Source organism: Pollachius pollachius (assembly GCF_949987615.1).
Source record: "Pollachius pollachius genome assembly, chromosome: 1".
In the NCBI taxonomy this organism is placed as follows: Eukaryota; Metazoa; Chordata; class Actinopteri; order Gadiformes; family Gadidae; genus Pollachius; species Pollachius pollachius.
The window spans coordinates 22204856-22265869 of NC_136934.1; the positions used below are offsets into that span (position 1 = coordinate 22204856).

Sequence of the window (61014 nt, forward strand, 5' to 3'; positions counted from 1 at the left end):
GTGTGCTCATCAAAGACTGAAATAAAATAGTAGAATTTTTTTTTATTTATTCATTTACATAGTATATTGTAATTATACTATATGTGTGCTTTACAGTATATGTACCTGATGCCTTTAGGATTTCGAGAGCCAGATCTCTCCTCTCCTTTTTCATGGCCTTTTTGGATGTCTCAAATTTAACATCTGGGATCTGAGGCCTCCATCACTGCTTTTGCCATCTAAACAAAAAACACTTCTGTGGGTGTTTCTCCATTGGATATTAAATACACAGATACTGACATCAAACATGGGAAACATTTTACTGAAGAATTTGACTAGAATGTGACTAGAATGCCTCCCAAAACATTTAACCGATTTGTAACTTGTCAACTGTGGCAACCCGGCCGTTGCCAATTAAGAAGATGAGGAGCACCTGAGGAACCGGTGGAGAAGCAGCTTAAATAGCCTGCTTCTCCACTCATTCGGGGCTCTCTCAGCCATGTGGCTCGTGCTGAGAGGGAGCGACGGTCGCGGGAGAAGCCGGGAGCGGGAGCCATGCTGACCTCACGACGGACCGGACCCGGAGATCCCTCACCCTTTTTACCCCATAAGTGGAAGAACTTTCGTTGTCTTTTGTTTTACTTTTTTTAAGTGGTTATACGCAATAAAAACCATTGACCCACACCCTATTTGGTCTGTCTCCTTCGGAAACCTCAGCCGCCGACGATCGGGGTTGCCACACAACACATTGCATTTTACGTTTGCCTAATGTTATGAAATGTAATAATCTTTCACACACATTTCGTACATGACATAATGAACACAAAATCTCTTTAGCTTACCTTGACAACAATGACACCGCAGCTACTTCCATCCTGTTGAACTGGGTGGCTCATAACTCCCCCTTTCCACCTAATATCCAACCAGTCTTCTTTGCCATGGCGTGTCCTCCGCATCCTTAAGTATTCCCTGAATAACGTTAATTTTAATACACTTTAAATAGGGATTTTGTTACAGTTGGTAACACCAGTGAATAAACAAAGTTTGATGGACTGGTGCAGATCAGCCATAAATGTTACTGACTGAATACTGACCTCTACACAATTCTCATTTACAGCAGTTGTCAGTGTTGTATGTGAATATTAGTGTAAATAACTGTTATTCACTTTAAACATAGATATATTTGTATTAGAATTTTCAAAACTAGCTGAAATGTTGATTTACTGTATTCTTTTAGCAGCATGTTCAGAATCCTCAAGCTCTGATGACAATCGTGCTGGATCCATCAGAAATACTGTGCTGTTTTCTGCATTAATGTACTGTGACAGAACAAAGAGGAACATAACTATGAATATTACACTAATAGTTCAGTGGTGTGCATTAAAAGACTAATAATACAGAATACAAAAGTATCAAATAAAAAAACCAACAATAAAATAATTACAAACCAGTAAGTTCCAGTGGTTGCCGTTGACTAGCACAAATGACAGAACAGCTTCATAGTTGTCAAAGTTTACCTACAAGACCAAAAGGATGAAAACAAACACATAGAGAGGCTAAAATAATCAATAATCTCAGGTAATGTACTTGATTTGAATTTTGACTTGTTGATTCTCAGACAATTTTTTATTCCATGTAGCTAATATGACCGTGAAGAAACCCCCACATCATCACCGTGCACAAGCAGACCTACAATCACCATCACATTACCTTTGGTAAACTGTGACGAGGTAGGTCAGTTCTGTCACTGAACAAAATCCCACCTGCTGAGTAGTGATTCATAATGTAGACGGTGTCCACCACATTGAATGTGTGGGCAGCAACATGAAACAGGCCCTCAATAACCTGGCAAAAACAACAAGATAAAATAAATAAATGATAATTATCCAATTAATAAACTTTCTAAAATTGGCTGTACTTTCCAGCATTTTAAGAGTATCAAAGTATCTGAACACTCTTGATATAAGTCTTAAAATGCTAGATAAAGTAAATGTCACAGTGCCGAGTGAAACTGATACTTAAAATCACACAGTCACGTACCTCCCCTGTCAACCACTGGTATGGTCGAAGTGAGCATAGCTCACTATGGTGGATAAGGATGCTGCGCCCCTTAATCTGTGAAGGGAGTAGTGCAACAACCATTTCTGTGTCCCTCTTTTTCCACAGTAATGTTAACTGTAAGAAAGAATTACAAGGAAATGCCAATTTAATATTGACACTAGAAATGAAAAGGTCTTGGAAAACAAAGCCTTATCTTTGGAAAACGGCACAATTCTAGCATATACATAATATATATATTAGCATATAATATTTTTCCTTTTAGTGCTACCATGACAAAGTTTCCACTAGGCAATATAACATTTGAACCGGCAGCCCTTTAAGCGGATACACAACTTAGGTGGTTTCGGATGTAGTTTAAAAATCAAGCTTGTGCTGCTACAAAACAGTTTTGTCTTTTATACCCAACTTTGTAAGGTTGGAGGGAGAATTGTCTTGTTTTGTCACAGTATGTATACATACATACTACAATACACTACATGTTGTGTATTGTGCAGATTAAACAATTACTCAACTTATGTATGTGCTCTCTATTTGATGGTATTGCCATTATTTCTCTTTCCTACTTTGGGACCACAATAAGAATAAGAATGGCATTTTGTGTTTATCTTTTCAAGTTTTGCCTTTCATAGCAGAGCTGCAATGTCAAATTGTTCTGTTCAAATAAATTTAGATCAAATAAAATGTTTGCCTTTATTTGAATCTGATACTGCCACAGCAAAGAAATATATACTATATCTATGTATCTAAAGAACCATTTAAACACATATTAAGTGTTAAACAATATTTACCTGTGCATCTTTAACTTGTTGATCCTGAGCCTCTTTTCTTTTCTTTACTTCTTTGGCATGTAGGCTCCTGGGGTTTGGTAGTTTTTCTGGTGGATTGAAGTACTTGGACTTGGACTTGGACTGACCTGTAGAGCTGTCCCGCTTCTTCCACTGTTCTTCATGGTCATCATCTGGCCTGCGAGAACTTGTGACTGTTTTATCCAGAATCTGAATTGGCAGATTATGTTGCTCAACGTGCTCTACATATCTTCCCTGCATTGAGGCAAACATTTTGGATATGAACTCTGCAGGTCTCAGGTACTTTTTTTTTAACAAGATAGAGTGTTTGACCAAACCAAACCAGAGTTCAACATGGCAGTTGGTATCCCTGGTTTTTTCTCTTCCATTTGTTTCAATGGTTGTGCATTTTCCATGCCGTGACAGATCCCCAAGCAACAAACCACCCCACAATGGGAAAATTCCCATATAGTTTTTAAACAGCACATTGATGACACCAGGACAGAGGTAATGGTTGTTTATGCCAATGCCAACAGGATCTTCTGTTAGGATGTCACACTGTGCTTGGTCACGCCTGGCTTGAAAAGCATGCGTAAAAGGTGACTTTCCAACAGCACTGTTAGCAGATTTCTCAGTGTTGCTTTCCTCCTCTCCCATCACATGTCCACTTTCTTCCAGCTTTATGTCCTGGATTTTCAAAACACACTTGTCGAGGTATGTTTTGCTCTGTTTCACCAAATGAGTGTACTCCTCTGCATCAAAAAGCACACACATATGATAAAAAACCTCATGGGCCACCTGCATACTTGTGCAGTTCAGGAGGTAAGCAAAACTGAATGTTGCATATTCTTGTATGCCTCTGTCTCCTGTTTTCCTGCCAAATGCTTGTGACACAGCCTTCATGATATGTGCAGAGCACAGATGCAGCACAGTGAACTTGGGAATCTGTTCACTTTGTCCAGACACTATTCCAAATGCTCTGATGAGGTACATTGAAATATTCTCCTTGTTGAAGGACAGAAGCACGCTGTTAATTAGAGCCCAACTATAATCAGTCTCAACCTGTGTTATTCGTCTTTTTGTTGTATGTGACAACTTCCTCTGGAATTCCATTAGCCAATAGGAAATGGATGGAATAGAATGGCTGTTGGTTATGAGTTCTGTGACGGGCAAAGGAGGCTTATCCTTGCCCATGCCTGGCAAAACTAGAGCATAATACAGTACCCTTTTGTTTTGGTCAGGAATTTTCTGCACCACACCACCTGTAGCATCAAGGTAGAGGGCGGTTGGTGTTTGTTTTAAATGTTGAGCTAAAATATTGATTCCAGTATCAGTTTGTAAATGTACAGCAAAAGGATCAATTTGCAGGCGCTGAAGATAGCCTTTTGAGGATGCACGACTGCTGCTCTCTTTAATGACCTTTTGTGTAAGCATGAGTTCAAGCATTACATCATCATGGAGCCTTGCACTCTTTTTAACCTCAGATGAAATTGTCTTTAAGACATCCTTGGTGAGGCTTCTGGTGAAATTACCAGCCATGATCTCTTCCACAGGTGTGTTTTTTAACATGCTGTAATAATAATTGCTGACACCATTGCTTACAGCTTTAGCAATCTTTCCTCTTCGTAGGTATTTGTCTGGCCTAAATTTTCTTTGGTTGTTACGGTGTCTGACTTCACCAAAGCGCAAAACTTTAAAACATATTCTTTAATCCGTTGAAAAACTGTAGACAGCCTTGCATCCTTCAAATGTACAGCGTGCTGAGGCACGGAAAAATGGGGATTTTATTTTACGGCTGTAACTTGTCTTCACATGCTGATACTTGAAAGCAAGTGTACAAGATGGATTTTCTTTTAAAAATTCATCATACAGTACATCAGTCCATGGAGGACGTAGACGTTTCTGCCCATGTTTTGGTTTTAATTTGTTCCATTGTTTTCTAGTGATTGTAATTCTGAACATTTTTGGCCCTGCTTTGCACCTTCTGTAGCCTGTTTGTTGATCTGATTTAGTGCATTTTGATTATTTTCCTTTCCTTTTCCTTTTTTGCTTAGTCTGGTCCACAGTCTCCTGACATTCCTCTCTGCTCTCTTTTACACTGTCGCTGTCAGTCTGAATAATATATATTTCTTCATCTGCATTGTCCCTGTCTTCTTCACTTGATGGTGTCTGCTCTTCTTCACCTTTCTTGCTCAAACTTTCTCCATCCTGCTCAGTAGCCTGAAATCCTTCTCTCTTATTTTTTTGGGTCTGTGTATTGTTTATTTCGGGACCTTCTCTGTTCTCAACAGTCTCTAGATCAGACAATATATACATGTCTCTACCATCTGTACTGTCCCTGTCTTCTTCACTTGATGGTGTCTGCTCTTCTTCACCTTTCTTGCTCAAACTTTCTCCATCCTGCTCAGCACCCTGAAGTCCTTCTCTCTTCCTTTTCTTGGTCTGTGCATTGTTATTTTCAGGACCTTCTCTGTCCTCAACAGTCTCTAGATCAGACAATATATACATGTCTCTACCATCTGTACTGTCCCTGTCTTCTTCACTTGATGGTGTCTGCTCTTCTTCACCTTTCTTGCTCAAACTTTCTCCATCCTGCTCAGCACCCTGAAGTCCTTCTCTCTTCCTTTTCTTGGTCTGTGCATTGTTATTTTCAGGACCTTCTCTGTCCTCAACAGTCTCTGTATCAGACAGTCTACTCATGTCTCTACCATCTGTACTGTCCCTGTCTTCTTCAATTGTTGGTGTCTGCTCTTCCCCTTCATCTTTCTTATTGTCCCTTTCTCCATCCTGCTCAGTACCCTTTCGTCTTGTTCTCTGCCTTTTCTTTTCTAAAAATTAGGACATTGTTGGAGATATTATAATGGAGATATGGCTAACAAGATACTTACAACACCATTTAATTTGTAAATTGAGTCAAAGTATAAATTACAATATGACAATAGATAATAATAACAAGAATAAGAATAATTAATTGTATTTTTAGGGCGCCTTTCATGACACCAAAGGTCACCTTACAATGCATAGATAAAAACAGTAAACAGTAGCAGTAAAAAATAGGGGTGCAACGGATCACAAAACTCCCGGTTCGGATTGTGTCACGGTTTTTGAGTCACGGGTCGGATCATTTTCGGATCAACAACAACAATAAAGATAACAAGACAAATGTGACTTTAAATAAAATCTTCAAATGTGTAAAAACAAAATAAAGTGAAAAATTAGGTAATAATTCAATTCAAAAGGATAGTCAATATTTAAAAAATTGCAATCCGAGGCATTATTCCTTCTTCTTTTTAACATGGATACTAAATAATCCCTAACCATGGATTTACAATTCAGGATGTCTGCATTGCCTTGGGAGAGTGTTGACTCTGAACTCTCCCCACATCTTCCTTTTTTTCATCAAGTATGGTAGCGAAATACAGTTCCTGTCGTGTTTTACTTGGCATTTTGTAAATCCATTGATTTCGGTTGGAAGACTCATTGCTCATAGCAAAGGAAGGTTGGTTGTAGTCTTTTCGCTCGGTTCTAGCCCTACTGTTGATACGGAGAAACGAGCGAAAAAACTACAACCAAACATAAACATATCCGGTTCCGGTTCCGGTTTCCGTTTAAATGGGATTTACGGAACGCCAAATAAAACACAACAGAAACTGTATTTCGCTACGATACTTCATGATGTTGTTAATACCGGAATTGTCCTTTAAACATGCGCTGATCATGTGAACGAACAACTGTTTTTTTTTATCAGCCGATCCGCGGATCACTTGCGTCCCGAACCTTGAGGGTTGATCACGGGAAACCCGTGAACCGTTGCACCACTAGTAAAAAAGTATCACATCAATAAAGACAGGAAAACAAGAGACATGAGAATGAAGGATAGAAGGAAAGTGCACGGAACAATGATCATGCACCCTAGAGCATGCGTCATGGCAAACACGATTCTAACCAGGCACGGCGTTATGGGTGGGCCCGACGGACCAGGGACCAACCACTGTTCAACGGGCCCACCCGAAACTTTTCTTGAAAAAATAAATAAAAGTCTTCTGAAATGCTTCATTTTTTCAATGCAGCAACCTTTGTTGATATCGATGCTTGATCCGATTTGCGCAAAAGGGGAATTATCTTTGTGGATAACCGTGATGGCGTTATTATCTCGTAGTATAGGCTACAATTGAATGCATCTTCTTTGTAGGCCTATTATAAGCCAAGCTCAGTCTGTTGCTAATGATATCGAAATATTGTTGAAAACTTAAAACAATTAAAAAGAAATCTGAAATATTCTGCCTCATGTTATACGAGCATAAACAAACTATGTGGGAAATATTCGATTCCTGACCACTTTTACAGTCTATAGGCCTTAGGTCTACAGACCTAATGGCCTAAAGCCATTACGCACAGCCAGGTGCGTAATGGAGATTCCAAAGCGCCCTTTGGTCAAAACCGATTTTTACACGGCCGGACCCTACTGGCGGTTTCTTTTTTATGTAAATGCGATAAGACGCTCCCCGGTACAAGAGGGGGTGCGGGGGGGGGGCTTGGTTTTTAATTTAAGGACCACACACAATTGGTCTGGCCCATCCACTACTCGAATCCTGGCGCCGTGCCTGATTCTAACTCCATACTCAACAAAGTAAATTAAGAACAGTAGGGTTACCTGCATGAAGCACAGCTGTGCGGACTCCTCTTCTGTCTTCATCCCAGATGACCCTTAACCACTTTAAACATTTGTGGTAATTGCCTATTGTGGTGTTTGCCAAAGCAAGTGAAATTGAGGACCACTGCTCAGATGTAACATTTACTTTAAATCTGTGATCAATAAAGGACCTGAGAACAACATCCGTACCACCAGCTTTTTGCCAAAGGTCTGTAGCTCTTTTTCTCTGGCCTTCTTTGAAGCGCACCATTTTCAGCAAGTCTGACAGCCTGCTTCTAACGAAGTTCTCTGTGATTTTCCAAGTTCGGGTTCATTATCGCCACCTAATGATGGTAATAATTATTACATATCTTGCTTCCTCCAGCAATGGTGAAACACATATAGCCTTATACATATGCTATTATACATATATAGATATTAGTGCTGTCAGTTAAACGCGTCATTAACGGCGTTAACGCAAACCAATTTTAACGGCGTTAATTTTTTTAGAGCGTGATAAACGCCATTTATTTATTTAAAAAAAAGAAGAAAAACTAGAACTGCAAGCAGTTATGCAGGGGTCCAAGAAGTGTGCATTTCGCCGGCACAACGCGACAAGAAATGTGCATTTCGCCGGCACAACGCGAAGCAAGTATTCAAAACGCTACCGTGAACAACATGTGGATATAAAGGTTTTGACTGTGGGAGCTTCGGTGTGGGAGTTATAGCCTAAAACGCGTTTTCAGAACATTCCATTGGCCAAATAGGAGATAGACAATGTCGTCGTTTTTTGGGGCCGCCCTGTGGCGACATTTTCCAAAGACAATTTTCCTTTGCCAAATAACTCCCGCCCACATTAATAATTCTTGGCCATATTTTCTATATAGACTCGGGTTTGCCCCTTGATGGTTCCCTTATAGTTTGAAGAACATTCCTCTGGCCAATTAGAAGATATACAATTTCCTCGTTTATTGCGCCCCCTAATGGCGAAAAATTCCGTTTTTTTTATTGAACGCCATTAAGGGTAACACCGACATGTGTCTAAAATGTGGGCTTGATCCGATGTCTAATTTTGGTATTTTTTGAATTTTTGCGTTTCGGCGTAAAACGTAGCTAATAAACCAATGTTCAAAGCGATACCGTTTCGTCGTCGAAGGTCGGATCAAAAAAGTAATGCAGGATTCCTTTTCGTGTGCGTCTGAAGATGCCGTGTGCAAAGTTTGGTGTTGATTGGTCAAGAAATGTGGGAGGAGTAGCGAAAATACAGTTTTGCGGTTTTCGCGATTTTGCGAAAAAAAATTATAGACGCAAATGGGTGTGGCCTATGCCAAAAGATGCAGCAGACTCCAGTGAATAAGTGGGTACAAGTTTTTGACTGTGGGAGGTTCGGTGTGGGAGTTATAGCCCCAAACGCGTATTCCTTGGTATAGCGCCACCTAGTGACCGGCGTGTCTGGATTTTGTCGTCTGCGTAGTCCGAAGAGATCTGGATCTAGTCATGTAATTGGCGTGTGTGCACCATTTACGGTTTGGGCTGTGGTACCACTTTTAGGGGGGTAAGTATAATAATAATAGGAATAATAATCCTTACAAAAACAATAGGGATCCAACCTGTTGGCTTGGACCCCTAAAAAAGAAGCAGTATCCTGACTGCTACGTTCAAGGGATTATGTTTGTATGTTCATCGTTTAATTGCACTAAAGGCTTTTTTTTGTATCGTCCTGTTTTGATCAAAATATGCCAATGTTGTTATCAATAAAAAAACATTTGTAGAAGGCAAGCCGATGCACTTCTCCATGTTGATAAGAGCATTAAAATGAGAAAAATGAATGGGACAAAGAAATCAAGGGATATTTAGCATAGAAAAAAATAATCGTGAGTTAACTAGGACATTAATGTGATTAATCGCGATTCAATATTTTAATCCCTTGACAGCAATATATATATAGTATAAATAATAGACATACACAAAATAATAGATGGACACAAATTGCTGCTTGAAAATATGTGAACCTCTTGAGCGTTATTTTAATTATTATTATAATTCTATATTGAATCAGAATCAGTTTACTTTTACAATTGGATACTGGTTTGGAGTCACTGGGTCACATTGCATGGAAGCTATGGAAAGAAATATGATCATTCCTGCATATTAATATTCATATAAAATAGAGAAAGCACTAAAATACAATACAAAGTGGTGTGTCTTATTCTTAGGGTTTAGTTCTACAATTGGATACTGGTTTGGAGTCACTGGGTCACGTGGCATGGAAGCTATTGAATGAAATATGATCATTCCTGCATATTAATATTCATATAAAATAGAGGAAGCACTAAAATACCATAAAAAGTGGTGTGTCCTATTCTCAGGGTTTAGTTCTACAAGTGGATACTGGTTTGGAGTCACTGGGTCACATGGCATGGAAGCTATTGAATGAAATATGATCATTCCTGCATATTAATATTCATATAAAAAAGAGAAATCGCTAAAATACCATAAAAAGTGGTGTGTCCTAATCTTAGGCTTTAGTTCTACAATTGGATACTGGTTTGGAGTCACTGGGTCACGTGGCATGGAAGCTATTGAAAGAAATATGATCATTCCTGCATATTAATATTCATATAAAATAGAGGAAGCACTAAAATACCATAAAAAGTGGTGTGTCCTATTCTCAGGGTTTAGTTCTACAATTGGATACTGGTTTGGAGTCACTGGGTCACGTGGCATGGAAGCTATTGAAAGAAATATGATCATTCCTGCTTATTAATATTCATATAAAATAGAGGAAGCACTAAAATACCATAAAAAGTGGTGTGTCCTATTCTCAGGGTTTAGTTCTACAATTGGATACTGGTTTGGAGTCACTGGGTCACGTGGCATGGAAGCTATTGAATGAAATATGATCATTCCTGCATATTAATATTCATATAAAATAGAGAAATCACTAAAATACCATAAAAAGTGGTGTGTCCTAATCTTAGGGTTTAGTTCTACAATTGGATACGGGTTTGGAGTCACTGGGTCACGTGGCATGGAAGCTATTGAAAGAAATATGATCATTCCTGCTTATTAATATTCATATAAAATAGAGGAAGCACTAAAATACCATAAAAAGTGGTGTGTCCTATTCTCAGGGTTTAGTTCTACAATTGGATACTGGTTTGGAGTCACTGGGTCACGTGGCATGGAAGCTATTGAATGAAATATGATCATTCCTGCATATTAATATTCATATAAAATAGAGGAAGCACTAAAATACCATAAAAAGTGGTGTGTCCTATTCTCAGGGTTTAGTTCTACAAGTGGATACTGGTTTGGAGTCACTGGGTCACATGGCATGGAAGCTATTGAATGAAATATGATCATTCCTGCATATTAATATTCATATAAAATAGAGGAAGCACTAAAATACCATAAAAAGTGGTGTGTCCTATTCTCAGGGCTTAGTTCTACAAGTGGATACTGGTTTGGAGTCACTGGGTCACGTGGCATGGAAGCTATTGAAAGAAATATGATCATTCCAGCATATTAATATTCATATAAAATAGAGGAAGCACTTAAATACCATAAAAGGTAGTGTGTCCTATTCTCAGGGTTTAGTTCTACAAGTGGATACTGGTTTGGAGTCACTGGGTCACATGGCATGGAAGCTATTGAATGAAATATGATCATTCCTGCATATTAATATTCATATAAAATAGAGAAATCACTAAAATACCATAAAAGTGGTGTGTCCTAATCTTAGGCTTTAGTTCTACAATTGGATACGGGTTTGGAGTCACTGGGTCACGTGGCATGGAAGCTATTGAAAGAAATATGATCATTCCTGCTTATTAATATTCATATAAAATAGAGGAAGCACTAAAATACCATAAAAAGTGGTGTGTCCTATTCTCAGGGTTTAGTTCTACAAGTGGATACTGGTTTGGAGTCACTGGGTCACGTGGCATGGAAGCTATTGAAAGAAATATGATCATTTCTGTATATTAATATTCATATGAAATAGAGAAAGCACTAAAATACCATAAAAAGTGGTGTCTCCTATTCTCAGGGTTTAGTTCTACAAGTGGATACTGGTTTGGAGTCACTGGGTCACGTGGCATGGAAGCTATTGAAAGAAATATGATCATTCCTGCATATTAATATTCATATAAAATAGAGGAAGCAATAAAATACTATAACAAGTGGTGTGTCTTATTCTTAGGGTTTAGTTCTACAATTGGATACTGGTTTGGAGTCACTGGGTCACATGGCATGGAAGCTATTGAAAGAAATATGATCATTCCTGCATATTAATATTCATATAAAATAGAGGAAGGAATAAAATACTATAACAAGTGGTGTGTCTTATTCTAAGGGTTTAGTTCTACAATTGGATACTGGTTTGGAGTCACTGGGTCACATGGCATGGAAGCTATTGAAAGAAATATGATCATTCCTGCATATTAATATTCATATAAAATAGAGAAAGCACTAAAATACCATAAAAAGTGGTGTGTCCTCTTCTTAGAGTTTAGTTCTACAATTGGATACTGGTTTGTAGTCACTGGGTCACATGGCATGGAAGCTATTGAAAATACTGCAAGTATTTTGTATTGATATATTTACGTGAAGTAATTTATTGACGGTCCCTAAATCAGTTTCCAGCGATTCACCGCGAGGCTCTGCGAGGTGCGCTAACCGTTCTCCTGCTGCTATTGTCGGGCAAATCTCCGTGAAGTCGCGGCTGGAACTGGACTGAATATCCGTCGAATATCCAACCTAAAACTAACTTCACCGCGGTAATATTGCCTCATTATCAAGTCATTGTCATGCTGTTAGACTATTTTTTTTAAGTTTCGTTTAATTGAGTCATAAAATACACCGGTGTATCAAGGAATGATTCATAAAGGTGCAGCACGCGCATGACGTTATAAATGGTATCTTATCTATTCATAACATGGAAATCGCCTCTGGGCACTTGGTCTCGTGCTCTGTTAATTGATTGTAATAAGGAGAATACCGAAACTGAGCTCATTGATAGCTAGCTTGTCTTTATGAGTATTATGTTCCTGCAATACTTGCGGCTGCAGTTCCAGTTCTGGGACCCTAGGGCGATGGCCGATACATGAACTACATTTCCAACAAAAAAAAACACAATCACGGAAAATATAAACTTAAAAGCCACAACACAAATGCAAATGCGACAACAAAAGGTCAAAAGCCACAACAAACGAATGAATTGAACCATCTCTAACTTATCCCTAAACCGTAAACTTGAAGCTGATTCCTAAACTTAACCATCATAGCCTACCTAAACATAACCATCTCTAACCAAACACCTAAACGTAACCATCTCTAAGCTCATATCTAGACTTAACCCTCTTTAACATAATACTGGTATAAGGTTAGAGATGATAAAGTAAAGGTATTAGGCTAGAGATGATAGCCTATATTTTAACCTTATGCAAATATTAACCATCTGTAACCTAATAGGTCAACTTAACCATCTAACCATAAAAGGACTTATTTATCATTGTAGACCTTTACCTAAACGTAATTTGCAACATAATTAACCTCGCCTTTGCAGGCGTCCTAAAGACAGAAAGCAACACGACTCAAGCAACAATGTCCGGATGAGAGAAACGAAACTGATTGGGACCAAAAGGCATGAGGAAATCGAATCTTAGTGGAGGTTTTATAAACCCACAGCCTCACTGCTGATGTGGAGAACATAACTTGATCACCGAGTCGCAGGCTATCCATCATCCTGTTCTTAAGAGACTTTAAACCGAGGTAAGTTCAAATGTAGGCTAGCGTGTTTATTATGCTTATTAGAGCTGCAAATTGGATAATAAGTCTCTAAAATTCTTGTATTTGTTTCCAAGAAACATTCATCATGAATATTACAATCACTCTTCTTGGCGGGGAACCACGTCCCCTCACCGTGCCTCCAGGGACCACCGTGGGCTCGCTGAAAATACTCATCTTTCAAAAGTTCCACATCTCTCCGGAGAGGCTTTCATTCGACAAAATAATTCTCGATGATGACTTAAAAGACCTGAGTTTCTATGGGGTGCTACCCTGTGCGAATATTTTCGTGCTGGTCCAAGAGCCCAACAACATCCAAGTGTTCCTGAAAACGGAGAAGGGTCAGATTCACACCTACACCGTCCGACCTGGGGAGACGGTGACGGGCTTCAAGCTCAAGGTGAAACAGCGGGAAGGAGTGGCTGAGGACCAACAAAGGCTGATCCATGAAGGCAAGCAGTTGGACGACGGAAGTCGTACACTGGAGTCCTATAATGTGAAAGAGGGCAGCACCATCTACCTAACCGGACGTCTGAGAGGCGGCTAGGACTCGAGAGGCGGCTCGAGCGGTAGAATCAGGAGTTGGAAACGTTTTGCCTATCCTATCACCGACCAAACTCAAAAGGCCAGCGTGTAATAATATTTTTTACATTGATAAAGTGATTTGGCTTAAGAAGAGCCGGCCCTTTCATATTTTTAAATGCACATATTTAATAACGAATCGTGTGTGGGAAGAATGTATTTATAGGCCTACTTTTTGAATCAATCAGGTAGTAAATGTAATGCTATAGCAATATCTATGTATGTAACTCATGTAAGTCATAGGCTACTTATTTAATTTTGGCAATGCTGTAAGGTTAACATAGATTGATAAGGATTTCTGAACTCGAGAAATCGTTTATAGCCAGGCCTTAGGAGGCCCATTTGCTCTAGCTATGTGAGAGAGGCTACTTCAAGACAAAGTGGTTGTGAGACGTGCAGGGACTGATGGCCTTCAAGGCCGACTAACAACTTACTAGGCCGAGTAACAGCTTAGTAGAAGGGAGGGTTCCAACTTCCGGTCCAGCAATCACGCACTTGATCTGCGTCTGAGGCCTCGTGATAATGTGTGGAGGTCAGACATGACGTGGATGTCCGCCAGGCAGCTAACTCTTAAAAAATAATTACAAATATATATTTATATATATATACTCTAAGTACTTTGATTATTTCAAATGTAATATGCCTATAGCCTATATCGCAGAACCTGAATTTGTTTTTATTTATTCTATTGTGTTTTATTTGTTATCATTGTATTATTCTTGCTGTATTTTAATAATATTACATGCATTCATTCAAACCCTGAGTAAAGTATCTGAAAGCAACATAATGTGATTTAATCAATAAGGTCTAATCAACATCCCTGATCCTCCCACAGAAAACAGGTCAGACAGAACAGTGAGAGACATAAGAGAAGAATGCCTAAAACATTTCAGCAGAATACGCTCAATTTATTTGTAATAAAAACAAGACGAAACCACAGAAAAATGTAACCATGAGGAGGAGGACATAGAACAGTGGAGACAGGAGTCTTTCCCAGAAGCAATTCAGGAATCACTTTACATCCTTTCAAACATTGGTATGCATTTAAATTGATTTAATTATAGATAATGAGTTTGTGTGAAGTCAATAGCTTGGGTTGTGTTGGTAGTTGTCATTTTGGTATGAATTTTTTTCATCCAGAAATACAGTAAATAAACTTTAAAATAAAGAAAAAATCTGGACAACACCTAAACCCTGACTACAACCCTGTGTAGCAGGAGTCTTCCGGCTCTAGAGATCCAGAGAGAGGCTTCTCAACCTCTAGACCTCTAGCAGTATACTTCTCCTCTATAACATGGCTGACCTGTATTAAAAAGGGTCCTGGAGATGAGCTCCTCCTGTACCATGTCCAGAGCCCCCCACTCACTATGAAACACTAAAACATTAATGAAGACTAGGAATTACACTCTACGTGCGTTCCTAACTACTTAGGTAGCAACATCATGTAATGCTACAACTAATACACCCATGAGAAGGGTACTCTCAACATGACCTAGAACAGAGGGCCCCTTGTTAACTACTTGGTGGGATGTGGATTAGCCATTGCAAGACACACTAATCAGCATCTTCTCTACCAAACACTGCGTGCATCTCTAACCCACTTATATTTGTTCCCGCTCTATATCATATTGCTTACATTGCCTTCAAACATGTTTCCTCATAAATAACGTACGCATAATCCTGATACCAACTACCTCCCACACGTTTAGAAGTCACGTCAGCTGCCCCAACTCATCATGTGCAATGATAATGATTGAGTTGCACCTGAACAAACAAGCAGTGACAGAACAATGTGACTGGATGTAGTTGAGTTGGAGTAGCCTAGTTTCTTGTAGTACCAGGCACAGTTTTACTACATTTGCGCTCCACAGCAACCATGGCTTTTCTAATAAGGTGATAGGTTAGTCACATGTCATTTATTTAAAATAAAAACTCCTATGCTGGAAATGTACAATTTACATTTTCTGCTACAATATTAGTAGACCCTATGATATAATGCCAGATGAATAGTTAAACAGGACTACCTGACCACATTAAGGGCTCCAACTAAGTCAGATTATGAAGGGGACATTATCAAAATCTCAAGACATACTATTGAGGTGCCTTTAACAAACGGGGGAATGCAGTCTACCCATCCAGCTACGGATTGTTCAAATATGGGCTACTGAGTCGATCTTGACCTCCCTGCTTGGGAAACAACAACGCTGGTCATTTAATTCAACAGTTCTTCATCAAGCAATACATCCATTCCAGCAGCTCCCATTCTAGACTGCAACAGAAATATTGCATGCATGACTGCAAAAATATATTTCTCTTTTTCTACACTCTCTCTGGCAATCATACCAGACACTGATTTAATAAAAAGGCATGGCTTGGCATGAAATAAACATAACATGTCTAAGAGGTAAAAGTTGGGGTAAAACGAATGTCACAGCTATAAACAAGTCTTGCAGAGTGTTTTGACAAAAACAATTAATTGAGCAAGGTTTGTATTTAAAACAGTAATCCTGAAATAGGGTTAGGGTTGTATTCATAACGATTGATTGTGGAGCCAGACTTCACAGTGATGGTCATAGACTCACCGAGCTGTGCATCTCTGCTCAGACTAGATCTTAACTCAATAGAGCTAGAACCTTGCACCTCCACAGTTCATACTGCCTTAGCACAATTTTAGCAGGAGACCGCACCTTTCTATTGTTAGTTTGTTGTTCTGCCGACTTTCCACATTTTTGTATGTGGTTTTGCAGAGTCCTCACTGCTGGTGAATGATTTGCATTCTCTACCTTTGGGAGTCTCCTTTTTAGCAAATAAAATCATTGTGCAAAAAAGTTTGTTCATAAAAAAATTGAATGACATTAAAACCAACGGATGGGACCTACAAGATCGGGTCTGGACAGACGATGTGGGGCGGTTTGGCTCGGGGGTCCGGCGTCGGCAGAACTCAGGGGACGGTGGCTCCATCCTGTGTCTCCGCGTTGGCACGCCAGCCGGGTTTCTTTTGGACGAGAACGTCGGCCGCGAGCACAAACACACCAGAGCAGAGCAGGCAGAAGCCCGAGAGGAAGAACGCAGCGCTGAAGTCGTTCGTCTGGTCCACCAACCAGCCTTCAGACGGAGGAGAAGGAGGAGACAACTGTCAGCCGAGGTTGATAAATAGAACATTCAAAGCCATCACTGTTGTAAAAACAAGTGCATCAGTATAAAACTTAGGGATGGAGAAGGTATATAATATACATGAAATCTAAGAATTAAAACGCCAGTAAAACTGAGGAAATCAACAGAAATGACTCAAGAGAGATGGAGCCTAGCATTAGTGTATTGATAATGTTCAACATGAGGTTGAGGGGCTTGTTTCGAGGACCACAGCAGCAGACCCGCTCCCCTGCTCACCGGCCGCCGGGGGGCCCAGGAAGCCCCCGGCGGTGCGGAACATCATGAAGAGCCCCAGGCCGCTGTCAAAGCGCTCCAGCCCCCCCACCACGTCCACGATGGCCGTGACGTGCAGCGCCACCACGCAGCCGAACAGGAAGCCGTAGAGCGAGCAGAAGGCCAGCGTGGCCCAGTAGCCGCGGGCGCCCAGGGGCAGCAGCAGCACCACCACGCCCAGCGCCGTCACCGCCAGCGTCAGCAGCTGCAAGTTCCTCCAGTGCCGCCGGTGGGCCAGCCAGCCGCAGAACAGCCGGCCGGCCAAGTCCGCCGTGGCCAGCACCGACAGCACCGAGGCCACGCGGTACGGGTCCATGCCCAGGCGGCCGGCGTGCGGCACCAGGAAGAGGGGCGGGATGAAGAAGCCCGCCGCCGCCGTCACTGCAAACAGGATGTAGAGCAGCAGCTCCGGCCGGCGGAGCAGGCTCCAGTGGAAGATCCGCCGCGGGGCCTTGGGTGGAGCGCACTCCCCCGCCGTCCCCGGGTTCAGGGCGCCGGACCCCAGGGGCCTCATGAGGGCCCCGCAGACGCACAGGTTCAGCTGGAGGCCCCCGATGAGCAGCAGGGCGCTCTGCCAGGCGTAGGCGTCAATGAGCCACTGGAAGAACAGGCTGAAGAAGGCGGCAAACACGCACTCCCCGCAGCTGGCCAGGGCGTACGCCACGGGCCGCCAGTGCTGGAAGTAGTGGCTCACCATGCTGTTACAGGGCACCCAAGCCAGGGACATGCCCGTGCCTGGAGAGAGAGAGACATGGGGGGATTAAGAAATAAAGAGAGGGACAGAGAGCCACGAAATGGATAGAGATGAGAGAGGTAGAGAGACAGGATGAGAGAGACAGACAGACAGACAGACAGACAGACAGACAGACAGACAGACAGACAGACAGACAGACAGACAGACAGACAGACAGACAGACAGAGACGGCACGGTTTAGCCGGGGGCTCCTGAACACATTCAAAAAGCACCTGCCGAGTGTGGATTAGTACGCGTCGGTACATTACACTGCTAAAATAAAATCAAGAGCAAGAATAACAGCCGCGCACTACTAACTAACCCGTGCGTTCACACAAAAAGCGAAGAAGCAGCGAAATGACCTACAAAGTCAACGCAATGACAGAAATAGACGACATGGTTCAGGTGGAACGCTCGAGTCTAAACATTAAAAACAGTAAAAGAATTTGTGCAATTTCAACTTTAGAAATATTTAAAAGAAAAGTGCTGAACAACATTGCCAAAATAACAACTGAAAAGAGAACAGTTAAAGAATTTGTGCAATTTTAACTTCAAATATTGTAAACCATTTTTAATGACGACGTAGTTAAAGCGGCAGGCGTGTTGGAGTGGCCGCCTAAGCTGTAAAGTGCTGTGGGAAGTAGGTGTTCGCAAGGGCGTAGGAACCGGGGGGGACGGAGGGGACGTGCCCCCTCCAATATTGGAGACAGGCGCATTTGTCCCACCTAAAAATTATACCGGGGGGAGAAAAATATTTTATTTTATTTTGAAAGCGCAACACAGCGTCTTGTCACCGTTTCTTATTCTAAAAAACTGGATGATTGAGCAATTAAAGAATTGATTTGATATTTATCAGTTCATTACTGCCATTCAAAATGTGTTTTCCTTTACATTTACAAATGTATCTTTTTAGTAGAATAAAATATATTTGTGAATTTTTTCAGTGTAGTTAATTTATGACATATTTCTGTTCAAACCATTACCGGATCTGTCAGGTTTCCGATATGTGTCCCCCCCCCCCCCCCCCCAATGTTAAACTCATTCCTACGCCCCTGGGTGTTCGATCAGGCAGCTATAGAGCAGAGTCTTGGTTAAATGTCAGCCTGCTTCAAGTTACCACAAGAAAACTCCCAAGCACTTCATGAATGTGTTGGGTCTCCACGAAATCAACCCCAGGGTGGGATTGAAGCACCCACTTTGGTCAATGCAAATTTAAAAGAAATAGTTTGGAGGGTAGGCCTAATTATGAAATACTTGTTATTTTACTTCATTTAAGAATGCTTGATTCTGATTGGCCCTGAGGAGGGCATTAACCCGGCAGGTTGCCCGCTGACTTGTCGGTTCTACTTGCTGCTGACTGAGCACAGCGTCATCAAATAGTAGATCAATACACCGCTTGAATTTTTGGGAATACTTGTCTTATCTGTTCAGCCTTCAAAACGAGAGCTGGTAAATTGTGAAAAATGCATTAAATTGTAATCGGAAAAAACGCAGTTATATGCTATAGATCAGGGGTTTTCAAAGTATGAGAGACATCACAATGTCTCTCATACTGAGCCCCCCCTCAGAGAACAAATTTCAGCTGAGCCCCCCCCAATTTTTTTTCTAAATCACTGTTTTGAAAGATCTTTTAATTATTTTACACATTTTAAAAATCTCTGATCATATTTTAAACATTTTAAACATCTCTGATCATATTTTTTTGAAACATTTTTGAAACATCTTCGTGTGTTTTCAAACACATTTTAACATGTTTATCCAAGCATATTTTTGTTTAACTTTTTTTAAATACATTTGAACAGCTTAATCTGTAAACTGCCAGTTTAGCCTCCTTTTTAGCTCATCTCAACTTTAGTGCGAGCAATGAGTTTGCGTCTTTAGCTGTGTTCGAAATCGTTCCCTATCACGGATATAGTGCATTATATAGGCTGCTCGCCATTTTGTAGTGGTGTTCGAATTCTCAGTGTTAAATTTCACGCACTATAAAGTGGACTTAAAATACCCAAAGTGAAGTGAGTGAACATACGATGTTCCCTACATGTTACTCCCGTATACCACAATGCAATGCAGTCGTGTTTTTCCGGAGGAGAAGCTGAATAATAACGAAAACAAATACATTTAATGATGGAGTCTCCGGCTTTCGTTTAGAAATGTCAACAATTTATTTGGGATTTAACATAGAAAATGTAACATTCAAAATTAATAATAAAAAAAACCTTGATCAACGTCAATTCAACATCAATACAACCTTCGGCTTTTTTTTTGGGCGCATCTGTCTGCATCACACAAATACCCGGCGCATTTACTGACGCAAATGACGTTTAGAAATGTTCAGCGTAGCGTCCGAATTCTCGTTTGTTCGTTCCCTATATAGTGCACTATATCATAAAAACTACATAGGGAATAGTGAGTGAGTGAATAGGGAACGATTTCGAACACAGCACGTCTTCGTCTTTGTGTTTTTTTCTGTTACTTTTTCTGGTTTATTTTTTTCTCACGTCGCGCCCCCCGACGTGAGATAAATATACCACAGAGTATCTGTGGTATAAAGGCTGGGACGAATTTCGAATTATAAACATGTACAATCCATAACGTTAGCTCTCTGGCTTATAACTCAGTGGACTAGAATACCTCACGTTGCCAAGTCGTAGCTAAGGTCCATCCTATTTACTGGAGGAGTGAACAACGTCTCCGTTGCATAAGAGGCTTACGGGAGGGTAATAATTGTTCCAGGTTTTAGTCAAACCCTCAGGCGTTACCAGGGAAACTAAATTATGGCATGTGAAAAACGTTTTTTTGGATTGTAAAACCCATGAAAATATAAATGAATGATCTTAATTTCTTTTCTTTGGCAAGTGACCATGGCATAACCGGAATAATGCCCCTTGAGGTGTCCAAAACATGTTTGATCAATCGCAATTAAGGTGACTACTTTTTGAGGGAGATGAACTCAAACAGAGTATACATTTAATAAGCATGCAATACGAATAAGAAAAAGCATAATTATTAAAGTATTTGAATTGTTTTATTATGTCGGCAAGCAAGAAGTAGAATAAACGGAAGTAGAATAAATCCCTTAAATAAGGGATAATCACCGAGAGGCAGGGCAATAAACAGTTTGATGTGGAAGGTTACCGCCCGAGACGAAGTCCACGAGCCGGGCATATCAAACTGTTTATTGCCCTGCCTCTCGGTGATTATCCCTTACTTAATTATTGAACGCCTTATCTTCAAGACGGCTCATAATTAACAACGCAATATTGCATAATGACCAGTGGCGCCGCAATGATTTCAGTGGTGGGGGGGCCAAATGCGCGTGCATGATGTTTCGAACAGCGCGTGACACCTCATCATCCTAAAGCCGGCCACTAACCGGCACCGAAGCGCAGCGGTGCGCATTTCACGCGCGTCAATTGCCGCCCCTAGCACCAATAGGAAGCGGCGGGCTGCAGCACCGTTGTGATCCAAATAATGTGTCGTCACCGCAAATTAAACACTGAATCAACTTTCTTCATTGTCATCATTATTAACCTTTATTTACCCAGGCAAGCAAATTAAGAACAAAATTCTTATTTTCAAGTGCAGCCTGAAAAGAGCTAGAAGCTCTTTACGGGGAAGTGGGAGGGGAGTGCTAAAAGTGAAAACAAGGTTATATAAATTACACTTAGAAAAATACAATATAATACAATACGATAAAACAGTTAATCAGTAGGGCATGATAAGAAGGCCTATTTAGCAAGTGCAGGAGTCACCTTTGATTTGTTGCTGATTTTGTTTGAAGAGACAGAGAGAGAGAGGTGACGACAGAAAGTTTAACGGTGTTCTGAAGGGTGTTCCAGTCAAAGGCTGCAGCGAACCGGAAGGCACTGCGTCCGAAGACGGTGCAGACTTTGGGATGGAGAGGTTGATGAATGCACTGGACCTTAGATTGCGGGGTGGGTGGGAGAGGTGCAGAAGGGAAGAGAGGTAGAGAGGTGTAATGCCAAGAATGGTTTTGTTGGCAAAATTGGGCTGAAATCCTGTAGTATGAACCTGCCACAAGCCAGCAGCAGCAGCGCCATTGTGCGAATTCCCTACTAAACCAAACGAGACTCGTAATGGTAGGTAAAAACAATACTTTATTAAAGCATGCAATTGTGATGTAGAAAAAAAGAAAAAGAAAACATAAAGTGCTTGCATGATATTGAGGCCTAAAGCGATCGTTAGTTAATTAGTGTGGTGGTGCCTTATCATTTGTTTACCCATGGGCCATGGCAACGCGATTGCTACCTGCTGTAGTACTCACATTGGCTGAATCGTTGAGAACGTTTTAGACTCAATTAATATAAGGTCGCGGGGAGACGAAGCTCTGTTCGTTTGTATAGTAACAATATTAGGCCAAAACATTACTAAGAAAGTAAATAGTTCATTAATACACGCTAAAAAAAAAGTGGAGTGGCCATTGGCCCCGCGGCCTCATAGGTTCCGGCGCCTATTATAATGACCCTCCACCGAAGTGCGGATTGCAGGTGTGCATGGAGGTGACATCATCATTCCGAGCCGTCCAAATAAAAAAAAATATGCCCAAGAAATAAGTATAAAAAAAATCCCGAAAAATAAATAAATCATAAATCATCTTGTCGACTGCGTAAAGTTGTGTGCGCGCGGGAAGTCATTTCTGCTCGCAAATGATGAGTTTCCATGCTCCCCATACGGTAATATGCGCTTCGTTGAACCAAAGAGTCGTCATGGAACCAAAGAAAGGAAACGGCCGTTTCCTACAGGAAATATTGATTCCATTGCTACAAAAAGATATTTATCCTTTTACCACTCTTTGGCAAAATGATCATACCAGACATTGATTAAGTGATAAAATGTTTGGCTTGGCATGAAATAGGCTACTATACATAACATGTCTAAGAGGTAAAAGTTGAGGTAAAAGATGTTTAGTAGCAGAAGTGCTTTTACAAAAACAATTAATTGAGCAGGATTTGTATTTAAAACGGTAATCCTGAATTGGGGTTAGGGTTATATTCAGAACAAGGATTGATGTAGAACACAACAGTGATGACCACAGACTCGCAGTGAGTTTCCAGGGCAGGCACTACCTTGAGAAGTCCCCAGGCCCTACCTTGCAGGACGCCGAGGCTGCAGTACATCCAGGGGAGGCCGAGGTCCAGGGAGGCTAGCACCATGGCCGCGGTGCTCAGCACACCTCCGGCCACGATGACGGCTCTGTGAGAGAACCAGAGGCTCAAGGAGCTCGCCACCGGGGCTGGATGAGGGTCAAACCAACCACTTTTTAACTATGGGCAATATTGCTCACTTATTGATTCTGACTGTTTCTCCATTTTGTTGTTTGTCAACTGTAGGCCTACTGTACTGTCTTGCTACTGGATACCTGAATTTCACCAAGGGGGATGAATAAAGTGTCTAATTACTAAGATTTGTTAATCTTCCTCCTTTACAAGTCTTCTAAACGATACTTCATTTACCTGCTAAATGAAACATGGCAATGGTGGTGGAGGTGACCCACGACGCGGTGCTGTTAAGCACTCCAAAGTGACGCTGGATCTCCAGGAAGAAGAGGCCGAGGTTCTTCATGACCCCGGCGGTGAGGCCCATGATGAGGAAGGAAGAGGCGACGACCACCCAGCCATACCCGCCGTCTGGAGGTCCACCCTCACGGGGCTTCATGGTCTGACTGCGGTAGCCCGCCGGGTGTTGGACGGGGGTCTAGTGGCTACTAATATGTAGCACGATCCTACAGCCAAACGATGTTAGGCATGCTTGAGGGTGTTAAGTTATACAGACATGTTGTTGACGCAAGTATTTAAAAGTCAGACCGGTTCACTAGTACACAACAAATTGTGTTTTTGCGGTGCAGGATTTATCTTCACCATACTCCCCCTGTCGTCCATCGGATGTTCAACCCCAAGTCACAATCCTGTCGCCAAGTCTGGCAATATTTGACCAATTAGTTTCTTTTGAAACTTTGATTCAGTCCTCACAAAAGAGAACCTGGTGCTTATTTTAATGGAATGCAACTTCCATTGTGTTTTAATGTAAATGTGTTTTAACGTGTCCTATCTGGATTTTCCTGTTTTTAATGTCACGTTTTTTTAAAAATTATTATATTGACTTCTGCACATGCAAGAAACGTCAAATTTACTTTTTGCATACAAGTTAGACAGAGTATTTTCAATCCTAGTATATCTTACGAATAGCAATAAATATGGACATAACATCTACAATGGGTTTAGCCAGATGCAGGCCATACATTTGTTTTCAAATCTATCCAAATGACTCTAAATAAAACCAGTATGGCTCATTTCATTGTGTAGTTATCTGTAGTGAATTGTAATTTGATCTGATTTGTAAACAGATGACACATCGTGAACCACACAAGTGTTTATTTAGTGAATCTCTAATTCACAGACCACTTGCTTCACAGTGAAAACAAAAGCAAACAAACGAAAATATGTATATAATCACCTCTGTATTTACTTCATTTACAATGACTGCATGTAAGCAGATCAAATATATCCTGTACTATTCCTTTGTTTAAAAAACAACAAAAATAAAATTACATTTGTACACAAATATATGTATTAACACACATAAGAAAACTGCGTCGTTAGTGTAATAATATTTTAGGGAAAGGGTGACATCAGAGCTAGCCCCGCTAGCTGACATTCTCACACACACACACACACACACACACACACACACACACACACACACGTTGGCCACTGAGCAGGCGCAGGCGTGCCTTCTCTGAGGCACCTTGGCAATGAGGTTTCTTTGTTTATTTTAAAGCTGGTCCAGGATTTGAACCAGCAACCTCCTGAATAACACAACCCTGGCTCCACCAGGGGCCCATCAGAACCCTCAGAAGCCCCTGCTGTCTCTGAAGAGGTCCACGCCCAGGGCCAGCTCTTTGAAGGAGGGCCGCATGGCTGGCTCGTTGTCCCAGCACTCCTGCATCATGTCGTGGATCTAGGAGCCAGAGAACGCCGTCAACAACACCCCCAACGTCAGGCCCCGAGGACAGCGTTCAGGACCCACTCGTCTCACACGCTCTTGCTCTTTTGAGTAAGTGTTGGACAGAGCGTGTATTGACACAGTGCTTGCCCAATTAATGTGAGACACTTGTTACAACACACACCTGTGCCAACCCTGTTCCAATTGGGCTAGTAAATGAATCATTTGATGATCCACGCTCACCTCTGTGGGGCAGCCCAGCGGCTGAGGCAACCGGCTGCCAGACTTGAGCAGCTCAATCAGATGGTAGACGATCAGCTGACCCTGCTTATCATTCCCCATCATGGCCATGAACATCTGAGGAGAGAGAGCGAGAGCTCATCACTGTAGGATAAAGAGAGGCGTGTATAAAGTTGACATTGGAGTTGTACAACACAGGTTCTGAATGTGGGAGGCCTCACCGCCGGTGGACTGCAATTCTTGTCACTGTGTGTAAACAGCTCATACAGCACCACCCCGAAGCTCCACACGTCTGACGCCACAGAGAACCTGTTCTCTGTCAGAGACTCTGGGGCATACCTGTACAAAACAAACCCAAACATTCATAAGTTTACTATATATTTGACCCTTAATATTTGGCCTTTGACAGCGTGTCAGCAGGACAGGTCAGATAGGGTTAGGTAAGGTCAGATAGGGTCAGTTAAGGTCAGTTAAGGTCAGATAGTGTCAGTTAAGGTTAGATAAGTTCAGGTAAGGTCAGATAGGAACAGGTAAGGTCAGGTACGGTCAGATAGGGACAGGTACGGTCAGATAGAGATAGGTAGGGTCAGGTAAGGTCAGATTGGGACAGGTAAGGTCAGATAGGGACAGGTAAGGTCAGGTAGGGACAGGTAAGGTCAGATAGGGACAGGTCAGGTCAGATAGGGACAGGTCAGGTAGGGTCAGATAGGGACCGGTAAGGTCAGGTACGGTCAGATAGGGACAGGTACGGTCAGATAGGGACAGGTAAGGTCAGGTACGGTCAGATAGGGACAGGTACGGTCAGATAGGGACAGGTAAGGTCAGATAAGGGGAGGTAAGGTCAGATAGGGACAGGTAAGGTCAGGTAAGGTCAGATAGGGACAGGTAAGTTCAGGTACGGTCAGATAGGGACAGGTACGGTCAGATAGGGATAGGTGGGGTCAAGTACGGTCAGATAGGGACAGGTAAGGTCAGATAGGGAAAGGTAAGGTCAGGTACGGTCAGATAGGGGCAGGTAAGGTCAGATAGGGAAAGGTACGGTCAGATAGGGAAAGGTACCGTCAGATAGGGAAAGGTACGGTCAGGTAGGGACAAGTAAGGTCAGATAGAGATAGGGTGAGGGTTACAATAGGTATTGCCAGGACAGGAAGGGTAGGAAAGACCAGGGCTCACCAGAAGATGGGGCTCTCCCCAGGCTCCTTCACCATGTAGTACTCCTTGTCCTGAGGCAGGACCTTGGTCAGCCCAAAGTCCCCGATCTTCACCTGGTTCTCGCTCTCCACCAGGATGTTCCTGGTGGCCAGGTCTCTGTGGATGTACCTCTTGTTGGACAGGTACTCCATCCCCTAGAAACAATTACAACAACATGGCAAATGGATAGTTACACATCTTTTGGGCACCGGCAGCAGTAGCATTAACCAATCCGTATTAGGTGAGGCGCTCCGAGTTGTATGTGTAACCTTAGTATGAGTTTGATTATTCTTCAAACAGAGGCCCTGAAACCCAACTCTAGGAGCACTGCGTGGCCACAGTGAGTGGTGAGTGGCTTGGGGTCCAAGTCCAGGTCTTAGGCTGACTGGCTCAAGACACTGGAGTATTAACCTAACATGCATGCTTTTTGGCATGGGAAAAGGAAAACGCCATATAAACAGTGTATTTAAAAGACACGCAAGACTTAATAACACATCTGGCAACAGGTCAAAGCAAAGATGACCATTCACAGTGACATGTAGTGACTACAGATACGGGTCTTTAGGGAGCCTACCAGGCATTAAGGCATATTATTCAGGCTGGGGCTGGGGTTTTGAACCTGGAACCTTTGGAGGAGAACACATTGGCTAGAAGACTATTAGAGGAGGGAAGAGGTACCTTGCAGATCTGAGCGGTGTAGTGAACCAGCTTGCTGTGGTCTATCCTCTCCTTGTTCTTGATCAGGTAGTCTCGCAGAGATCCGTAGGGCAGGTACTCCATGATCAGACGCAGGTTCCTACGGCCTACGAGGAGATGATTAACAGAACCATGGCTTAAGAAAATGACGACCACAACGTTTAGGTACGGTTGCATGTTAATGAAAGTATGAGGCAAATCGGCAAAGCGTTATTGGCCATTTTCTTTTGATTAAGAGTGATAGTTTTTGATAGTAGATTGACTTGATTTGCAACGCAACATGCTACCGCAGGGCAAACAACTTACTTTTCCTGAACATAGCATGGGGTAAGACAAACGGTAGGGCTAGAGTGAGGTAGCTCCCTCCATAGTGGATTGGGTTAACCTAGTGATTGTTACTGCTTTCCACTTGGTTCTATGAACATCCTTACTGTACCGCCGGCAATATATTGTGTCCTCTTCTTCTGACAAATGTACTTATGAGAGTCGCTTTGGATAAAAGCGTCTGCTAAATGCTCCAAATCTCAATCTATAGTGCCTGGTCCCTTAGATATCTAGCAAGCTTGAAATGATAAGGCTACAGCCCATTGATATCTTTAGTAGCGTTGTTTCCACCCCACAGGTTTCCTGGCTCCATGCTCCTAACATTGTGATTCTACAAAACATTGTGGGTAGTTTGCTCCTGCTGCTTGAATATTGCCTTGAGGTTAATGTTCAGGATTTTTCAAAAAACAAGTTTGTTAAAAAATCCCTTATTTTTTTAAGTATTCTTATTATCAAAACAACCGAGTGTACCTGCACTGTAGCACACTCCTTCGTACTTGACGATGTTCTCGTGTTGCAGCGACTTGAGGATCTCGATCTCCCGCTCAAACTCCCGGATGTGCTCGGCGGTGCTGTGCTGGAGCTTCTTCACGGCCACCACCTCGCCCGTGTTGTCCTGCAGTGGGTCGTACCGGCACATCTCCACACTGCCAAAGTTGCCCTGATGGAAGAGACCACATGCACAATGTGGGGGAGGGTCCAGCTCAAAATGCTTTTTCTGTGTGCTACACTGCCATCAAAGTTGATCTAAAATGTTAATAATAATACATCTAAAAGGTTAATCGTTCTGCGTCATTAGAGTCTCTTTAGAGATGAACTTTTATCTCCGCTACACACAGTTACGTTGCCATGGTACAACCTGTAAATCTCTTGTTACCTTGCCGAGCTGTTGTAGAAATATGAGGTGTCGCTCTTCAAACTGGGCAGGCTCTTGGCTCTCAAAGCCACCCGTCGCCCAACCAGAGCTCAGCGTCTTGCTGGGCATGATGTCACTCTCCACAATCAGTTCGTAGTCTGGGGACACACAGACGTAGGTCAATGACCTCCACCCTCACTTCAAAGTCGATCGGAGGAGGCTAACTTAACATCTTCAGCTACATGTGCAGGTACTTTTGACCATCTTCGGTTGGCAACGTGCCTGATAAAGTCTGCCAATGAGACCGGTGCGCAAGGCTGAGCGTTAGAATGTGCCGACGTACAGTTTTCTACAGCTTCCGCACTCCGCCAACTTAGTTTATATATTTCCATTTGATGACTTTGAGCCTTTCGATGCCTCCGTCGCAATCATTCATTCAACCATACGAAAACGCACCATATGCCTGGATTAGTCTGTTTGAACTAGTGTGTCTGTACAGCTGTCTGTCTGTGTAGGTATTGCACTATGTCTGGCTCTGATAAGCCACCTGTCTGTCTTGTATACGGTCTAGCTGTCAGTTTGGGCGGCTCCCCCCCACATGGGCTGGCCAGCGTGGTGCGTGTTGGGGTCGCACACTGACCGGGGGTGAACAGGCTGTGGAGGTCCCTGATGACGGCCCTGAAGGTGGGCCTGAAGCTGGGCTCGTAGTCCATGCAGCTGGAGATCAGGTTGGCCAGCTCGGTCCACTTGGGCGCTGGGAGCTGCAGCCGGTCCGCGTAGAACAAGTGCTTCTGTGGAACCAGTGGGGGGACAACCACATCTGTTGGCGCTGTGCTGCCCCACGCCCTTTGGGTTCCTGGAGTCTTGTCGTTAGCAGATACACTACCGCTCAAAAGTTTGGGGTCACTTAGAAATGTCCTTATTTTTTAAAGAAAAACACCATTATTTTCAATGAAACAGAATATTTATAAAGGTGTACAGAGGCACATTTTCAGCAATCATCACTCCTGTGTTCTAATGGTACATGTTTTAGCTCAACGTGTTAAAAGGCTAATTGATGATTAGAAAACCCTTGTGCAATTATGTTAGCATAGCTGAAAACTGTTGAATAAAAGTGTGAGTTTTCATGGAAATCATGAAATTGTCTGGGTGAAATCATGAAATGCGCCTGGCATGAAAACGGGAGCACATAGTGTAGATGCTTCGCACTTTTCTCTTCTGGCCTGTATTTTGCGTTCTACTTTCCAGTCTTCTGTTGATATTGTAGATACGTTTAAAAAATGCAGTATTGACATCACCGCAGAAAGACTCACTTATTCTATGTTTTACGTCCTGGAACTTAAAATTAGTTCTTAGCATTCGTAGTTCTTAGCATTCATCTAACAATTGTGAGTGCTTGGCACTTGGTTCTATACCATATATTGTTTCTGTTCTTCTGACAAATGTTCTTATTGTATCGTTTGCTCATTCGCGTAATCGCGCACAAAATACATTTCAAAGTGGACCGTCCCACTTCCCCATCTTCCCGATCTCCAGCCTCTGCTGCAGAGCCAATTCAAATCGCTGGCAGAACGGGCTGGGGGTCGAACACCGTAATATATATATAAACTATAACCGCATTTCACATTAATTGCAAATATCACGCTGCTGCGGGTTTTCCTTTGTAGGCGTGTTGAGAGGAGCGGGCGAATCCGCTGCCAGTGCGTGTGCGTGTAACAGTGATACGCAGGTTTATCCATTAAGTGGTAGTGTACCTGCGCACCATTGGCATGTATGCACGCTTGTCTCTGTGTGCGCGTGTGAACGAGAATGACAGGGAGAAAGAGTGCTATGCGGAGATGAATGAACGGAACAATATTTATATTTCAAAATCGCGTAAAAATAAATAAATAAATAAAAGCAGAATCAATTTGTGGCGCTCGGTGTTCATTCTGTGGCGCGGCGCCACACATGGGTCTATGTATGGGAAACACTGCCTGTATGTTAATGTAAATGTGCACTCTCTGCCCAGGGGCCACCCCTCGCCTAAAGTATCCGGAGCATCTCCGATACGTGTGAACACGTCTGCTGCGACTCGTCCCCGGCTGTGTCGCCTGTGTGAAAGGGCGACTCCGGGTCATCTCCGCAGCCGGTTCACTGGGGAGGATCCGGAGGTCATGTGCTAAAGCTCTAACGCTGTGCGGCGGGGGGGGGGCTGACCTTGGCGTGGTCGAGGGCGGCCAGGGGCTTCTCCCCCCCGCTGCAGATCTCCCACAGCGTGGTGCCGTAGCTCCACTTGTCCCCCGCCAGGCTCAGGCTGCTGGGCTCCTCCACGCACTCCGGGGCCACCCAGGGGATCCGCTCCGTCAGGACTGGGGTTAGGAGATCACCGTGAGTCTTGACCGGTCGGCCACGTGAGGATGACCCTCCATGTACAGTTTTGAGATCAAGTGGCACGTATCAATACGCAGTCTCATTGCTGCATTGCTATATATATATATATATAACTGAAATAAAGAATGCATTCAACGTAAATGTTACACTTTTCATTTTAGGCGGTGAGCGCACTATACAGAAATGACATAACCCATGGGGTTTTATGTTGCCTAGCAGTGGAAGTGTGGAAGATGCCATAACGGAAAATAAAACTAAAATGGCTTACTTAATACATCTCTTTGGAGGAATATTGTTTACCTTGGTACAATTATTATTGTTAACCGAAAAGTGGAAAAGTGTATTCACAGATGAGTCTAAAAGTGGCCGCCTGCTGGTAAAAGAGTGCAATGACAACAACACGGTGGGGGGAAGTGGACAGGGACCCACTCTCTTTGGGCAGGACGGTGATGCCGATGCCAGGGTCGCTGAGCTTGATGAAGGGCGGGTTTCCAGTCCTCCTGTCCCCCTCCCTGATGAGGAGAACATTTTTGGCACAGACATTCCCGTGGGCCAGGTTTTTCTCCTCCTACATACGCCAAAGGAGAAAGAGAAAGATGGTTGATCTCTTGTGTATCATCATTGAACATAGGGAGCCATTTTTGTCATTGGTCCTGGGACACAATGGGACATTTTAATTTAAGGAATAATCTGACTTGGCTTCATTGCTTTCCTGCCAAAGACAACGACTTTTACGTTAAAGGGGACATATTATGAAAACAACACTATTCCAAGAAGTTGGAGGAGACATGGAGGAGAAAGGGATTGCATTCCCGGAGCTGAGCTTCCGGACTGCCGCCGAGCTACCCCCGCCGGACTTTTCAGCTCCCGGAGGACATTCGCCGGAGCAGCCAGAATGCTTCAGCGGCAGTTCAGCTCCCAGAGTACACCGCCGGAGCTGCCGGACTGCCGCCGAAGCTTCGACGGCGGCCGGACTGTCACCGAAGCTCCGGCGGCAGTCCCGCAGCTCAGCTCCCGGAGTACAATCCCTTTCTCCTCCATGTCGCGGTTCATGAACTTCAGAGAGTCAAGGCCAAAGGTACTTTTCCCCAATTCTTCTCAACCACGGCCAAGATATCCCCAGCTCATTGGTTAATGGGCAGCAGCTCATTTGCATTAAAGCTACAGACACCAGAAACGGCGCATTCTGAAGGGACTGAAACAGAGGGGAATAGCGGTAGGCAAGATTTTTTTTTCCTTAAAGCTATTTCCAGCTTCAAAAACATGTTTTATGGAACTCAAATACAATGTTTACTTGTTGGGAAAACAACACAATACGTCTCCTTTAATACCAATCACATCTGGATGTAAAAATCGATTTTCTCAAGAATACAAATAGTGTAGGTGCTTACCAGGAAGTGCATGGCCCAGGCCAGCTGCTTCGCCACCTCCAGCTTCCACAGGATGTTGACAGAGTTCTTGTTCTTCTTCAGGTAGGTGTCCAGTGAGCCAAACTTCACATACTCCTGCACCATGATATCTGGAGATGGGTGGAGCATGGGCGTGAGCGGACACATGGCGTTTGAAGCTTTTAACACAACGACGATAAGCTTAGCGATGGTTAGCCTGGCTCGCTACTCAAACTGTGGCCCCTGTATAAAGGGACGAAGCACACATGGTTGCTAGGCAACTAAAGCGGAGGGGAGTTGGAATAATTGTATTTTTATATCTTAAGTATAAGCTCCCTGAGTACGTGACTGAAGGGTTCTGAGCATTACACTGGAAGTTTTTGGGTATCCAGAAGATACAAAAGGAGTCCCGAGACATTGACGTCAAAATGCTTTCCCATACAAAACGGATGTGTATCCAAGCTCCTCACAGACACAAGGGCCGATTAACATTTATGACATCATTTCAGCCTCGGGGCATCGTGGTCGCTCCATAAAAAACGCAAGGGATGAATGGCCAAAACAGCAAGGCTCTAAGCAACTTCAATGCAACAAGCAAAAAGTTCAGTTCCCATCGATTTCAATCACGAAACAGCCGCTGCTGGCCGCCACCAGACGACCTGTCACAGTAAAATAAATCCCCAGTGGGCTGTGAGGGATTAGGATGAGAATCCATGGACTTCCATCACTTTTGCAGACATGAGCTGTTGGGTGGTTTCTTCTGACAAATGTACTTACTGTAAGTCACTTTGGATAAAAGCATCTGCTAAATACCCTGACTGTAAATGTAAATGTCCAGGTCAGTCCAAACAATAGATCAGGTTCTAACAGCCAAAACTTTATTTATTTTCTTATTCCTGCACTTCAATTATTAAACATGCTTTGCTTATCCAAAGCAATGTAAATTCTTCACCACTGTTTCTCCATTGCCCCCCATTGTTGGAGATAGTGCTAGCCTGAACCCTGTAGGTGTGTGTGCGTATATCTATATCTATATCTTTAGATTCCCTCCTACAATAGGGGATGTGCACCCACAGACATGCAGGACCGATTGCCCACTCTGTGCTTGCAGAGCCATTGTCTTCCCCTGCCCTCGCTGCAGTAAATGAATCCACAAGGGGGGTGTGAAGCCCTGTCTCATCGGATCGCTTTAAAGTGGGACATAAAAACGGGAAGTTGGTTAGAGAAGTCATGCTGGTGTAAATACTTAGCCACCGCAAGATCGGTTTGTTTTTAAAGGGGTCGGATGCTTGCCATATCTCCAGATCTCCAAGTCTTTATCTCATACTTTCACAAGAACTACAAATTTCTGGTATTTCATAATTCTTATGTGTGGTCTGTGTGGTTACTGACTGTATTTATCTTCTCATATTGTAAGCACTTCCTAATGTATTCTATGAACATGACGTGGTGTTTTATAGGACGTTTTTATTGTTAAGCAGCACATGAGGGTACTTACAGTTTATATGAAATGTGCAATACAAATAAAGTTATATTAAATTAAATTAAATTGTTATGCAAACTGAGCACATTTGACTCCAAAGACAACAGTCCCTCCAGAGGAGTGAGATGGGTGAGGCTAGGTGCAGAAATACTCACTGTCCTCCCCGGCGCAGACACACACCCCGTAGTTCAGCACCAGGTGTTTGTGAGACAGCTGGCTCATCATGCTGGCCGCCTCAAAGAAGGACTGGGGACAGGAGAAACACATCACGCATTTGGTTTGTTATGCTGTTGGAATCAACGCCATTTTCAGGGGGGTTATATTCTTGGGTTTGGGAAAATGTCACTTGTTTTGTGTTTCCACACTAGGGCTGTTCAATATGATGAGATATATAAATATATAAATCATCATATATATATATATAAATCAGGGGGGAAGGGAGAAAAATTACTATCAATAGATATTTCCCTTGTCCATTTTTCCTATCCCAATTTTACTTTATGGCAGTATTTTACATCTTTCTGACTCTGCTTTATGTTCACTACACGTTCTCGGCGAATACGAAAACAAGAAAACAAAATCTCAAACGAGTTGAAAGAGTCTTTAGTGTGTGGCCATGTGGAGCTATAACCCCACAGTGTGTTACGCATATCATATACAACATGGATTATTATAACGCGATAGTGGCCATGGGTCGTAACACGCCCCCCTCCTCCTAGAACATTCAGACAAAAACACTTTTTTCTATTGATGTTGACTTTTTATTTTACATATTTATTTAGTATATTGGCCTCACTATTGAATATTTCTAAGCTTGAAACTGAGTATTTTTTACTTTAATATTTATTTGTTTTATGTTTGATATGTGTGACAGTTCTGCTCACTTTTATGAGAAAAGAGCGAGTGCCTTTCATTTGTAGTAATTTGATGTCTTAGTTCACAGGATTATCAGAGAGTAGTCATGATGCAGGTGGTTATTTTGGGTAGTGTTCATCAGATTTACAGAATACAATAATTTGTGATGCTTTGTGAACGATTGCAGATTTGCTTGGAAACACCCCAAAACATATATTTTGGTTCAGGGATAATTGTAACATTTTTGAGGGAGTACAGCACACCAAAAGATTTCTAGGCGCTGAAATTCCAACCAACCAAAAGACAGGACACAAGCAACGTAGAAGAACTTAGCAAACGGTCCGCACACAGACGTCCCAATGGGTTCCAATGACCTGGAAGGGCTTTCATCAATAGTGTTGCTTTATTGCCATTTTAAAGTGAACATCTGCTTCAAATCAGGACTGATGGAGTTAAAACGGCTTTTTGGACCATGGCATGAATCCGGCCCTAAAACAACACTGTTCCACCAATGTTTGTGGCGGAAACACAAACTCAACATGGCCATGCGACCAACGAGCGGTCTGTGACTCCTATTATAGTATGACCACTCAGTGGGCCCTGAATGACGTGAGGTGGGTCCCTCTACCTCGGAGTACGCCCTGTGGGCTTGGTCCAGGACCTTCATGACCACCTCCGTCTGGTGCAGGAGGCCGTAGTCGCCCAGCTCCTTGCGGACACCTTTGAAGATCTTGGTGAAGGTTCCCTGGCCCAGACTCTCCATCTGGGGGACACAGGCCGACAGGGTCTGGGATTAATGCTAGGCCTAAAGCAGAGGAGAGAGGACTATGGAGCCGCGATGGCAGCAATGAAAAGACATCCACACAGAAATAAATGAATCAAATCAAAAATGTGACTCTGGAATATTCTCCCCATTCAGTATCGCAAAAGGTCAACACTGGCTACCCAAACAGTGATCTCCAACAGGAGTTTCTTTCTAAATGCAAAACGTCAGCTGCTCAATAATAGCATGGCTGTGCTTGTATCACATGTGTATCCAAAGCACCTGAGGGTGGACTTTTCTGCAACAAGCAGAAGCTGAAGCGCGACTGTATATTTCATGTGGTGTTACATGACAGGATCTCAGAGGGCCCGGGGTCACTGTAAACCCAGTGGGTTTAGAAGGCCTCTTTCAGAGCCTGGCGGCGACCGCAGCAGCGTAGCTAACACAACGGCCTCCAGGCAGACACAACTGAGGCTCTTCTTGGCTCAGATGGCAAAAGCCAAATCTTGAGTCACCTTTTGTATTTGTTTCAACAAATATACATAGGATTCAGTTTTCAATTATGGATGCATATTATCGTACATTACTGGGATCCACCGAGGAGTAGATGACAGTAACGTCAGTGATATATTTTATTCATCACTTTAAAAAGGTAAAAAATGTGCAAAGAGCAGGAATGCCACCATGTCGGAGAGTCAGACCATACCAGGACCTACAGGGGCGAGCGATGAGAGCAAGGGTTTCTAAAGTGCAATGAAGCCCAGAGACAAGGCCTTACAAACTGCAGGTCCTCCTTCTTGATCTTGTGGAACACCATCTGGTTGATGTTGTGTCTGTGGAGAGACGGGGAGACGGCCACGTCTAGACCTTTATCTCTCCTGCACACCAGCAGGCACGACTTCTCTGTCAACAACAACAATAACAACAGCTGTCAGCGTCCACAAGTTGCTGATATGATAACACTGAATGAATCAGCATTAGAGTGCATGATTCTTTTTTTTTTTATGACTGCTCAAATCAAGAGAGGAACCAATTTAAAAGTCTTGCAGTAAATCTATGTGCATTTTCTATGATAAAAATATGTAACAATAATATTTAAATTGTACCTTTATTTGAACAGGAAGCCTCAGAAATACTGTACTGCTACTACTACTACTACTCATAATAATTCATTTCTTAGGGTTTTTTTCCATTTTGTTACATGCATTTTTTTACTTTGCAAAAATCCCAGAGCTAGCAAAATAACATGGGGGCTGTCCCTCTGAACCCCTCTCCCCTCCCCCTGGCCCCCTCCCCGGGCCGGGGCCGTCCCTCTGAACCCCTCTCCCCTCCCCCTGGCCCCCTCCCCGGGCCGGGGCCGTCCCTCTGAACCCCTCTCCCCTCCCCCTGGCCCCCTCCCGGGCCGGGGCCGTCCCTCTGAACCCCTCTCCCCTCCCCCTGGCCCCCTTCCGGGCCAGGGCCGTCCCTCTGAACCCCTCTCCCCTCCCCCTGGCCCCCTCCCCGGGCCGGGGCCGTCCCTCTGAACCCCTCTCCCCTCCCCCTGGCCCCCTCCCCGGGCCGGGGCCGTCCCTCTGAACCCCTCTCCCCTCCCCCTGGCCCCCTCCCGGGCCGGGGCGCGTACCTTTGGCTTTGGGCGGGCAGCCCCGGATGAAGTGGAACACGACCCCGTCGGAGCGCACCGTCTCATGGTGGTAGCAGGCCAGCAGCTCCTGCAGACCCATGAAGGTCCTCTTGGTGCCGTTCAGGTTGAACTCCCCGCCGCACGACCGGCTGATCTGGCAGTGCTTGTACTCCACCACGTCGTTCCTCTGGCCCGCAGACAGACAGGCAGGGAGACAGACAGGCAGATAGACGCCCAGCATGATATTAACACATGGCTTTAATAACAGACAAGGCAATTATTGAATGTTCTTTAAACTATAGAGTTATTGAAATAGATTAAAATAGTAATAATTACACACCACGACAGAAAAGGTCAGGTAATACTTGTCGAAATCCTTGGGGCTATGTCGCAAAATATACAATCCACTCTTGTTTCCTGCCTTGTGCAGCCTGTTAATGGCAAAATCCATCCTGAAACAGAAGAGCCAGGCCAGAATATTACTGCACTAAACAAGGCTTTCAGTACTGCTGTGTCAACAAATTATTTACATTCACAATATAAAGCAAAAAGCAATTCAGTCACGGGGACATGATACTATTGTTGCCTTCAAGTGGCAACATCATTTCCAATATCTTTATGAAAGGTAATGCAGCAAGAATTTTAAAGTCAAGAGAGGGAGAAGAAAAGCATAAGAGAACTAAGAACATAAGAGGATTTAGACAAGGCAACCCCAAAAAACCTGCCCTCCCAGAAATGCTCTATTGCTCAATGTGTGACACTAGGGGTGTACGGTATGAACGGTATAGAAAGTACACCGAATTTGCGCTACGACATTACCGTGAGACCGGTGTGACCGGTAGACAGTGTTGTGTGTAACGCGTTACATAGTAAATAACGCGTTAATACAGTAAGGTAACTACTTTTTCATGTAAAAATTAAAGTTTCGCGCTACTACTGAAAATATTTGAACGAAACGTAGTTCCTTTTTCAATTTGGCGCAACGTTACTTTTCCAAGGGACAGATTTGACAGCGATACTGCCTTCTCAGGCAATATGCTATTGCGCAAGCACGCAATAGTCCCTTCACAAGCTCTCAATCCACACCGTACGAGACAGACGCTGCTAGCGTGAAGCTGTCTCTGCATCTCTTCCATAGACATTACTTCCGCAGGCATTTTCCAAAGTCAGTCCTTACGACAAAAAAAGCCAGCGGTGGAACGAGATAACAAACGCCCTCACTGTTTACCTGTGTGAGGACATGGTTCCCTTTGAAAATGTTGATAGAAAGGGCTTTAAAGAGATGGTCAAAACACTCGATCCCAGGTACGCATTACCTGCCCTGTTTTGCTGCCTAATCAGTATTTTACCCCTTCAGAAGCATTTATATCGAAATTAGAATATAAGATTAACCTACCGTGATTAACAATTAACAACAAGATTAACAATACGGTTACCGTCTATGCCTCAAATCATACCGTGAAATACATTTTAGTCTGTACCGTACAGCCCTATGTGACACCATTGAAAAGCGTTACAATTCATTCTCCTGTAATTGACGGATTATAATTGATAATTGATAATATAATTGATAGTTGAATGGATTAACTTAACCAATCAGGGAAGAGAGACCCTGATTGGTCAGAAATTAGCTTGGACCGGGAATACCGAAGAGGCGCACGGCCAACAGGAGCAGATATACTCACTCATAGCCTACGGATGTCTGTTGCGTTTCTAATGACACTGAAATAATAACCTTTACACCTTACCTACAGCAAATTTAAACAAATTGAATAAATATCCTGTTCTGATGAAATATGCATGGGTGTGTGTCCCAGAGCAACGAGGAGGGATTGTCCACGTCACACTGCAGACTTACGAGATGGGGCCGTGGCAGTGGGAGTGGATGGCCTCCATGAGCCTAGGGGGCGCCACCTCCCTGCAGAGGTAGTGGTGTGCGTCTGTGGTAAGCCGGCAGTAGCCGTCGATGAGGGACACGAAGGACAGGGCTTCCGCCAGGTTAGGGAACTCCAGGTCCTGAGACGGGGAGAAACCACAAGCATGAGGAATCCCCACCTACCACCTGCCATCCCCTTGTAATAGCTATATGAAACCTCTCCTTCTTCACTATCTTTGACGGAATTCTCCTCTTTATTGATGGCTTGAGCAGCCTCCATGCTCCAGAGGTCTTTTGCAAAAATAATACAAAGAAAACTGTGCAAGTAAAGCCCAGAAACATAGACAAACACAAACTCCCACAAAAGTTACAAAATTCGATGTTGACGGAGCAAAAAACCCAAACAAACTTATGCCAACCATTTTTAGAGGATATTCCATGCTGGTTGTTGAGCTGTGATGGAAAAACTGCTGCGGGCAAAGTTTACCGAAAACTCCTTGACATGATGTAAATTAGTTTGGAGCCGAGTAACTGTTCAGTAAGTGAGGCCTTGCAGGCTCAATTAGTAGTAAAAAGTTGTGAAAACGGCTGTTTTGTTAAAAATAAATAACAGAATATTATTTAATATTCATCATCAATGTTATTTTCAAACACAATATTATAGTCAAAATGTAATACATTGCACATGTCCCTCAAGCCCCTGATATTAATGGACTAAGCAGCGCTTTGCTCCTTTTCTCCTAATGTAACATCAGCGATTGTCAGACCACTGAGACTTTGGTCGGGGAAATGCATATTGACCAACCGATCTACCTCCTGACCCCTCACGACTCAGTGTGAACACTAGCAGTGTGCGTGTGTGTGTCTCTCTCTCTTACCCAGCTCTTCCCGTCGTTCTTATTGATGGTGACCACGCGGTTCTCCCCGCCTCCTTCCTTATTGGCCAGTTTGATGCTGATGTCAGTCACGTCTGGGAAGTCACAAAGGATCTGCATCTCCTGCTGTGAAACGATACAGGCCGCATCAATTAAGAAGACAGAAGAATAGACAAAAACATATCTCAGGCTTGCATATGGCAACAGAATAACTTTAATGATAATGGATAGAATCTGCTTTGATAATAACCATTATCTAATACAGGGGTCCTGTGTAGCTCCAATGATAGGACATGGCATTAAAATCACTCAGGTTAGGGTTTAAATTACCACTGGGGCTACTCATGCTAAGAATGCATGCACTGGTATGGTATATGGTATTGTAAGACTTAAGAGAGTGTTTAATACTGATCCTGCTGATGCTGATAACGAACTAATTGAGGCCTTCTGAACTAACTCAAAACGCTGAAATTAAAACCTGATTAAAGCTGCTTAAGGTTTTTTTTTTTTCTTTGAGAATTGAGAGCACTTCCCTTACTGGTTATTTACCAGAAAAATGGATTAATCTAACCAATAAGGGAAGAGCTGCCCTAATTGGTCAGAAATGAGCTGAGCAGAGGTCTAAACCAAAATAGTCTCATACAGAGGCGCACGTGCAGTAAACCACAACAGGTATTCTAACAGTGCATCTTACTCACTAATAGCTCACGAGTATTACTGTACATTTAGATGCTTCACTAATGCATCTTCCTTTACCTAAGTGTGTGTTGACATTTATTTTGAGGATTAGGTATTAGGTCAAAACACCAAGGCATGTCATCCAATTCTGTTGCTGATCAAAATGATTCAGGGAGAATAGAGGAAGGAAACAAAGGTGACTAAAAGTCTTAAAGGTATAATACGTATTTCTGCCACTAAGAGTCACTGAAACAAAACATAACAAAGACGTTGCTTGATGCAGCGTGAAGTAGCGTGGGAACACGGAAATTGTGGCCTTCACCCCCATTGCCAGTTAAAAAGTTATCCGATGTGACTCAGGCAGAAATCCTGTTCACGGACGAGTTAATGCACTTTGAAACAAGTTGAATTGACTTTACGTTTAGTCACGTTGTGTCATTACCTTCTAATGAAATAGCCGCAAGTAACCCAATTTATGGGAGACGACCAAATAGTAAATAGGAATAAGTAAGAACAAAAACACCAAACCTTTTAACAGCACAAAACAACAGACTGAAAAATCAATCACAACCCATGGATATTAAGATAATGATGAGAAAGACACATGCTAAACACATGCTTGTTTGTTATCTTACAAATGTCATTCAGTTTGACAAGCCCATGCAGCTGTTCAATCAACGGTACAATGTACTTTTCATTCCTTATGGATATTTTAAGGAAACAACATAAATAATCAGTTTAGAGAGGGCGTGTATACAGTTTCAATTCTTCCCTTACAAGCTCAACCAGGAGGTCCAGCTACAGGACCTTTTATTCCACATTGAACTATGTTGGCATTCAAGTGCTACGGCTGCAACGCTTTGGCCATGCAACACTTGGGTTATGTTATTTAGAGACATCCTTTGGAAGTTACTCTCGCTTGTCTTCAATGGTGGTTTGTTTCACATAAAGCAGAAGGAAATAGCAGGGAGCAGCATGGTCCTATGACGTTATAGACACTTAAATAGATTCCAATACATGTGAATAAAGACAAGTATAGGACTAGCCTTATAGGCACATCAAAATGAAACACAAAGAAGGGGAGATAAGCGCGCTCTCCTGTGCAATAAAGGCTCATTATTATCCTATAACCGAGATCAATGAAACAGGCTGTACTTTTATGGTTAAGTGCAGCTTACCTTTATTGAGACTTGGGGCGATTTAAAGGAATTACGTTAACGCGGAGCATTAGCTGTCTCAGTGACTGAACCTAACGCGACGCGGCTTGTCCACAATTCATCTTGTGCACACTAGTTTTTGGGTCACAGGATTGGCTCCTGTAATTGTAAAAACGAAATGCCTAGAGGCGCGCAGCACACCCTATTAAATGGCCAGCTGCTGCGTCGATGCGTCCACTTAGTGGTGTTAAAACAAATTTGCCTTATTATCGCGTTTTTTGCCCAGCCCTATTTATAAGGTTATAAGGATATAAGGTTAAGAGCAGTGCTGGAAGTTATGGTGTGGCTGTATGGCGGCGCCAGCGAGGTGATCTTATTGGAACCGAAAGGTGGTCGGTACATTGGCAGCGCTGCGGCAGTAGGGCTGTTCAAGAGCGTGTGAAGAAAAACATTGGCATTAATACGAAAGCCGGATTGCAGAAAAAGGCAAAAAATAACATTACCATCACCAGATTTGGCCGTTCCGTGAGCATAACTGAAAGGATTCCCTGATTGGTTCAGGAAATCAATCTTGCCTGTCAATATCGTTCTGCACACACAGCGTTATCTTAGCTCCACCACAGGCTCTGCTCCTTTCTGCCCCCTCTCTCCCTCCCCTCCAGCACTACAGAGTACCGACCTGCTCTCTCTCTCTCTCTCTCTCTCTCTCTCTCTCTCTCTCTCTCTCTCTCGCTCTCTCTCTCTCTCTCTCTCTCTCTCTCTCTCTCTCTCTCTCTCCTCCTCCAGCAGCGCTACACAGCACCCACCTGCTCCGTTTCCTTGCTCTTCTCCCGGCACCAGCGGATGCCGCTGTCGGCCGCCACCAGGATGGTGAGGCCGGCTCCGGAGGGCTCCTGCAGGCGGAAGGTCTCCGTGTAGAAGGCCGCCTCCAGGCTCTCCAGGCTGATCAGGTACTTGAGCTTGAGGTCGCGTGCCGAGGCCCTGCACTGGCTGAACTGCTGGATGAAACGCTTGAAGCGGAAGCGGATGCGCTTGCGCGTCACAAAGTTGCAGCCCTGGATCTGAGACCTCATGTTCTTGGGCAGGAAGGACTTGTAGCTGTTTTTTGGGGGGGGGGGGGAAGGCAAAAAGCAGGGAGTGTAACATCAACCCAGCACGCAAAAGCATCAAACAGCAAGAGCCCTTGCCCAAACCACCTTTTTATTAACACTGTAGACAACCTCTTGACTGAAATAAGCAGCTAAAGTTTTAAAAAGGGAGGATATGGATCTCCACCATGACTTCTGATGTGTCAGCAATGTGTTGAGAAATATTTATATTAACAAGGGCGGCTGGATTATGGACTTTAACATTGGGTAATGGGCTGTTTTAAAATGAACACTTAAATAATTACACCGTGCAGAGCGCCAGCATGGATGTTGAGCAGAGGGCCTGATGGCTACATGCTGGGGCTTTAATACCTTAACGTGTGATATATGTCGAGTGGGGACAGGTGTCTCTCCTTGGAGGTCCTCATCATGTCCAGCACGGCCAGGCCTAGACATTCTTCCTGAGCCTCGTGGGAGCAGGGCACCGGCACCACACCGCTGACAAAATCACTTTTCCACTGCAAGCACCCACACACATTAATGATTAGATTTATGAAGGAGATTTAATTCATTTTTTACAGTGGCCTAAATGCTCTCCAGATGACAACCCCGATCCGCTGAATTAAGCATTGTCGACACAGCCCCCATGACATTTAGACTTCCCAAAAGAAAACTGCTTAAGAAAGCAGTGGCACATGTGACGATGCACACATCAGATGATTAAAATGGTGTGTCTGAAATAGAACAGATTCATTACAGTAGAAAGCCATCTCAAGTATGACTTGAGACGGCAGGACGCCTCAGCTTCTATACAGACATGATAACTTAGTGTAGGACTATACTAGGTATAACTACAAAACAGAAGAGCTCATATTGTCTCATCAAGCCCACTATTAGGGCTGTTTGGGGAAATAATTGAATTGCGATTATTTTGACCTATAGTGCGATTGCGATTTAATGATTTTATAATTTATAAGATTCCTTATGTTGTGAATTTTTCACAAAAAAAAAAATCATTCTTTAGTATGACCAACACACCATTGGAAGCAGTCAACATAAAAACTGTTCTTTCCTTTAGGCCAGGCTGATGTGTTGAGATTAATTTATATTATAAACTTCTTTATTCAACTATTAAATTGTAAAATAAAAATAAAAGTAAATGAATCGTACTGATTTCCAGTCAGTAACGCTAACAAATCACTTTTCTTTTTTTTCTTTTTAAATCGCAGCCTTTGCGATTTGCATACCGCGTTCTATTACATCGTGATTTCGATTTGAATTTCATTAATCGTTCAGCCCTACCCACTATGAATGAATCAAGTGGAATAACACAATACATACAAGTTATTTTAATTCACAATGGTGCCTGATTGGACGTGAGACCAGCACGACCCTGTGACTGGTATCCAAAGTGGAGATAAAAGCAGTATCATTCCTTCTTATCAGGGCTTTCAGTGCAAATCCTTGCATAGGTCAAGATTAAACGTTTTACTTCTCATTTTCTTTACTTTAGATTTGAGTTAAAAATACAAATAATTGGTGAAGAGTTGCATTTAGAATAATTTCGGAAAAAAAAGATGCCTTATTTTTAAATGTTGAATTTTATTGCAAGTGCCTGAATCCAAGAGTGAGTGCATCTGGTTAATTAGGGAAGAGCCAGATGAATCAATGACAGTGCAGGTCTCTGTTTGAGGACAATCCTTTATGATTCATAATAATCGACTCCCCAAATCGCCACTAGCTGTGGCCCGGGATGGGGTTGTAGCAAGAGGAGAGGTAAGACAGGGGGACTATAGAAAGCTGGACGGAAAGCAAAAGTTAGAAGAAAGACAGATTGAGAGAAGAAGCACAACAAGGATAACGTAATCTCCAATAGAGAACCACAACAAAAACAAAACATGGTGCTGGAAGGAGAGTGACCAAAAAATAAAGAGGTCCAAAGAAAACTGTGAGCAGGATGAGGTGGAGAAGGGAGGATGGAGGAGGGAGATGGAGGAAGCGGGCTGAGGAGGGACGATGAAAGGAGGGAGGAGGGAGGGAGGGAAGGAGGTAGGGCGGGAACCAGTAGATTAAATGGCTTAATGGCAGCAAAGAAAGAGCAAAAGCCTGAGCATACAGAGCCCATTTGCTCTGTGTCCGCAGTTCAACGAGAGGTCATCTTCCTAAGCCTTAAGACTCCAGGCTAATGCCCGGGGTCATCCGTCCTTAGAATGAGGCCGACCAGGCTAGACAAAAGCCCAGGGCCACCTCCACCCCTCCTGGCTGAGAGCTTAGAATTGTGCTCACAGTAGTAGTCGCATATTGGATTCATTTGATATGCATACATATGCATGAGCCTATGAGAATCCTACATTATTTCTTTGGTACTATTTTGTTTTGTCTAGTATAGTAGTTAGTTTAATACGATTGAATATGTCTAAGGCCTATGTAGGAGTAAACTCCAGTAGGCCGCGTTTGACACATGCAGGGATGTTTTTAGTTGTTTTGATAAAGAGGTTACGCATTAGTTCCTATGCATTCCCTTTAAAAAGACTGATCCAACCATTTCACCATCTCACCTTTGGGTCAAAAAACAAAACAGACAAAAGCTGCTGAGCTGCTTATCATTAGATAGCCTTTTCCAAATAAGGGCCCGTATCGCTGTCCATGGGCAACGGTTTCACCAATGCAGAGGGAGGACTCGTGAAACAAAGACAGTGTGGCGCCCTGATGCAGCCTAATTCATGAGGTACATTTCAGACACGATGTGTGCTTAGCGGCCTACAGGGTCGGTGCTGAACAGCCAAAACACCACATATATTCCCCCAGCCGTGAGTCGATTAGCATATCCAATCTCACTTCAGCATGTCATTCACCATGGACGCCTGGGTCTGTTTAGGTTTTACCTGAGAGAAGAGGTACGCCATGACCGAGTCGTCCAGCACAGCGCTCTCGGACCCCTTTGAGAGTCCGTAGCGATAGGCCCGCGACCCCCCACCACAGTACCAGTTGGGAAAGTAGAACCTGCAGTACAACAACACCACAAGCATCACTGAAGCCCATACGGGACAGATGGTGGAACAGTTTCAGCATTCGCCCCTCTGGGTCAGTCATGAGTTTATGGAATATAACTTGTGAACAACCATCGAAAATACAGGAGCAAAGACTAGCTTCAACCCATTAATGAATTAATAATTGCAACAGCGGTCGGAAGAATTCTTTCGTAGAATGAAACATTAGGCACCCTGATATGAATGCATCTTCATGGTTATGTTTCTGGTGCCAAAAGGGTTGCGTGTGTGAGGAACATAACAATGACATCATGACAAAGGGTTCAGAATCATCCGGACAGCACCGACAGAGATGAGCAACGTGCCACAGATAAGGCGCGGCGCGGTAAACGTGGGCTACCTTATCTTAAACGATATGTCCTTTGAGGCCGATCCGTCCAGCTGGAAGACGTGACTGGGTGGGAACCACAAGGCCTCCTGCTCGCAGAAGAGGCCGAAGAGGGTGGAGTACAGCGGGGACACACCTGGGGGGCATGGAGACAACACGATGACAGCTGAGTTACAGTGGTACTGCACACATACGCTGCCATCTGGCTACACCGTCATGGTGGGTTCGTCCGAAAAAGAAAAAAATGTGGGTTTAGGGTAAGCCGAAAACCATGCAGTGCAACACTTGTGTTTATCTAGTGACAGTCTAATGATGGTTTTGCAATGGGTGATTAAGTTACACACTTTGGTCTAACTTATAAGGCAGTGTTTCTATGGTACCTTTTGATTTTACTTAAACTTTTAATTCCATGGTCAAATTAAATGTCAACACAAGAGGCCGTGCCCTGGAGTCACTCCTTTCGCATAATAGGTGAAGGAAAGGCCAATGAGGTGGAACCCAAATGTAAATTGTTCTTGGCTTGTTTAATGTCATCACCACATCGTTATGGCCCATGGTAATGGACCTGTGGGAACCTAAACAACGCCTGTATTACCTGCTTTCACAGGCCAAGACTAAATAAAGGTTGACAGACAGTAAACCAAGCAGAGGGAGAGCCTGTCCAGCAGGCGCAACAGGAACAACTCAGCCCTCAAGAGGTGAACTGTGGCACATCTCACCTTCCAGTCAAGTGTGTATTGGGTAAACAAACTAAGAAAGATCCAATTTTCGGCGAGGGACTCTTAAAAACCAGCGGCAAAAGAGACAATATTCCAGTTGCAATAATATGATTTTACTGTGGCCTCTTTATGACCCACAAACCTCTCTACCCAAAACACAACTTCTCACTTCACTAATATCATGTATTTTAAAATATTATAAACACCACCAAGATTTAAAGAAAACATATTATACAGAACGTTGGTCTTTCATTCTGTAGTCAAATCCACTGATTTGAATATGTAGTCAAATCCACAATTTGACTACAGAGGGAAAGACAAATGTTAGTCTTGCAAGGCTGGTCTGAGGTCTCCTATCACAGCAGAATGAATCCTCTGGTCTGAGGTCTCCTATCACAGCAGAATGAATCCTCTGGTCTGAGGTCTCCTATCACAGTAGAATGAACATCTGGTCTATGGTCTCCTATCACAGTAGAATGAACATCTGGTCTGAGATCTCCTATCACAGTAGAATGAATCCTCTGGTCTGTGGTCTCCTATCACAGTAGAATGAATCCTCTGGTCTGAGGTCTCCTATCACAGTAGAATGAATCCTCTGGTCTGAGGTCTCCTATCACAGTAGAATGAATCCTCTGGTCTGTGGTCTCCTATCACAGTAGAATGAATCCTCTGGTCTGAGGTCTCCTATCACAGTAGAATGAATCCTCTGGTCTGAGGTCTCCTATCACAGTAGAATGAATCCTCTGGTCTGAGGTCTCCTATCACAGTAGAATAAACATCTGGTCTGAGGTCTCCTATCACAGTAGAATGAATCCTCTGGTCTGAGGTCTCCTATCACAGTAGAATGAACATCTGGTCTGAGGTCTCCTATCAACGTAGAATGAATCCTGTGGTCTGAAGTCTCCTATCACAGTAGAATGAACATCTGGTCTGAGGTCTCCTATCACAGTAGAATGAATCCTCTGGTCTATGGTCTCTTATCACAGTAGAATGAACATCTGGTCTGAGGTCTCCTATCACAGTAGAATGAACATCTAGTCTATCACAGCAGAATGAACATCTGGTCTGTCACAGTATAATGAACATCTGGTTTACCACAGTATAATGAACATCTGGTATGTGGTCTATAGAGATGCATCGATCAGGTTATTTCAGATCATGATTCGTTTTACGTGTCATCAGCCAATGCGATAGCAATCACTGTTTCTATTTACACACAAATATAGGTAAAACATTTTCACGAATTCCTTTCAAACGGCATCCAGGTTTTTAAACCCAGTGTGGCCTCACAGGCCCTGCATAAAACGTATAACTAATGGAAGATATTCAAGATTATTTTATATCAATATAGCACAACTTTTTACATTGTTTAATAATTTTCTAGCCTATAGGCTTTGCAGTTCAAATTTATTTGCATTCTTGGAACAAAATGATACACAAATCGAGTATTAACCGAATGTATTAACTGTTCAACAAATGTAAACTGCCAAAGAACATGGGTGATGTCCAAGATTCCTACTTATTGCCTGCTGTGATGTGGCGTAGACTTATTTTCATTTATTACCATGATGGGGCTATCACTTAAGGCTGCAGGTCTCATAAATACTCAAGTTGTAATAGCTTATAAATTTTTAAGGGAAATATTTCGCATTCAAATGATGATTAGAAGGATGAAAAAGACCTTCTGCTGTGACAAGAGACATATTTTTCCCTCCCCAATCTTTTTAACTTATCTTATATATATCCAATATAGCACACAAAAGCCTCAGTTTGGCCAGTCCAGCCCAACGCAAGTAGAATACTAAACAATTTAGTTAGTGTAAACAGTTTCAAAGATAAATATAGGCCCACGCCACTACTTGGAAATCTGAACGTTTTATATTTTTGCGCAACACAAAAACGTAACTGAAAACCATGCCAAGGAGACATGTTTCCAAGTCAGCACTGTTGCAGCAATAGTTTGGCTGGGTAACACTTTGGTTATGCCCTTTGTAGACATAATAAGGAGAGTATTTTTTGAGTCACTTATATAGACCGACACTGATCAGGGGCTGGGCAATCAATGCATCACTAGTGGTCTGCTATCCAGTATAATGTGGTCTCTATCACAGAATAGTGAACATCTGTTCTCCTATCACATAACAATGAACATATGATCTCTATCACAGAATAGTGAACATCTGTTCTCCTATCACATAACAATGAACATATGGTCTCTATCACAGTATAGTGAACATCTGTTCTCCTATCACATGACAATGAACATGTGGTCTCTATCACAGTATAGTGAACATCTGTTCTCCTATCACATAACAATGAACATGTGGTCTCTATCACAGTATAGTGAACATCTGTTCTCCTATCACATAACAATGAACATATGGTCTCTATCACAGTATAGTGAACATGTGGTCTCTATCACAGAATAGTGAACATCTGTTCTCCTATCACATAACAATGAACATATGGTCTCTATCACAGTATAGTGAACATGTGGTCTCTATCACAGTATAAAGAACATGTGGTCTCTATCACAGAATAGTGAACATCTGGTCTCTATCACAGTATAATGAACATCTGGTCTATCACAGTATAGTGAACATCAGGTATCTATCAGAGTATAGGGAACAACTGGATCTATCACAGCACAATGAACATCTGGTTTCTATCACAGTACAATGAAGTATTTCCCACAGCTTAAGGCGTCGGACAGTGCTTCTGCTAAATGACTGACCACCTCTACAAACAAATTGACTTTTTGGCATATGGAGACAATGCGCATCAATTCATGTCAGCATCGACATTCAATTGGACATAAAATATAACCTTTTATTAGCCTAATAAATTATAATAGAGGCTAATATCCTAAACCATAATTAATATAATGCATCTTTGGAAATCAAACAGTGTCTAGTCTCTAGGGGAGACGGAGAGCTCTCCGCTCTGTCTGATTATGCAGATTCAGACCATGACACAACCCTCTTCGATAACGACAATCTAGAAGGGTTAGACTGAGAAAAAAAATGGAGATGTCTACATGTAAATGAAGCGTTTCAGCTTATAGAAGAAATGAACCACCACTCTGTTTTGCAGAACAGCGAAAATGCACCAACGAGTACCGACGGAGGTAATCATTATCATTTCACCAGCTGGGAGGGTTATTTTACTGCGAGTTTGGGCATAATTCCTGCTTGTTGTGATTCATGCGCTCTCGTGTCCTTAAGCACACAAAGTCTGCATCCAAGTGATGTAAAGCAGGAAAAAAACGGTTTCTCTTACCCATGGTTAATAGACAATGTAAGCCACATGCAATTGATGTATTAGAAAGTCCTGTAGGCAAGATCTATAGCATGATCAGGGCTATCATTTGAGTGCAATTTGTAAAAATAAAGTATCCATCATGCATTAGTACTTGAAATATAAGACTATCTGATTCTAGTTGACTGTATGTGCTGTATGAGACACTATAGCTTTTAGACCCAACGTCTAATTTCTAGCAAATCAGGGCATCTCTTCTCGGATTGTTTTGGGGAATTCTTCTTGAATGTCCATCACACACAGGCTGCTAAGCTCGACCCCATGTGCCTGAGAACAACACTTCTCCATGGCAAAGAAGGAGGGACTTTGGGATGCTTAGTGTAAAAATCTTGCGCTCTTCTGCTTATTTTCCAAATCTTGCCTACGGCAGCCTAGCTGTTTGATTTGGCAGTTCTAATGCACAGGTTTATTAATTCTTCAATTCACTGAGAAAATTTGCAAAGACAGAACGATGATTTGACTATTCAAATGTTACAGTTCAGCCCTACCTTATTGCTTTCATCTCTCTCAGAAGCATTTCATCCAACACTAAACCTTTTTGTGGGAAATGCTTTAATAAATATCTGGTCTATGGTCTCCTATAACACTATAATGAACTTCTGGTCTATGATCTCCTATCACATTATAAAGAACATCTGGTCTGTGGTCTCCTATCACATTATAAAGAACATCTGGTCTCTTAACACAGTATAGTTAACATCTGGTCTATCACAGTATAATGAACATCAGGTCTCGATCCCAGTATAGTGAACATCTGCGCTCTATCACAGTTTAAATAACACCTGGTCTATCACAGTATAATTAACATCTGGTCTTTGGTCTCTATCACAGTAAAGTGAACATCTGGTCTCTATCACAGTATAGTGAACATCTGGTCTATCACAGTAAAGTGATCATCTGGTCTATCACAGTAAAGTGAACATCTGGAGGGCTTGTGAAAATCTGGAAGGCTTCTCTCACCACATGTCTTGGCTGCCTGTATGCAGAGCTCCTCTGCCAGGTAGTGGCCGGGTGGGAAGGTGAGGGGGCCGTCTCTCTCCCCCAGGGGCCCACTGTGGTAGAGGTGAAGTCTGAGGGCCACAGCGGTGACTGTGGGCTCCTGGCTGTCCAGGTGGGCCGTCCCGTTGAGGTGGACCGGGGGCCGGACGGGGCTGGCCATGTCCATGGCTGAGATACAGGCCATCCACAGACAGCAGAACCTTCCAGAAGAGCAAAGTCACAGTGGATTGTTGAGAGGGTTTAAAATCAAATAATAAATACAGCGGTAAATAGCACATCAAACATACGGATAACTTTTCAGTAAGGATTGTGTAATTACATATATATATATATATATATATATATATATATATACACACACACATATATATACACACACACATACACACACACATACATACATACATACATACATACATACATAGGGATTACACTACGGTGTTCTGAGCCTAATTGGTCGATCACTCCTACTGATTATACTGCCGTTTTATTCTTCACTCTTGGGGCTTGAGCAGGACAAAAATGTAATTCAAATTCAGGCAGACCTATTTCTATTTCATTTGAATTTTTGCAGTTGGATACTAGCAAATAATCAAGCAAAATCATTTTTTTCCAAGTACTCTACCCTAGGTTGACCAACTCCATGTCCAAAAATATCTATAAACATCGGCGGATGTTTTGAGCAGTCCTTAATGAACAGAAAAGGGGCTATCAGATCCCAGTTTTATTATAGGCTTTTTATCATGTATCTTAAGGATTACAAGATTGAAGCCTGCTGAGCCCTGCTAAGACCTGATGAAGTGGGAAGTAAAGGAAACATTGTCTTGTCAATCTAAATAATTATACCGTCTTCCTCAAATTAATCTGTATAATTTCAGCAAGGCCAGTTGAAACCTCAGTTTAACTGTGATTTACCAAGCACCTATGGGCTTCATAAGGGATGTGCTGTTGATTTGAGCGTAAGCATACAAATATCCCACACCACGCTTATCTAAAAGGAGGCTTGCATAAAAGAAGAACAGAAGACACATTGTGTCTATAACAACTCACACACACAGTATAAAAATAAAAACAAAATCATTTGCAGAACTAGGCTACTCCCAATGAGTCATTTCAAACCATCTTTTGATGACAAGCTTAAAAGCTTCATCAAATCTTTGACTGTTTTGAATGATGGCATGGCAGACACTCACCCATTCTACTACAATATTTGAGTTTGGATACAATGTAGAGCCAAATTCATATATAGATATGGATATGTCTAGAATTGCCTGAAAAGGATAAGAAACTGTAGGTGAATGAAAAGCATTGTAATGCTGCTTATTGGGCGATAACATGCTTGTTGTATACACCTGTGTAGTACTGGAGTTGGAGGTCTTTTTATTTATTTATAATTTGATATTTTGAAAGTTGTGTTGCAGCATTGTAGTGTGGTAACCCTTTTAAACAGGAAAACCAAGTTGTGCAAGAATGAAAGTTTCTCAAAGGCTATAGTCGCCATATAAATAAAATAGCGTATATAACTTTTATACAATCCACTGGTATCTTCACCATATTACAAATATATGGAAGCCATATTTGCTTTTATTGAATGAGTAATAAAGCCTTTACCATAATTTATTTTTGAATTACCCATTATTTTGATAAGAAACTAAAGAAATGTAGCAATCATTAAAAAATGGGGTTTCCTGAAAAGCTATGTCTAATATTGCATGCATGTGTTTTTTAATCATATTATATGTGAAATGCAATCCTTTGAATGGACTTTGTCTATTGTGAAGTAAAACAAATATAAATGTGAAAATTTAATTGTTCAATTAATCATTCAATATAATGCTTTCATCTTGGTGTCAACACAAACCAACAAGTAAGGCCCTAATTTAAGAAACCTACAGAAGTCTACTTCTCATTAAGTTATCAGAGAATGACAAAAGCAAAATATAGTGCAGTAGATTAGGCCACTGTTCAGTCATTGGAGATTATTTTCAACAGAGAACGACAAAAAAAAGATATAATATATCTCCCCAATGCAGACATGCAGTGCCAGATGTGGGGAAAAAAGGCAATTTATAACATAACATACATAACAATTCACACAGTTAATGCCAAACGAATGGGGTAAATTTAAAACATATAAAGACTACTAGGCTGAATTAATTTGAAAATGCGATCTAATGAGAACCAAGTTGTCAATATAAACAATTTGAATGCAAATGGTTAAAGAAGTCGAAGTCGTCACAGTTTAAAACACCAACAGGTATTGGCATGTCTGCTGTGTCTTGTCCTGTTTAACACTGGTTTGCTTAGGTCCCTTGTCCGTCGATTGGGTTGTAATAGCATATAATAACATACATATAACATCATACATAAACAACATGTGAGCAAGACACAGCTGTCTAATAAAAGTTAAACGTCTTATGCAACTATCTGCCTCACACGCCCACCCCTTGAACGGACTGTGCAGACAGACTTCTGTTTCCATTCCTTCGGTTTATTATGTCCAAGAATGCCAGGCTGGTAAAGCCAACCACACACTTATTTAAAGAAACGACTTACTTTGGTTGATCTGCCTAACCTGCAGCTAGCTTGTTGCTAGCTCAGCAAGGCCAGCACAGCTAGTGCGGAGGATGGTTGAGAGCCACTGTTGGGCTTTGACAGCTAAAGCCAAGGACTTTCCTTTCTGTTAGATATGACACCAAAGCACTTCTCCACTGCCCCACCAGATACACGCTCACATCTCAAAACAATGTCTCTATAATCAGAGTGACATGACGTCCAGGGCATACCCATTCGTCCGGCTGGGTCAATACGAGGCTAAAGCTATGCTAGGCACACAGCGGTATTTACCGTTAGCAGTACCGAACTAGCAGTCTATCCTTCGCTGCATTTTAACTAAGTTAAACACGACACCGAATCAACGCCACACACAACGTCATGGGAGTACATGGTTAAGACTTGCCCGCGGTCCAAGTAACTTTACTCAAGTTTGAACTCATAGCAAACAACGAGGGGTAACGCTAGTAAACTTGGCAGCCGACTGTTAATCAGTCGGCTTCCTCCGACCATAACACTGCCTTCGGCGGCCGCCGGCCAGCAGGGGGCGCCCCGGTCCTGCAAACCAAGCGCCTACCAGTGTTGCCAGATTGGGCGGGAATGATGGCCCAATCTGGCAACACTGGCGCCCACACGTCAGTGTCATTTAGCCTACTTCTACAGCACCGATGGCATAGCACTGGCATCAACAGCTCAGACTATCCGTAATACGTATTTTGAATACTTTGTCAAAAAGCATTAACAGCCAACACAAAGTCATGTGTAATGTAAGATCCCATAGTTGCTACCGGTGTCATTAATCAATACATTATTTGATATTTACTATCTTATAAAAAAATCGATGAACCCATATCCCAGGTGTTTATGAGGAAAGGTGTGCAGGCTACTACAATGTAGTTCTCCAGAAAAGTCAACAAGAGCTATGACGAAACGTAATACACTGTTCTATTCAATGCATTTGTTGCCATCTTGTGGCTTGACTTGTGTATAAGACCCCATTTGAACACGTTGTATTTTTACTGTAACACACACATTACATTTATAAAAATAAATGTTGTGCGTGTCTCTGTGTCTGTGTGTTTCTGTCCCGTGCACATCAGTATGTATAAGTGATAAGTGTTAAAAAAAAAGCTCTATATTTTGCTATCACTCTTTTGTATTGTCTAATATGGAGTCACTTCTCATGTAACATGGCTGTATTTGTCCCTGAGGTCTGACTCTAGTGTTTGGTTACTCTTTAACTAGATTGTGGGACAAGGATTCCAGCTTGTGTTGAGGGTCATCAGGGTAAACGTCAATGGTCAAAAGCCCCTACACACACACACACACTGAGAATTATATATATATATATATATATATATATATATATATATATATATATATATATATAGAGAGAGAGAGAGAGAGAGAGAGAGAGAGAGAGAGAGAGAGAGAGAGAGAGAGAGAGAGAGAGAGAGAGAGAATTTAAGAAAGGCTTTCTGGGCTTTCAGTCGAAAACCCAAAAAACAACAACATAGTATTAAGTTGCCATGTATTTTTAGACATAACTACTTTAGCCTAATTGGTTTGTAATCAAACCCCTAATCCTACCCACTGGTATATCTAATTCCATATTTGATTGTTATCCAGATGCACAATTTGTATAGGTCTATAAAGATATAGGCATTTTTGTTGCTTGTTTCATTAGAATAAGAAACCTTATTGTGTTTTTTTTTTAACAGCACCAAATAAGCATTTGCGCTCCCAACTCAATTTGGTTAATCAGAAAGTTACTTCAAAAGCTGCATCTTGATCTTTGTGAGAATCAGCCAAACTATACAAAACACACAGGCCTAGAAGACATGGTGAGCCGTTCCTTGGCTTCTTGCTTACTTCTCAAAATGTATATATTCTGATTAACTTCTTCTTGTTTTTTCCTTATCAAATCTGATAAATAATAAAATAATTAATCAAATATAATAAAATATTGTGTTCACTGGACACTGGATGTTCACTTAATACATATAACGTTTTGTATGCACAAAATATATATCAAAAAATGTATCCTATTGGTTCTTTGTGTATATAACAATGTCTACCCGAAGGTTGAATTTAATATCTGACTTCCAAGCGTCTATGCAGTTATCATCCCGTTGCAGGCTCTCTATATAAATGAACACGAGTCTGGGAAATCCGATTAACTCAATGTATCCACTAGGGGTCGCTTACAGCACATAGTTCGAAGAAAGCGCCAGAAAGGTGAAAACAAATAAAAATGCATAGAGATAAATAAACGCTATGTGTGCTAAAAATAGACGACAGAGATAGAGACCGACAAATAAATAAACAATGAACAAAGAACTAAAGAAAACAGACGAGCAGTGGAAGATGTTCTTTTGTGGGTCCCTGGTGGCATTGAAGACAATATCCCTAAGGCCTTTCACGCCCCTACTACGCACCTGCGCCTCAGTCACACTAATACTCGCACACATTAATGCGAATTGAAATGATTCTGCAAGACTCTTGGCAACAAAACAAACTAATGTTGTGCTTTTCCTCTTGCATATAGGCCATGCCAACAAACAACTCAATGACAGCTGTCTACTAGAATGTAAAAATTATTGGGTATCCATATTGGGACAGTCCTTTAATGTAAGTCATTCAAATTTAATTGATCACTGAAGCGCAACCTAATCTAATCTTATAATATTTGATTAAATCAAATCTTTAAAATAATTTGAACAATCAAACGTAAAAATGTAATCTAATCAGATTGCAGTGTATAGGATTTAATGACATCTTGTGGTGAGGTTGCAGATTGCAACAGATTCACAACCATGAGATTAAAGGAGACATATTATTGTGTTTTCCCAACAAGTAAACATAGTATATGAGTTCCAGAAAACAGGTTTTTGAAGCTGTTTGCTGGTAATAGCTTTTAGGAAAAAAAATCTTGCCTACCGCTATTCCCCTGTTTCAGTCCCTTCTGAACGGCTGTTTCTGGTGTCTGTAGCTTTAATGCAAATGAGCTGCTGCCCACTGACCAATGAGCTGTCAGACTGAACCACAGCATGGAGGAGAAGTGATTGTTGCCAGTTGCGGACTCCTGGAGCTCTTTGTCTATATAATATATTGATAATATTATATAATATATAGGTATTTATATAATATTATATCTAGTATCACGGCCAAAAGCTATGTGCGCCTCGGATGGTATTATGAATCATAAAGACTGTGTCTGACATCTCTGGTACTTCCAGAACAAGTTAAGACTCGCAGTGGGGGTTATCTCGGCCATGGTTCAGAAGAATTGGGGGAAAGTACCTTTGGCCTTGACTCTCTGAAGTCCATATTGAACCGCGACATGGAGGAGGAAGGGATTGTACTCCGGGAGCTGAGCTGCTGGACTGCCGCCGAGCTCCCCCCGCCGGAGCTGCTGGCGGCAGTCCGGCAGCTCAGCTCCCGGAGTACAATCCCTTCCTCCTCCATGTCTCCTCCTCCGGACTGCCGCCGACGCTTGGGCGCCGAAGCTTCGGCGGCAGTCCGGCAGCTCAGCACCGGGAGTAAAATCCCTTTCTCCTCCATGTCTCCTCCTCCGGACTGCCGCCGAAGCTTCGGCGGCTCCGGCGGGGGGAGCTCGGCGGCAGTCCGGCAGCACTCGTCCTCTGGTCCACAAAATCTTACCTGTGCTCTGATTGGAGGGGGGTGGGGAAGTGGGAGGTAATATTCAAATGTGCCCCCTTCCTACGTAGGAGGAGGCACCGAAGTCATAGGCCTATTGACCAGACCGAGGTAGGCTATTTAAAAATCAAAAACTGTTCGAACATGACATAGCCTATAACTGTAATTACTGAGTATATTTATATTATATATTTATTTTTCATTTATTTCATTTAATTTATTTGAATCTAAATCTGTTTGGGTTTTTTTCTACTTGAACTATTCGATCCCTTTTGGTATCCTTCATGATTTTTTATGTTGTTTTCTTTGTTTTTTTTTAATTTTAACTTTTTTGGGGATTTTAACTTTAACCATTTACTAACTATAATCCTAACACTAATATGTTAAAAGCTTGCAGTGCTTGTGTTTGTGTGTATGAGTGTGTGTGTATTCCAACATTCCATTTAGTAGCCTGTGAACAAACACACAAGCAAGGTAACAAGAGTGAGCCCATTGATACAGAATGTTTGCTCGCCTGACCAATGAAACCGCATGAGTCGCCCACAGCAGGACTGTTCTTCCGCTAAATACCGAGACACAGGTGACATAACCACATGGATTACGCAGAGAACATAGAACACAACGTTTATAACAAACAACACATGGTTCCACACAGAGAACCTAAAACACAGGGTTCCACACAGTGAACATAGAGCACATGGTTCCACACAGAGAACATAAAGCAATGGATTAAAGAAGGAATAGTTAATACAATGTTTGCACAGAGAAAGTAATATGCCCCAGCTTTATGTGATGCCCCAGCCCCACGCTCCTCCCGCCTTGCAGTCATGCGGTTGCTGTCTGTGCTCCATCCCCACAGACCACGCCTCAACCCCACACACCACGCCTCACCCCCACACACCACGCCTCACCCACGCACACCACGCCTGACCCACACCAGGTCTCACCCCCAGCTGAGGGATGGGCTAGCTGCTTCGTCAACCATGCTTAAGAGTGATTCAGGTTAGGATGTCAGCATGCCTAAAACCATTGGTGGCTGGTGGTTTTTAAAGTGAGGGAGGAAGGACTGCGCCCTTGGTTGCCATTGGCCTGCTTGCAGTGATAGTGGCCTATGGTGGCATAACTATGTGACACTCAAGTTGTTTCACGGTGCTTTGGTAAACTACAAAATAGCAGGATGTGATTATTATGTGAATTGATACAAATCCACCAGTGGCAGCATTGTACTTTGAAAGCTGGTGGGCAGCATGTCTTGGACTACAACGGCAGAAGGAAAGGATGTTCAATTAGTCACATCAGGCCTACTCTTGATTTGTAAAACTAAATAAAAAAATCTGGGCATATCATTGGGCCTATTTCTGCCCTCAATGACTGAAGCTATTGGTTGTAATTTGGCTATTTTTATTTTTTGAGCTACAATTGTTCTAAGAAAAATAAAGACACAGTACCAAAAGTGATGCCATTTAAAATGCATCATGCTCTGAATCATTCACTAACATCCTTTCCATAATATCAAACAGAACGGTCAGAGTAAGAAACAATTAAAAGAACAACAAGAACATTATCTCACAACTATTTACATGGGCTGTAAGCCTAACATTGTTTGAGGCAAATGTGGATGCTAATGGATGTTTCAGAATGTTGGTCATGGTGTTAAGCCAATTAAGATTGAGGGACTTCATTTATAGATCAAGTCAACCCTCCTGGCGGGCTCCGCAGCTCGGCCGTGGGCAGCCCGGCCGCAGGCTCCGCAGGCTGGCCGCGGGCTACGGAAACGTCAATATAAGCGAACAGAGCCGCACTGTACCGCAACGAACAGTAGCGCACTGCTCGGTGGAAACGAGGCATACGACTGAGCGGGTTCGTTGGTTCTCGTGGCATAGACTTGAGGGGATAAACCCCTCCCTCCGGGCTGCTCCACAGCCAGGACTCCTGCTTATTGGTTCATAGCACAACCAGGGCTTCAGCCTATTTGTGAATGGACGTAGGCGGGCTCCAGATCCCTTAGCTAGTCACACCCACTCAGAGGAGGAATTTCCTCCAATCTCCCATTGAACCCCATGTTATTCACCGGCCGCCAACACTTTCGGGGAAATGAATGGGAGTCAATGGAGGCTGAGGGAGGAACGTCCTCCCTGAAGTTATTGTCAATAGGCTAAAGGGGGTCCTAATGTCCCTTTACCCAGGGAAACGAGCATACATATACAAAGGCATTAAAGTAGTCCTATTTATGGGCATTAATTCATTAAAGTAGTCTAGACAATCTACATTTTTCATTCGCAACAATGTTGAGGAGGATCTTCCTCCCTCTTCTCACTGGAGAAGCCTCCACTGCCTAATACCTAAGAGAGTTAAAGAATGACACCCCCCCAGAGCCCCCGCAACACACACACACACACACACACACACACACACACACGCACACACAAACACACAAACACACACACACACACACACGTTGGAGTCAAATAAACAATTGTGTACTTGTATGTGTGCGCTTGTTTGAATGTGTTTGTGTGTGTGTGTTTAAGAGAGAGAGTGTTATTTTACGGCTCTCTCTAACTGAGCAGTGTTGGCTAACCCCCTCACTACCATGTCAGTGTTTGTACGCGGCAGTGCTTGTTTGATTTAATCTGTAAAAAAATCGTCCACAATCTGTCAGGCACTGTGCAGGCCCTTGTGTATATCACATCCGTCGATGACATGGGCAGTCAATACACTGCTAGGCCTCTGGAGCGATACACAATACACATTTCAATATACATGTTTCATTTTGTAGGCCTTTCAATGTACAGCATATTGTCGTGCATTTCATTACGAATGAAATAGGTTCCATGAATCAAACGTGATTAATTGCTTGATTTGATGCCTGGTACAATGTGGAAAATGGTGCCAGTTTTCTTCTACTGAGTTGGAAAATCCTGTTTCTACACTGAACTGTGGAAAAACGTGTCTGATATAATGTGAGTTAACCCAGTAGGGGCTGACAGCTGCTTCCATCACAAGGCAGGGGTCTGTAATCGATGTGTCCGAGACACCCCGATTGGTTTCAATTGTTGGTTCAGGGTCTATTTCTGTCCTGATCAGATTAGCTGTTGCACCGGTCTTTTGTATCTAGCCAGTCCGGTGCGCGGTTTCTCTTCCTCATAAAGCCCTGGCGATGATAGTTCTGGTCTTCAACAATATGCAGAAACTTAGAGAACAAGGACGCCACAGGTTACACTGGCAGTGTTCAAAGCTCTATCACATGACTGCATTAACCAAGGTAGTTCCCCCCTTACTGTTACCACTCTTACACTTCATACACACTCTCTCGCTCTTGAAATCCCAAAACTCTCTTTTAATTGTGTGTAAATTGTGTGTTTTGTTTGTATGAAACATATATGTATTGCCTATTCTATGCCCTCTTGGCCAGGTCTCTCTTGAAAAGAGATTTTAATCTCAATGAAACTTTTACCTGGTTAAATAAAGGTTAAATTAAAAAGAACATCTCGGCTCTATGTCATGTTCAAGATTGAGATAGATAATATAAATATATATTTTGTCTCATATTCATCTCAATGCAATTAGAGGCTCTCTAACATGAATCCCGAGGTGAAATCTTAAAAAGGTTTGTTGAAATGTTATACATTCTTCTTGTCCTTTGGTCTACACTTGTGGATGTTATCTGAAGACTGCGGTTCAATCTTATTTTTTCTATTATTTTCCTAATGTAATTTTAGAAAGTTTTAATAACCAGTCCGTCTGTGGTTTTTCATTCAACACACAGTGGATAACCACCATTTCCATGTCAGGTTAGAGGTGTCATCAAATTATTCTAAAAAAGAATTGCTTTGATTTTTTCTGGGGTATATTAAATAGATTAAATCTGATTGGGTTGGTTTTGTAGCGAACAAGCTGGTGTATTTTGCAACCTGGTGGTATCTTGTGTGTGTTCGGTGCGTGTGTGTGTGTGAGAGTGTGAGTGTGTT

General features: G+C 42.5%; 3 protein-coding genes across 3 annotated transcripts; 1 reads left to right on the forward strand and 2 right to left on the reverse strand.

The window, feature by feature from the left end:
- Positions 1 to 12174: 12174 nt before the first annotated feature.
- Positions 12175 to 14597, forward strand: LOC307090495 (polyubiquitin-like). Its single transcript, XM_079757176.1, has 3 exons — positions 12175 to 12239; positions 13028 to 13233; positions 13326 to 14597. Exon 3 carries the CDS (start codon positions 13337 to 13339, stop codon positions 13793 to 13795), a length of 459 nt encoding a protein of 152 aa, XP_079613302.1. The 5' UTR covers positions 12175 to 12239; positions 13028 to 13233; positions 13326 to 13336; the 3' UTR covers positions 13796 to 14597.
- Positions 14598 to 16771: 2174 nt separating this feature from the next.
- LOC307090420 (monocarboxylate transporter 13) lies at positions 16772 to 23665 on the reverse strand (the record flags this gene model as incomplete). Its single annotated transcript, XM_079757060.1, has 4 exons — positions 16772 to 16935; positions 17221 to 17991; positions 23100 to 23243; positions 23464 to 23665. 4 exons carry the CDS (start codon positions 23663 to 23665, stop codon positions 16772 to 16774), a joined length of 1281 nt encoding a protein of 426 aa, XP_079613186.1.
- A 707-nt stretch (positions 23666 to 24372) lies between these two features.
- Positions 24373 to 53892, reverse strand: jak2b (Janus kinase 2b). The gene is made up of 24 exons (XM_079736717.1): positions 53387 to 53892; positions 50792 to 51030; positions 45807 to 45930; positions 45302 to 45419; positions 42789 to 42934; positions 42135 to 42426; positions 39497 to 39619; positions 38601 to 38758; positions 37083 to 37194; positions 36743 to 36929; positions 35900 to 36024; positions 34987 to 35121; positions 33659 to 33749; positions 32024 to 32151; positions 31062 to 31200; positions 30459 to 30610; positions 28900 to 29050; positions 28281 to 28417; positions 27875 to 28064; positions 27062 to 27186; positions 26366 to 26538; positions 25414 to 25531; positions 25196 to 25309; positions 24373 to 24967 (listed from the first exon to the last, which is right to left on the reverse strand). The coding sequence occupies exons 2-24, from the start codon at positions 51012 to 51014 to the stop codon at positions 24860 to 24862; spliced, it is 3369 nt and encodes a 1122-aa protein (XP_079592843.1). The 5' UTR covers positions 51015 to 51030; positions 53387 to 53892; the 3' UTR covers positions 24373 to 24859.
- Between the last annotated feature and the right edge of the window lie 7122 nt (positions 53893 to 61014).

Excerpts from the sequence above, each read along its gene's own strand:
- LOC307090495 (XM_079757176.1), top strand. The coding sequence starts at position 13,337 with ATGAATATTACAATCACTCTTCTTGGCGGGGAACCACGTCCCCTCACC.
- jak2b (XM_079736717.1), bottom strand. The coding sequence starts at position 51,014 with ATGGCCTGTATCTCAGCCATGGACATGGCCAGCCCCGTCCGGCCCCCG. Across the intron at positions 27,187-27,874 it reads AGGAGTGTGCTACAGTGCAG|GCCGTAGGAACCTGCGTCTG; the intron begins GTACACTCGGTT and ends ATCTCCTCGTAG. Across the intron at positions 25,532-26,365 it reads GGGGAGAGCCCCATCTTCTG|GTATGCCCCAGAGTCTCTGA; the intron begins GTGAGCCCTGGT and ends TGTTTTGTACAG.